This window comes from Protopterus annectens, chromosome 2.part0 (assembly GCF_019279795.1).
Source record: "Protopterus annectens isolate FY-2018-M chromosome 2.part0, PAN1.0, whole genome shotgun sequence".
Lineage (NCBI taxonomy): Eukaryota > Metazoa > Chordata > Ceratodontiformes > Protopteridae > Protopterus > Protopterus annectens.
In genome coordinates, this window is record NC_056728.1 from 1,365,313,824 (window position 1) to 1,365,385,912 (window position 72,089).

Consider the following 72,089-nt stretch of genomic DNA (forward strand, 5'->3'; position numbering starts at 1 on the left):
TGGCGTCGGCTGATGCCTTTATACCCGAAGAACTGCAGCTATGACGTCGGGTGAAGTGCGACACCAGCCGAGGCCAGACCCAGACTTTGGAATCCGGCCGACCGAAGGGCTGCCTGACGACAGGACAACCCATTTGTAAGGACTGCAGATGCATGCCTATCGGACATCTACATTTATGGTAGGTACAAAACTGTACTTTTCTTAATCACTGTTAGTACATGGAGACTGTAGAGATCAGTTAATTTTAGGTCTGATAAAGTGGTGTATCTACACCACAAAAGCGCTCACCAAATAAATTTACCTGTTTTTATTTACAATCTTTGGAGCCATTCAGTGGTTTGTTGGATGTTTTAGCCCTGATGTATGTTCAATCCAGAGAACATTGGATGAAAGCAGCTGGTCCACACCAGTCTCCCCCTTAGGCACCACTTAGAATCTGTGCTGTAGACTATGACTCTAATCTTATTTGGGTGTATTCTGAAAGAGGATATTTTAGGTTTAACTGGAATGGTTAGATTTAAACCTGTTTTATTTTTAGGAGGCAGAAGGAGCCCCATTTACTTGTTTTCCTTTCTATTTGAAGGTGCAATAGTGTAGGTGTATTTGTGCATGCAGTGACTGTATTATGCTTAATAACAGAAAGAAAAAACATGCTTACAGGATAACCTGTGGTGTGTAAAACGAGAAAATCTTACTGTTTTAAAATATCATGGTACGTGAAACATTGGAACTAGTGATTTTTTTTAAGTAACCTTGCCTGTGTGTTAACTGAAAGAAAATAAAGAGCACTATTGTCTGAATTATTTCATAGTTATTTGCAGTTAGTTAAATCAAGACAATATGTTATGGAGTACTAGAATGACAGTCTGTGTGCTTATGCAGCTGTTAATGCTCCCTTTACCATGTAACAAATGTGTGTGTTGCTTAATCATGAACTTTGCCAGGGGTGGTATATATATTCAGTGAGACTTGTCAGGCACAGCACCCTGGTAGAAAACACTGTGGAATAACAGACACACTGGAGGGATTATGCCTTTCAGCTTACCTGGTAACTCCTTTTTATCCCAGGAGCTGAGATGGAAACTTATCTGATATTGTTAATCCTCGTTCATTCCTTACGCATGGGGTATCGGTTCCGAGCTTGGAACCGAGCCGGCCATTTTCCAAGCTCGCGTCAGCTTCAAACTGTTGAGCTAAACTCTTACCCACAACCCCCCTCAGATTTCATTTGCCGCGTTGCCATCCGGTCGCGTCAAGCTACTTCTCTTGAGCTAAGTACAGTCAATTTTTGTTTAATTGCTTTACAAATTACCTTTCTGTCAGAAAAGTTAATATTTTATTGCTCTTGCCCTATCGCATCTAGCGTTCATATTTTCAGGTTTTCTTCTCTGTCCTTTACTTACCCTTTTTACCGCAAGGTATTTTCTCCTTACCATTGTTGGTAATCCCTTTCCTTTCTTTTTCATACCTTTGGGTACTCTCTTGTACCATTGTTGGTACTTTTATTTTTTTCTAAATGTAGGTGTAGACTTGAAAATCGCTACAACAATGTTAATTCCAGTTATTGGCTACCTAATATTTCTAAAGTGATTTACTAATAAGATGTAAAAGTTGTCAGCTTTTCTGATAAGGAGGACATAATTGCTGGTGGCTTAAACACTCCCATTGCAGTTTGAGAAGCTTTACTTCATCAAAATTAATAAATCCGCTATCAACTGATAGAATGATGGATTGGATGGCTCTTTCATAATTTGAGAACAAAGGAGGGAATTTATTAGATGTCTAGCTACCACAGTGACTAAATTTAGGTAGGGGTCTATATTATATGCTCAGAGACTTTTCTTCGAACATATAATCGTAGACACCGAAAGAGTGAATGCTGTAAAGCGGGTACGGCCACGTCCACAAATTTTTTCCTCAAGAAAAAAATTCACAGGGCAGTACACAAAAAACATAAACTTAAAATCCCTAATTGTGGGGGGCTCACCCTCCTAACTAAATATGCCAACTCTGAGATCGTTCTACGTTGGGGGGAGGGCAATTCCCATAACGGTCAACTTCTTTAGAACATTCATGCTTTACATGTCAATGATTATATGTTAAAGTCTCTTGAGCATATAACCCTTATAGACCTAGGTAGTTGTATAGCTCAAGAGTTGGGGCGATTTGATCATAAGTATTCACTTGAATGTTAAACACAAAGTTGGTGAACTAGTATGAAAAGAACTAATTTTACCAATGTTGAGTTGATTTAATGTGGCGCTCTAAATAATGGGATTGGTATACTGTATTTGAAAATAAAGATGCAAGAAAGAACTGAAGACTTTTTACAATTTTATTAATCGAATCATTGACCATTATGTTCCAGTGAGGGGAAGAACATCTGTTGGGCCCAGAAGTCATCCTTGGTGGAATCTGAAGTTATTTAAGCTATAAGTTTGTGGAGAAAATTCAAAAATGAATTTCATTGTTTAATTAACGAATTTAGAAAAATATACTCTGAATATTAAAAACGTAAGCTCTAATTATTGAAGAATATATAACTAAATTGTAGGATAATAAAGGTTTAAACACTTAAGGCATTACAGTTTAGATGACTTGTAGTACGGTGCTGAAAGATAGACCACTTTGCTGATGGTTTGTTTGGTAAATATTGACAGGATCTTAGGAAAAACTAATGAATAACAGTTAGAGGTATTTGTCAAAGTATAAATAAACTAGTAAAGTCTGCATTATGGAAAAAGAAACCATAACTCAGTGGCAGGCCTAATAGTCTAAACTGATACTTTTTAAAAAAAAAAAAAAAAACAATATCTGAAAAGCTGAATCCATGATGTTCTTCGTGTTTCACTGTTGCAGTCATTACATTTGGGGTAATCTGCTGGCAGGTTGCCCTCAGTCGGCCTGAATATCAAAGTCTTGGGTCCTGCGTCAGTTGCTGTCTCCTCTTCCATGACGCCAGGTCATCAGGAGTATAAAACATGCAGCCGATGCAATTTTATTCAGTCTTTCTTGCCCCAGATGTCAGGTGCCCCCCCAAATGGGGAGCAAATATATATATATATATATATACATATATATATATATATAAATTAAACTTTACCTTCATCTAAAAGCAAATACATCACAAAGACTTTAGAATATAGTGAAGGAAAGAGAAGTTCTAGAAGAAAAAGGGGGATGGTGGGTAACCCGGACTGCAACAGTGAATACACTCGAACATCTACATTTATGGTAAGTGCACACAACTGTACTATGTTCTTCGTGTTTCACTGTTGCAGTCATTACATTTGGGTAGAATTCCAAAGCTATGGATGGGAGGATGGAACTAAATAGCATTAGGGGCGGCTATAAGGCCCTGCAGAACTGCAGTGGCAAAGCCTGCCCTGGACTTAGAGAAGAGAGGCAAATGATAATGCTTTGTAAAAGTATGAACAGAGCTCCAAATAGCAGCTTCTAGAATGTCTTTGGTTGGAACTCCTCTGAGAAAAGCTGCTGAGGTAGATGCAGCCTGGTGGAATGTGACCTTATTCCTTTGGGCACTGGTTTACCATGATGCAAGTCGCAGAAAGGAATGCAGTGGCTTTTCCACTTAGAAATAGTCTGCTTTGATATAGCCTTCCCCTCTGATCCTGCAGCAAATGCCACCAGTAGTTACTCAGACTTTCTTAGAGATTTGGTCCTGTTTAAGTAGAATCTTATGAGTGATCACCCATCTCCAAAGACACCTTCTTATTCTCCTCCTTCATTGCCTTTGAAGTCCATGGATATAGTACAGTCTTCCCCTTTTGCGGTTCCCTTTATGGATCTCACTAAGGAACCGCAGTTGCCTTTGTGGCAGGAAAGTTTTGCTATGACCCAGGATGTCAGCTGTGAAATGCATAGCTTGCTGCTCCACAGCCATCCAGGGATTCCGAGTCGGCAGGCTGAGCTACTTAGGGGGAGGAGTGCCCCCTGTCCTCGACATACACACCTCTCTGGGTGGACCAGCCTGCCAACTGATGGAGAAGGCTTTCGCTGCTGCTGGTGATACTGGACTTGTCTATACCTCCGCCCTCCTCTGGTACACTAGTTTCACAAGTCGCACCTAGTGGACACCGGGTGCAAAGGCCTCAGGACATATTCCCTCAGGAATCCCCTTTTCCGGTGTCTGCCCCAGCTCCTCCCGCTGAGGATGTCCACCGGAAAAGTTTGTGTAAGAGGAAGCACATGGACTCCAAAGAGGAGCCTCTCACCAAAGAGACAGATTTCGATGAGGGGGAATGATCCCCTCGGTCACCCTCTGACGTATCCTTTGGCAATATCCTTGAAATCCTAAAACAGAGAGGTGACTGGCAGCCCTCTAATCCGACCCCTGAGGAATCTGTGTTCCTGCAGGCTTTTCGCGCCAGGCCCCCTACCTTCTGGGTCACTCCACCTGCCGATGAACTTGTCAAGTTAATCGTGCAGCATGCTTGGAAGGCCCCTGATACTGCTGAAGGTATTCCCCAGAGGCCTGATAAGATTTTGACCCCTCCTGCTTCAGATCCCCATTGGTCCAAAGGTCTTCCTGTAGATGCTTTGGTGGTGGCAGCTGCAACAAAAAGGGATCTGGCAGAAGAAGAAAGCTAGACTGTCCATCCACCTAACAGAGTCCCGGGCCTTGGGCAGAATAGGGAAGTGTACTTTTGCTTCAGTGACCTTTGCCATCAGATCCCTGAATTATATGGCACATTTTACCAGGCTTCAAAGGGATCTGGTCTCTGAGCTCTCTGAAACCTTGGCTGGTGTAGTGTCTGATGAGGTCTGTGACAAAGTGGCCTCTCAGCTGGCCACCATTGAGTCTATATCTAACTCTATACGATTGATATCTCACGCATCAGTAGGAGCAGCTGGAGTGGTGGGTTCAGCTGCAGTCTTGAGACAACATGCCTGGATGCGCTTGTGTAACTTCGCGGAACCTTTTAAGTCTTCCTTTCTTAATGCCCCCATTGAGCCCTCCTCATTGTTTGGGCCCAAAGTTAAAAGCACACTGGCTAGATGTGAACAAGACGGTAAGGCCCTTTCTGCCACAGATGTCAGTTATACTTCCCCTCAACGTGCTCTCTCCCAAAACCAAAAGAGTGGGAAGATATGGTTCAAGAAATCTCAGGGTCCTTTCCATGAGAGACAGGCCGAGTTCTCCCTCAGAGGCAGAGGGGGGAACTCACAGGGAAGATGCTCCTTTCGGGGCAGAGGACCACCATGTAACCAGGGTTCCAGGGATTCTTTCCCTGGTCAATCCTACCAGCGGTCCTGAAGAGCGGCCCAACTCCTTTCCTCTGGAGGTGGTTGGGGGACGTTTCTCCTTGTTACCCTTCTGCCTGGATAACCATCACCACCGATTCTTGGGTACAAAGGATCATAACCAGAGGTTATCATATCCCCTTCGATTTTTGTCCGTCCTGTCAAAAGATCATCTCGACGTTCCACTTAGTCAAAGGGAAGAAGCAGCACTACAGATAGAAAAGCTGCTAAGAAAAAGAGTAATCCAAATAGCCCCTCCAGACGAGATAGGATCCGGATTCTACTCTATTTTTGGTGCCAAAGAAAACCGGGGACTGGAGACCAATTTTGGACCTCAGTGTATTGAACAAGTTTGTGAGAGAACAAAAATTCCATATGGTCACTATGCAGTCTATCCTCCCGCTTTTGAAAAAAGACTATTGGATGTGCTTTATAGATCTTCAAGATGCGTACTACCACATAAAGGTGGACAGGCCATCAAGAAGATTTTTGCACTTCCGTGTGGAAGCCAGTCACTACCAGTTCAGAGTACTGACCTTCGGACTCTCTACAGCCCCCAGAGTGTTCACAAAGTGCATGGCAGTTGTCGCAGCTCACTTGCGACTTGAAGGATTCCAGGTGTTTCCGTACCTAGATGACTGGCTCATTTCCGCCCCCACCAGACATCTACTGGAAAAAGCCCTGGCATCCTCTCTCCTCACTGCTCAAAGGCTAGGCATAACCATAAACTGGCAGAAATCCAATCTCTCACCCCATCTCAGTCGACAGAATTGATAGGGGTTATCTTGGACACAAAAAAACTGTAGAGCGGCTATTCCAGAGCACAGAATTCTAAGGATAAAGCAACAACTAATTCCAATCCTTTCAAAGGAAAAATCCATGGCTTACTTGGTTCTACAGCTGTTGGGTTCCATGGCAACCTCTATCACCATTGTTCCCCTGGCCAGGTTTCACATGCGGCTTCTACAATGGCTACTGCTCACCCAATGGCATCCCTTTCAGCCATGATTCGAGTAACCCACAGGTGCAAACAGGATTTAAATTGGTGGATGATACACAATCTCTCTCAATGGTCTCGCTCCCCCCCCCCCCAGCAACCCAAGGCCACAGTGACCACAGACGCCTCCTTGATGGGGTTGGGGGGGGCTATGTCAGGGACAGACCGTCCAAGGCACTTGGTCCCAACTGGAGGCCCATCTGCATATACATGTTCTAGAGCTGAGGGCGGTTTTTCTTTCGTTGCAAGCATTCCATCCCCTGCTGCCATCTGGGACAATTGTGATTCAATCAGACAACATGGGGATGGTCTGGTACATCAACAAGCAAGGTGGAACCAAATCTTACCCCCTTTGTTGAGAGGCCATGAGGATATGGCAATAGGCGATAGCTACCAACCGTTTTCTTCTAGCAATGCTCATTCCCGGGAGTTCCAACGTGATAGCAGACAGACTCAGCAGGTGCATTCTACAAACCTCACAAGTGGTCCCTGAATCCTTTGATCGTGGCGGAGATCTTCCACAGCTGGGGCTGTCCTTGCTGCGACCTCTTTGCATCCCCAGCCAATTACAAATGCAGCGACTATTTCACCCTGATTCTCCTTCCGGGACAGTCACCCAGGGATGCTGTAGTCCACAATTGGCCCTCGGGTCTTCTCTACGCATTTCCTCCCTTTCCTCTCATTCCCCAGTTTCTGAAGAAAGCCTGGCGGTTGAAGAGCAAGGTAATCCTCATAGCACCATATTGGCCATGACAGATTTGGTTCCCATTCCTTGGCTTCACCTACTAGATCGACCATGGATTCTCCATCCAATCCCGGAGTTGATCTCACACCCACAGAACCTGATTCATCCCAACCTGAACAGCTTGAAGCTAACGGCTTGGCTACTCCAATTCCCTTGATTCCCAGGCAGAATGATCTTTCTTTACCAGTACGTGATATTCTCATTGCTTCACGTAAGTCCTCCACTAGAATTACTTATCTGTGCAAGTGGAAAAGATTTACCTGTTGGCTGAAAGATAAACAAGTAGACCCCTTTTCAGCACCAGTGTCGGTAATACTAGACTATCTGGCCGACCTGTTTCAATCAGGTCTGTCGGCCTTTACCATTAGAGTTCATTTGGCTGCAATTTCTAATTTTCATGAGGTTGTTCAAGATTCCTCTCATGTCCCATAAATTGTGCAAGACCTTCATAAAAGGTGTGAATCATCTGAAGCCACCTTTTAGAGAACCTATTCAACCATGGGATTTATCATTAGTTCTGCAAGCTCTGACAATGGCACCTTTTGAACCAGCCTCTTCTTGCGACCTCAAGTATTTGTCATGGAAAACCTTGTTTTTGGTCACTATTACTTCTGCCAGACGTATTTCTGAACTTTTATGTATCAAGAGTCCGTACTTGATTTTACATAGAGATAACAGTGTCTCTGAACTAATCCGTCATTTCTGCCTAAAGTGATCTCTGAAATGTCCATTAATCAAGCCATTGAATTGCCAGTTTTCTTTCCCAACCATTCAAACAGAGGAGAGTATTGCCTACATACCTTTGATATTCACAGGCAAATCCGTTTTTACCTAAACAGGACTAAACCCTTTCGTAAATCTGACCAGTTATTCTTGGCCTTTTCTGGACCTAGATTAGGATCAGCTGTTGCTAAGGTCACATTAGCTAGATGGTTGAAGGACTGTGTGACCTTTATTTACACACAACATAACATTTCGTTGCCTACTACCACGAAAGCTCATTCAACAAGGTCGGTGGCAACTTCTGCTGCCTTCCATGCCAGAGCTTCTTTACATGATATCTGTGCAGCTGCAAGTTGGGCTACGCCTCATACCTTCATCAATCATTACAAATTGGATTTGGCCTCCACGGGAATAGCATCTTTCGGTTCTATGGTGCTCAGGAATGTCCTTCCATGAGAGCATCCCAGGAATAGAGGCAGCTGGGGACTCTTGTCCCATGCGTAAGGAATGAACGAGGATTAACAATATCAGATAAAGAAGTTATGTCTTACCATAACGTTCCATCTGTATTGTTGATCCTCGTTCAGTCATTACGATCCTCCCTCCTTCCCCCTCCTGTGGTTTCTAGTGGATCTCACCATCCGGTTTGCTTAGGTTATTTGACCAGAGGTAGCATCTACCTTCTTTGACTTGCAAACTCAATCTGTGGTAACAGGGAGAGGGGGATTGGGGATAAGAGTTTAGCTCGAGAGTTTGAAGCTGATGCGAGCTTGGAAAATGGCCAGCTCTGTTCCGAGCTCTGAACCGATACCCTATGCGTTATGACTAAACGAGGATCAACAATACAGATGGAACATTATGGTAAGACATAACTTCTTTTTTTTAACCACCTGGTGCATCAGCATTGTGGAATGCTAGAACACATCAGGAATAGTCCTCCAGTAGATGCCAGTCACATCAGAACTATAGAAATGGTAAATGAAAAAACATGAGCAAGATAAGTTGTGGGTAATATGTTTTTTAACCAGGGAACTGCACCACTAATATCTGCATCATCTCTGTAACCATAACACCCTTTAAAGTGGGGATTGTGGTTTCTTTCCCACTGGAAAAATTACTTTTATAGTAGTGACTGGCAATTTGTGGTCTTGTGTAACCTATTCTACTTCAGACAGAAAAACAGATCCACTTATGGGTGCATCGATTAACCCAGATATGAGACCAAAACAGTGCTTGTACTATAGTCATTGGGTACATGTACATAGCTTGCACTTATACTAGCTTTGTTTGTGGGACTTTGAGCCACCACACCTTGCTTGGGACATTGTCGTCTGCTTTCTCCAAGTATAGGAATGAGCTGTTGGACTCTTGCCTCATCTCTAGCTTATTTTTAGCTAACTCACTGCAAACATCGAGCCAGTTGTGCATCCTGATCTGAAAACGAACTTCTCATCTCCCACCTTACATTCTACTACCCTGCCTACCCATTTATCAATCACCCTCATGATAACTTTCATGAAATGTGACAAGAGTTTAATGCCTCTGTACTGCTGACATTTGTGGATGTCCCATTTGTTCTTGCACACTGACACAGGTATGCTTATTCTCCAGTCATCTTGGATACGCCTTTCTCTTCACTCTGAGTATCCTCTAGAGCCATTTCTCTGACAACTCACCCATCTTCTCTCTCATATCTGCTGTGACCTCATCTGAGCCTGCTGCCTTCCCTGACTTAATTTTCCTTAGTGATATTCTTATATCCTCCAGAGTGGTATCCTGTTTGTCTGTTATCGTAGACTGCTTCTGGGGCAGTACAGCATCTCTGGGGTTGTCGTCATTCCTAAGCATCTGGAAATACTCCTTCCATCTGCTGTTGATGTCCTGCAGATTGATGAGCATGTTATTGCTTGCATCCCTTATGAAGGGTATCTGACTGTCTCTATCTTTGTGTCTTGGCCTTGCAACCTGATGTAGTTTCTTTGTACCACTTACTGAGTCTCTGCAGAAGCTGGTAAAGTGCCTAGAATGTCCTTTCCTTTGCTATTGCAACTCATTTCCTAGCTTCTTCGTTAGGCAATCGGTATTCTTTCCTAGCCTGGTTAGTCTTTTCTATCTCCCACTTTTTCCTGAAGTCCATCTTTCTTTAGCTTAGTTCCTGGACTGCTGCATTCCACCACCTACTTTCCAAACTTAATACTCCCCCCACCTCTCTACACCATTAGTCGATACCCCCCACAAAAGGTGATAATATCTTGGACTTGGTCTTAACCAACATGGGCAACCAGTGCAACACCCCTACAGTATCATCCTTCCTGGTTAGATCTGCCCATAAAGTGGTTACATTCGAAGTCAACATCTCCCCCGACCCCCCTCTAGCTAGGGTCAAACAAACATCTCCAAAGCTGATTACCACCTCCTGAGGGATGGTATAACAGCTTCACAGCCCCCTCTCCTACTGTAGGAACTGGCACCAATGTGCAAATCTACACAAAAGTACTATACATCCATTTATATAGATGCATGGAATAAGGAATAACTGACAGGACAAAATCATCCTCCGCATTGAAGAGTAAACCTGTCTGGTGGGCATCTGCAATAAATAAACTATATAACAAAAGGAAAAAAATTGCTGTCCAGGACCAAGGCGGAGCAGGTGACCAGTTGGAAGCAATATCTCCTTAGCCTGAACAAGAAAATAAGAGCACTAGTGAAATCCTCGAAAACCAACTTTGAGTCCAAATTGGACATGTCTACCAGAGACATTCATAAGGCTTTCTTCACATATGTCTACAGTCTCGAAGGAAGCACCCAGATCTGTTCAGAACTGATGGTCAAGGACACCACATACACAAATGCTGTAGATATAGCCAACCTACTGGTTGACAGATTCAGCAAAAACTTCTCCCCATTGTCCACTACATCAGTAAATCAGGACATCCTTGTACCTTCCCCCCTACCCCTTATCTTTAGGGAACAGGTCATCACTGCCCTTTCAAAGGCAAAAAATGCAGCCTCTGTGGGATCCGATAACGTATAACGTCCCAGGCTGCATCCTACATGAGCTCAGGCATGAACTTGCAGCACCATTAGGCACCCAATTCAACCAAAGCCAGAGTACCAGCTTTGTCCCAGCCAAGTGTAGGACAGCCACTGTCATCCTTTTACACAAAGGTGGAGCGTCCACCAATCCAGGAAATTATAGACCCATCAGCCAAACTAGTCTGATCTGCAAGGCCATGGAACAAATTATCATGGACCTCATTAACGGGGACATTGGCAACCTCCAAGCACTCGACCTCACAGAGTTTGGCTTTGTCAAGGGGAAGTCATATCTGTTAAATCTGGTCGACTTCTTTGAAACATTCACCAATGCCATGGACGAGGGGAAGATGATGCACACTGCCTATACTGACCTGGCCAAAGCCTTCATCGCTATTTCCCACTCTGACATAGTAGATAAACTCTCTCAACTAGGCATCAATCAATATGTTACCAGATGGGTGCAAACTGGCTCACTGATGGATCCCACCTAATCAAAATGGGAGAAGCCACCTCAAGCAGTAGACCCATAACGAGCGGTGTACCCCAGGGATAAGTCTTGGAGCCTCTGTTATTTGGGATATACTTCTCTGAGGTGCAGGCCAAAACCAGTGGACTATGGCTGACCAAGTTTGCAGATGACTGCAAGCTGAGCGCAGTCATCAATTCCCCAAGTGATGTGGACATCCTCTAAGAGGGTCTCACCCAAACAAATGACTGGTGCCAGAAACATAGCCTCAAGGTGAATGCCAAAAAATGCATCATCTCTTTTGGGGAGAATGACGTTCCCACAAATTATCACATTAATAACATCCTAAGTACGCAATCAGTAGTGAGGGATTTGGGCACCCAGGTTGATGGCAACCTGACCACCATGTTGCTTCCGTTGTATGAAAAGCTTTGTGCATGGCCCACCTCAAAATATTTTCTGCGTAAAAACCTCAGCTTTGGCCGGCTAAGACCTTGCTGTATTCAACTGGATGTATAAGAGAATTTAAGTACCTTTATCTGCACTTTTTTTTAAAAAAAAATACAGTATTTAAATTGATTTTAACTGTGTGTTGCAGGAACATTAACTGAACTGGAAGTTTTGACTCTGCTCTTCAGTTAGTCCGACCCACCCTCCCTGTTTTTGTTTTGGTGTTAATCTTAGTAGCCTTCAAACTGCCCACCCCTCTTGTAAATTTGTGTTTGGATACTCCTTCTGGGCCCATCTCATTTGCTCACTCAACTGAGTGCAGTGAGATCATATTCTGATTTCAGGCACTTCTACTGTGTACAAAGAGAGCATCTGGGAAACAGAAAAAAAAAATTAAGCTTGTTTTCTGCCTTTCCTGTTAAGTGGTATAGACTATTTGTAGGCTTCTGAGCCCCCAAGCCCTTCTGTGTTGGAGGGAAGCCTTCTAGCTTAGTTTTTTTTCTTATAACTAGCCAGTTTTCTAGTTTCAGCACTCAAATCTGTTTCTTTGATCTCAGCACTTGTTCAGAAAAAAAAATTAATCTGCTTTTACTGTACTTGTGTTTCTACCTACTTTATTTTACTTTTGCATCATCTTAAAAGTATTCAATTGTATTTATTACTGCTTGGTGTAACTCATTCTAAGCCTTCTGGTTTAAACACTTGGGCTTCGGACCAGTTGTTTTGCACTGAAATGGTTTGTGGTCTGCACTGTAGTGGCAGAACAGGTAGCTTGCATCCTTCTAGGTTGGGAACTGCTGGTTGAGGGCTCAGTGTCTGTTATTCTAAAAGTGTATTAATTCTGGTTTAAGCACTTGGGCTTTCAGGCCAGTTATTTTACATTAAGAGGGTTCGTGGTCTGCACTCTTGTGGGAGGAGAGGCTGGACTCTGCCCTTCTGAGCTGGGAATTTCTGGTTAAAGGCTTATAGTGCATGTATATCTGAACTGTTTCTTACTGAAGTTGGTGCGCCTTGTTTGCTGTGGCATAGACTGGATTCGGGCCTGCTGGATCTAGCTTTGTTTGTGTAACTTGAGCACTAATCCAGGCATTTTCTAAAGTATTCAATTGTATTTATTACTGCTTGGTAGTAACTTGATTAAAGTGTAGCTGTCATTCTAAGTCTTTTGGATTAAGCACTTGGGCTTCAGACCAGTTGTTTTACATTAGGAAGATTTGTGGCATGCACTGTGGTGGCAGGACAGGTAGCTTTCATCCTTCTAAGTTGGGAACTGCTGACTGAGAGCCCAGTGTCTGTTATTCTTAAAGTGGATTAGTTCTGGTTTAAGCACTTGGGCTTCAGGCCAGTTATTTTACATTAAGAAGGTTCGTGGTCTGCACTCTTGTGGGAGAAGAGGCTGGACTCTGCCCTTCTGAGCTGGGAATTTCTGGTTAAAGGTTTATAGTGCCTGAATATTTGAACTGTATCTTACTGAAATTGGTACACCTTGTTTGCTGTAGCATAGACTAGATCCAGGCCTGCTGAATCTAGCTTTGTTTATATGCTTGTTGTTTGTTTGCTTGTTATTTCCCTGGAACGCTAATTCCACCTAATACGCGGCTTCTCGGCGCTTCTGTGGATCACTAGTGATATCTGCATTGCTTACTGTACTTATTTCCTTGTTTCACTTGAAAGAAAGTTACTGTTTGGCGTTTTTGCATTTAAGTTACCTGTAACACATTGCACTTAAGTTACCTGGCACTTGCTCGCTAAAGCAATTATATAAGTCAGCACTAAAAATTAAAAGCACTACACCCTCACTCCCCACTGGCCCTTTTTTTCAATTATTAAGGAATTCCCAATATTATTCTAGCATGTCCAAAGGTCAGTTGTCAATCTCCTCTCCGGTCCAGCTGGTGAATCTGGGAATCTTGAGGCAATGTTACAACTGCCTCATGTACACAGACAACCCTCTCCACCTCCCAACAAATTCCAACACATGTGAGAGATGCAACCATATAGCCAAACTGGAGGCTAAGCTCTCTCAACTCAGTACTGGCATAACCAGTCAGGAGGAGAAGGAAACCACACTCACTACAATTCCAGTCTCACATAGACCTACCACGACAGCAAACCAAACACATAATCACACAAAAACATACTCGGAGGCTCTAAATAAAGATTTGCCTAAGCAGCAGAGACCTCCACAGCAGACACCCAAGCAACCGCTACCCCAAAACAAAACACGTGCAACACATATCTCACAAAGCCAGTGTGCCGAACAGTCACAGCCCTTAAGACTAAACAACACACCTGATACACTTGTAAAAGGTGACTCTATCGTCAGGTACACTGACGTCCCGCTCACCAGGCTGAACAAGGAGAGGGTCACGGTGAGCAGCCTGTCGGGCGCTAGGATCCGCCACATAACACAATAATGTCACTCCAAGGCAAGTACAAATATGACTCAGTCATTGTCCATGCTGGTGTGAATGACCTGAGACGTACCTCCCTGGACTACATGAAAAGAGACATAAAGGAGCTATCTGAGCATGTAGCCCAGGCCAGTATGACCCTGACCTTGAGTAGCATCTTACCCTCACCAAGAATGATGCCACAATATGAAGACAAGATGATCAATTTCAACAATTGGCTTAAGTACTGGTGTCATTCAAAGGGGATCCAATGCCTGTCAGCTTGGGATGATATGCTCGATAAGCCACGATGCTTGGCTTGCACCTGTCACCCCTGGGCTTTCGGATATTGGCAAAGGCTCTTGCTACCCCCATAGTGCCTTTTTTAGGCAAGGCTCAAAAGACAAACCCACCTCCATAGGTATCACAAGGGATAAGAAACTAAGAGTAATGCTACTCAACGCCAGAAGTCTAAACCTCATGATGCACGCACTCGTAACTCTCCTTAGCATGGAGAACATCAATATCTGTGCAGTGACAGAAACCTGGTTCAGGGCTCCCGCGAGCACCCCAGCACTGCCAGGTTATACCTCACCAAACAAAGAGGGAACGTTATACTAAAGTCCCAAGTACCAAAATTGATAAATCCAAAAAACAGAAAGTAGTAGGACACTGCCAAGATAAATCCAGTAAAAAACACTATTTATTTGATGTAAGCGCTTTCGGGATAGCCCTTCATCAGACACAAATTTAATACAATAAAAACAGCCATATTTAAAATACAAATCATCCAATCACTTGCTTACATCAAATAAATAGTGTTTTTTACTGTATTTTTCTTGGCAGTGTCCTACTACTTTCTGTTTTTTGGATTTATCAATCCAGGTTATACCTCATACCATGCTTTTCGGCCCCAAAACTTGGACCGAACCACAAAAGGAGGGGGAGTATTGATATTCATCAAAAATACCCACACCTCCAGGTTGGTGGCAAAGCACGAACCATCAGAGACTATCCATGTGCAACTAACAGTGGGTAAAACTGCCTTCCAGTTTATAGCCTGCTACAGACCACCCTCCCAAACCCAGGAACCCCACTCGGCCTTTCTGAGAACACTGGAAAATATGAAGGTCTCTCCAAACACCATTATATTGGGCGACTTCAACTACCCAAACATAGACTGGGAGCATTACTCTAGCTCCAACACCCTAGCCCAAAGGTTCCTAGAATTTATAAACTCAAATGCTATGGAACAACTTGTTAGCACTCCCACAAGAGGGGAAAACATACTGGACCTGATCATCACCAACATGGGGACTCTATGCTCCAGACAAGAAGTGTATCCCTCACTGGTAAGATCAGACCATAAACTAATCTCACTGGATATTCACATCCAGACCCCACCCCCTGCCCAGAAAACCACAGTGAAAAACTTCTCTAAAGCAAATTTCACACTCCTCAAAACCGAGGTGGAATCCTTCAAAGCCTTGGGCCTGTGGAAAATACAGCCCAGACCGCAGAATCCTTTATAAACGCATTCTATGAACACCTTCAGGAATGCATGGATCATGCAATCCCAAATAAAACCAAGACCCAATCCTCCAAAGGCAGACGTCCTGTCTGGTGGACCCCAGCCATAAACAAACTATACAATAGAAAGAGGAAGCTACTAAATGATAGAGCAAAATCCCAAAAAGGGAAGGCATCACTGATCAGTATTAGCAAAAAACTGCGGTCACTCATAAAATTGTCTAAGGCCAGCTTCGAGAGAAAAATTGCACAGGACACTAAGGATAATCACAAGGCTTTCTTTAGTTATGTTAGGAACCTGGGTGGTAATTCCCAGATATGCTCAGAATTAGTCCAAAATGACAAAAAATACACTGAACCCACAGACATTGCCAACATCCTAGCTGACAGGTTCAGCGCAAACTTCTCCCCCCTCTCCCCACCAAAAGGGCAAATATCTATCCCAGCAGAGTGCTGCCCCTGTGACATCTCAGATGCTCAGGTAAGAGCCGCCCTCTCCAAAGCAAAAAACACAGCATCAATGGGACCAGACGGTGTCCCGGGCTGCGTCCTACATGAACTCCAAGAAGAGCTAAACCCAAACATAAAACTACTGTTCAATCTCAGCCTTACTACAGGATGTGTGCCCAAAGAGTGGCGTACAGCAACAGTGGGTCCCTCTCCATAAAGGTGGTGCCTCAACGGATCTTGGAAACTATCGCCCCATAAGCCTGACTAGCTTAGTCTGCAAAGCTATGAAAAGGATCATCATGGACCTCATAAATAAAGATATTGGGGACCTACAGACACTGGATCCTACCCAGTTCGGCTTTGTTAAGGGCAGATCCTGCCTCTTAAACCTGGTTGATTTCTTTGAAACAGTCACCAAGGCCATTGACGAGGGGAAGGTGGTCCACACAGCCCACCTGGACCTCGCAAAAGCCTTCGATACAATACCCCACTCGGGCATTATAGATAAGCTCACCAGCTTAAATATAAACCCCTATGTCACTAGATGGATTGCAAACTGGCTCAAGGACAGAACCCACATGGTTAGAATTGCTGGAGCCATGTCAGACTCCAAACCAGTTACAAGTGGTGTCCCACAAGGCTCAGTCCTGGGACCTCTCTTGTTCGGTATATATTTCTCGGAGGTACAGGCCAACACGGAAGGACTGTGGCTGACCAAGTTCGCAGATGACTGCAAACTGGGTGCCATAATCGACTCTCCAGCCGACACAAGCATCCTCCAAAAGGGCCTCATAGAAACAGACAACTGGTGCCAGAGCCCTCAAGCTAAATGCCAAAAAGTGTATAGTCATCCCCTTTGGCAAAAACAAAGTGCCCACAAATTACCACATAGGTGGTAATCCATTAAGTACAGAAAAAGTAATTAGGGACCTGGGGACCCAAGTTGATAGCAATCTCTCATTTGACAACCACGTGGCCAAAGTGGTTAGAAAAACATTTTATATAGCCCACCTAATCATGAAGGGATTCACATCTAGATCAGGGGAGGTCATCGTGCCTCTTTACTTATCCCTCATCAGGCCCATAATTGAGTACAATGCCCCTTTGGAATGTACCTTACCAGACACCTGCAGCAACTGGAAAGACCCCAAAAGTACCTCACCAAGAGGATCAAAGGGCTCAAACAGATGCCATATGCTGCCCGGTTAAAGAAACTCCAGCTCTACTCAGTGGCATACCGCCTGCTCAGAGGCGATCTGTGCCTGACGTATAAAGCCATGTCCAACCCGGAATTAATGGACATGCTGCACCTCAGAAAATCCAAATCCCATCGAGCTACGAGCTCGAGAGACCTGAACCTCAGCACTGAACTAAACAGGACATGCTGGAGGGACAGATTCATAACCCAGAGGCTCCCTTCACTCTGGAATAAAATCCCAGTCCAGGTTAGGCAGAGTCCCTCATTGACTCTCTTCAAGAGGAATCTTGATGAGTGGATGGGAGATCATAGGTTTACCCCGGGTATCACTTCTGTGTCACTGTTAGACAGAGGCGCACAGTATACTAACCTCGAAAAAGGGCATAGCAAAATAAATTTAAAATGGCTGGCAAAAGCCAAACATATTCTGGCTAGGCTTATAAATGCCCTAGGGCAGATGCCCTTAATTATAGGTTCATAGGTTCATACTAGGCTATCTCATCCAAGGATGAAGAGGTCATAACATCCTTCTGTATTCTTCCCTTATAAGGCCAATCATTGAGTAGAATGCCCCCTCCGGCATGTACCTCGCAAAGCACATACAGCAGCTAGAGAGACCACAGAGGTTCCTCACCAGGAGAATCCAGTGCCTCAAACATCTACCCTACACAGACAGGCTAAAAGCCCTGTCCCTCTACTCAGTTTCATACAGACTCCTCAGAGGTGACCTATGTCTTGCCTACAAAGCAATCTCAGACCCCGCCTTGATGTGACTGCTGCATATCCACAAGTCAATCTCCACTCGAGCAACCCATACGTGCAACCTCAGCTTGGTCTGCGATATCAATAGGACTTGATGGCGGGACAGATGTGTGTCCCAGAGACTCCCCCATCTGTGGAACAGACTCCCTCTCCATGTCAAGCAGAGTACCTCATTATCCCTTTTTAAGTACAACCTGGATAACTGGATGGGAAACAGAAAGTACATCCCTGGGATTCCACCTGTGTCCCCGCTGGACAGGTGCTTTGGGTGCTGACCTGTCTAAACATGGGCCAAACTCTTGGCTAGCCTTATAAGGGCCTCAGGGCCCATAGCCTAGTAACCTCCTATGATTTAATCTATCAGCCTTCCAATCCTTATATTATCTGTAATTGTAAACACTACTCATGCATTTATTACCACTCTAGCTCTGATTGTTGTAATACTATAATTTTACTAGCACAATTGTTGTAATACTATAATTTTACTAACACAAACCTAATTCTGTGTTTCACTTGGCTTTTTATTTCTGCATTTAATTTTTCATATAAGTACTGTTACTGTAAATATGTGCAGTGAAATAACTATGTAATTCTTGCTTTTAAAAGCTCTTTTTTCTTGCCTATGAATGCATGATATAACTTTGGAATTTTCTTGTTCTTTGAATGAATGTTGATTAGTGTTCTGCATTTTTTATTACTGGAGCTTTTCTCCTCAGGTCTCCACTGAAAACAAGCCCTTGTCTCAGCTGGACTAAGCCAGTTAAATGACAAATAATAAAATAATTACGTACCTTATTAACAGATCTGGTTTAGCCACATCTGTTCAGTAATCCTCACACATGCTGTTTTAAGGTGCTGCCATTCTTCAACTACAGTGATTTCTTGTTCTTCTTGGGGTGCTGGAGGCCTGAGTACTCATAGCTGGCTTTAGACACCAGCGAACCTTGCTTTCGCTGGGGCCCCCCCCCAATCACAACAAGTTATCATATCCTGATATTTTGTAATGTCTGTCAAACCAGCAAAAGCTAGTACAGCATTCTTGTATACTTAATAAACCACATGGGTAATAACTCATATTTATAACTCCTTTAAAATTTAAAGATATTTCTGGTTGTAGTAACAATGTTTTGTCAAGTAACAGGCATCAGAATTCCATTAAATATTTTACCACTGACATAGTGCTCCTGGCTTAGTTAAATCCTGCTGTTGGACATTTTCTCCACTTTAACTACATAGCCAACTTTAGGTCCCTGCTATACCCGTGGCTGCAGGGGCCCCCCTCAATCATCCTTGACTGTGTGGGGGCCCCACGAAAGCTGCTGCTGTTTGGGGAAAAATGGGGAAGAAAAAAATTTTTAATTTACTAACTATGCTCTTTAACATGAACAGGGATGTGATATGACCCTGTTAGGGTGAAGTTGATAATGGACATGAGCATGGTAAGCACTAGAGAGATCAGCAGCCCAGAGTGAATTATCTCAGTGCAAATTTTGGATTTTTAAGAATAGCTGATACATCCAATCACCAGGGATGATTTTCTCTTTCAGGGAGCTTTATAAATACAAACAGAACACAAGATATTATAACTCTCAATTTCTTTGCTTAAGAATTCACTTCAGTCCCAAAAATAGAATAAACGGTTAGAATCAGGACTACATTTTAAATATTACTCTAATTTGCTTAGAGTTAATACAATAACACCTTTTGCATCAACACGTAGCTTTGGACAATAAGTATAATACTCAGATATCTGGGCTGATTGTAATCCTGAAAGATTTATCAGCACATCAAAGAAAGCAAAAGTGTGAACAAAATCAGTGAAGGTCTGTGAAATCAGGGACAATGACAGGGTATGCATTACTCCTCAATGAGGTAAATAAGTGACTTACCCCTGCTGCTGTTTGACATCTGCTAAACAGCAGTCACTGATCTGGTGTGGCAGTACCAGTGTTGCACAATGTATTGCTATTTGCTGAAATAATGCCAAAACTCGTACTGATGTTCTTAGTGTTTCACTGTTGCAGTCATCACACTTGGGTTAGCCTGCAAGTAGCCCTCAGCTCGAATACCAGAGTCTTAGTATTTCTGCATTGGATGCTGTCACTTCTTCCATGACGTCAGAGGTATAAAACAGGCAGCCGATGCCATTACATCAGTCTTTCTTGCTGCGGAGGAGCCCAATGCAGAAGCAGTTTGCAAGTGCCAGTCGGCCGCTACCTACAATTTTCATTTTCGAGTTATAATCCTGAAGTCTTCTAAAACTAAGTACCCCGTTTGGTATCCTTTTTTCTTGCTCTAACCGATGTCAGAAAAAGTTAACAATTATCTTGCCTGTGGAAAGCAAATACCTCCCACAGATTTTCATTCTTACTGCGTCATCTGTTTAGGCCCAGACCACGCCGTCCCTCGCTATCGGTTTTGTGCGTTGTTTAACGCCCGTACTATTCATCGTCTGCTATCTTTGTCGCTAAATTCTTTCGCACTTATTCTCCATATTCTGAATTGGCTGCGATAAGCCATCCGACTACCGATCTTCCAAAAAAACATAAAGATAAAGACAGAGACAGACGGCATAGGTCCAAAACTACCGTTAATGCTTCTGTTAAGCTAGACGCCAGTCCACCGGTACTCAGTGAGGCACCTTTGCAGCCCCTGATGCCCACTTCTGTGGATTCACAGGCCTCTGCTGAGCCCCATTCAGAGTCAGGTATGCTGCGGGACACTTCTTCGACTATGGAACCTGTGGATATTTCTACCTTGGATGGGTCTGGAGCCGCTGTGCAGGCACCGGGGTGTATTCCTTCATACCGATGTTCGAATCAAACCGACTTTGTTTTTAGCCAAAACGACCGAGTTTCTTAGGCCCAGAGTATGCACTATGCCTAGGAAACAGACCAAAGCGCATGCTCAAGCTCCCATGCCACAAAACCAAATGCTTAGAATGGCTGAAAACCTTATTACCCTAATTAGGGGAAGTCAGCCTTCCCCTTCTAAGAAACAAAGAACTGAGTTTCATTCTCATTCTACAGACCAGGAGTCCAATGATTCTGACTCTTCTGATTATCAGGACATGGTCTTATTAGCTTATGAGGATTCAGATGCAGAGGAATCCATTCCCTCTGCCTCCCCTCCAGAGGATTTTGCTTTTGTTGAAACCTTGCATACTTTGAGAGCATTTCCACTGGGAATGCCAAGACTATCCGCAGTCCAAAAAGTGGCTCCGAGAATTTTTAGAGTTGCCTCAGCACAGGCCTCTAGCTATACCCCCTGAACTGGATGTTGTAGATGTTTTTATGGAATCCAGTCTTACTCCAGATACATTACCCCCCCACCCCTAAAAAACCTGACAGGTACTACAGAGTACCTGATTCCCACAAATTTCTCTCTAAGAATCCTACTGCGGATCCAGAGACCATTTCCCAGGGACCTAAAGGTATTAATACCCCTTCGGACAGGGATTCCAGAGCTTTAGACAGATGGGGTAAAAAGGTATATACCTCTGCAACTCATGCCATCAGGGCATTGAATTGCCAGTTTCACATGTTGAAGTACCAGCAACATATTATGGAACTAATTAAACAAAAAAATGGTATTTCCAGATTGTGCAGAAAATAAAGATTTACAAGAGCTAATGCATTCTGCAAACCAAGTCAGTAAGCATATTTTGCAGTGTGGCTTTGATGCCCTAGAAGCATCTTGCAGGGCTGCATTCACTGGGTCTGTACTGAGAAGGCATGCTTGGCTGAAGGAACAAACCTTGCCAGATCATGTCAAATCCGAATTAGTAGATACTCATTTAAATAAGGACCATTTGTTTGGCACCAAAGCAGAAGAAGTTTTTAAAAAGATGGAAGAAAAAGCTAAATCTATGCAAACTGTGCAACCACCTAGATTCAGTGGGCATTGGCCTTCTAAAAACTGGTCCTTTCCAGCCCCTTCCCAGGCCTTCCCAGACCAGACCCAGGGGAAACAGGCCACCCAGACTACAGTCCCAGTATGCTGAGATCTAAACAATGGAGTGCCCCCACCCCAAAAACAGGGACTGGTAAGCCGCCCCCTTATGGAAAAAGTTCACAATGACTTTTCAGTTATCCTTCCCAGCCCTGCCCAATTACTTGTGCCCCTAGGAGGAAAACTTGCTCTTCATGCAAAAAACTGGATGTCCATTACTCAGGACCGATGGGTCCTAAACATTGTATCCCAGGGGTGCAAGTTCTACTTCCATTCACTGCCAACCCCAAGAGGGTTTCCAGACCTTCCTCCAAATCAGTGGGCAGAGACTCAAAAGGCAAGTACTTTCCATGCTCAATATCAGAGCTATTCATCCTGTTCCAGTAGAACAAAAGGGGTCAGGGTTTCTACTCCAGACTTTTCCTGGTGCCCAGAAAGGAGGGCTCTTGGCACCCAATCCTGGATCTTTCACTTCTCAATACCTTTCTGGTGATCCCAAAATTCAAGATGCTTACCCTGCAACAGCTTCTCCCTATACTAGCCAAGGATGCCTGGTTAGTCACTCTAGACTTAAAAGAAGCTTATCTGCACATCCCCATAAGGGAATCCTGCAGGAAATATATACGTTTCAGGGCAGGCTCTATGCACTATCAGTTCTCTGCACTTCCCTTTGGCTTATCTACTGCACCCAGAGTATTCACAAAGTGCCTGGCTCCAGCCGTTGCATACCGCAGGCAGAGAAATATCAAAATTTTCCTATATTTGAACAATTCAGACGGACAGTCAAGAATTACTACTTTAGCACCTGGCATTGTAAAAAGCCTTCTCACTTCATTGGAGTATGCCATCAACGAACGGAAATCACAACTGTTACCCAATCAAAAGATTGTATTCCTGGGAGCAAGCATGGACACAACTTCCCAGATGACATTTCTCACTTCAGAAAAACAGGTCTGTCTTACAAACTACTTCAAACAAATGGCTACCAGAACCCAGCTCTCTACAAGAAAAATACTGCAATCCCTAGGGTTCATGGCCTCATGTATTCTGCTAATTCCATATGTAAGGCTGCATATGAGGAAACTTCAACTGTACTCAAAAAGTCTTTAGTGCCAACATTCTCAGGACCTGGAAACAGACATTCCTATCATATCTTATCTAAGGGCAGAGTTCCTTTGGTGGGCAGAAGCATGCAACCACAACAAGGGACTACTTTTCACTCAACCCTCACCACCCAAACCCTGATGACAGATGCATCAGACTATGCATGGGGGGCTGACATGGCAGGCAAATGCATTCACGGCCACTGAAGCCCAGGCCAGATTCTCCTGCACAGCAATCAAAAAGAGATGCTAGCTGTGCAGAATGCTCTGACAGCCTTCAAATACCTAATTATTCCAGGACAACTGCTTAGAAAAACAGACACCACAGTTATGTGGTACATAAACAAGCAGGGGGGGAACCCATTCTTACCCACTCTGCAGGTTAGCCATGGCCCTGTGGAACACAGCCTTGAGCAACCAAGTACAGCTACAAGCTCAATTCCTGCCGAGCAAACAAAATTTATTGGCAGACGACTTAAGCAAAAATCTCCTAGACCCACACGAGTGGAAATTGGAGCCTAACATCTTCAACCTTCTGATCCAGAGGTGGGGTACACTGGAGGTGGACCTCTTTGCCTCCCCCAAGAACCACCAGTTGAGCAAATACTGCACCAAGAACCCTCACAGCAGAGCCTTGAAGGTGGATGCCCTATCCTTTCAATGGGAAAACCTCTTAATTTATGCCTTCCCCCTTCTGCCCCTTCTCTCAAGAGTACTACTCAAGATATAACAGGACAGGCCAAGGGTAATCCTTATTGCCCCAGACTGGCCATGTCAGCATTCGTACCCACTCTTACACAGCCTGACAGTGCCACCCTTGCACCTTCACCAGACTCCTACTCTGCTGTTTCAGCAGGAGGGACAGATTTTGTATCCACAATTGCAAACCCTAAACCTTGCAGCCTGGATTATCCCTTGAATACTCCACCAGCAACCCTCAGCTGACAGGTGCTGGATGTCATTCTTGAAGCCAGAAGGCCTAGTACTAGGAAATCCTATGCTGAAAAGTGGAAAAGATATTGTTCTTGGAGTCAGTCTCAAGGGAATGACACAGCAGTACTCTCCTTACCTCTAATCCTGGATTACCTAGCAGAGCTACTCCACAGAGGTCTGTACTTCTCCTCCATTAAGATTCATGCCTCTGCCATCTCAGCTCATTATAATACTGAGCCGCCTCTTTTTCTCACCCTCTCATCAAACAGTTCCTGAGAGGGGCTAACAACTTAAAGCCCCCTATGAGAGTACCCACCCCTGCCTGGGACCTTAACTTTGTACTGGAAAAGCTCACGCTTCCCCCTTTTGAACCTGCTTGCCTGAGCAGAGTTAAAATTCCTCTCTTGGAAAACAGATCTGCTTTTAGCCATAACATCCACAAGAAGAGTGTCTGAGTTACAGGCACTAATGGCTGTGGAACCCTTCATTATTTTCCATGCTGACAGGGTTTCCCTCAGCACTAACCCGTCCTTTATGCCTAAGGTAGTGTCAAGTGTGGCTCTAAACCAATCCATCCGTTTGCCAACCTTCTTCCCTAATCCTCAGAATAAAGGGAAAAGGATCCTGCACTCCTTGGACGTGCACAAGACAGCTCAGGTTCTACCTTGACAGGACTAAGCCTTTCAGAAAATCTGACTAGCTGCTAGTCAGCTTTGCTTCAGGGGCAGAGGGTAAGGTCATTTCAAAACAATGGATAGCACACTGCATTCTTTTGTACTACAAGCACCATGGAAAACCTACCCCACAGGGAATCTGACCACATTCCACTAGGGCTACTTCCACCTCTACAGCATTTCTCAGGGGGATCCTACCAAGGACATTCTGGAAGCTGCAACCTGGAGTTCTGTTCACACCTTCACCAAGCATTACCACTTGCCAATCTTTTCTAAATCCAGGGCTGGATTTGCTACAGCAGTCTTGCAAGGCCTATATGCTAGCCCTAACACTTCTTGACTGCCTCCACCCTTCCTCAGCTTTGGGAATCAACCCGTGTGTGATGACTGTAACAGTGAAACACGAAGAACATAGTACAGTTGTGTACACTTACCATAAATGTAGATGTTCAAGTGTATTCACTGTTGCAGTCCTGGCTTCCCTCCCTCCAGCCCCCTGGCTTTCTCTGTCTTTCTATCACTCCTCTCTATAGCCACTCCTAATGGCATTGGTATTTACTTTTTACTGATGGTGTTCCCACCATATACCAACTCCCTATTTGGGGGCTCCTGACATTTGGGGCAAGAAAAACTGATGTAATGGCATCGGCTGCCTGTTTTATACCCCTGACGTCATGGAAGAAGCGACAGCATCCAACGCAGAAATGCTAAGAGACTGGTATTTGGGCTGACTGAGGGCTACTTGCAGGCAGATAACCCAAGTGTGATGACTGCAACAGTGAATACACTCGAACATCTACATTTATGGTAAGTGTACACAACTGTACTTTATGGCTTATGCTTGTGTGTGTGTGAAAAAGATCACTGATTTTTATCTGTGCACACACACAATAATGCCTGGACACAGACATTATTATTCTGGGTTTCAGTAAAAAATGTACCTAACAAGCAATTATATTTCAAAAGTAAGACATAAAATATATCACAGAACATTCAGACACTTAGATCTTAGAGTCTTGTGGTCCCCCTACTCACCAGTCTGTATAAATGGATACTGGGGCTCCCTTAATCATCCTTGTCTCTGTGGGGATCCCCACAAAAGCTTTTGCTGGTTGAAGAAAAATGAGGAGAAAAAATGTATTGATTTTCTGATTGAGCTGTTTAACCTGAACAGTGCTGAGATATGACCATTTTAGGATAAAGCTGATAATAGCCTTTGGTTTCAACCACAACCATTCTAAAACTAGTCCTGCTCAAATGTGTGTGTACAGAATGCTGCTGTAGGTTATGGGAGACTGGAGATTGTGTGGTTATTACAACTTTAATTTTCATCACAGTCAAACCTTAGAGGTGTGCACATGAAGTCATTATAGCTTGTGATTTGAGCTGAGGACAGTCTGGTCATTGTTTAATTACTTTTCTCACATACCTCAGAGGTGTAAAAAGAAGGTTACTATAGGTTGTGTAGGGTGGTGTACTGTATAGGAGCAACAAATTAAAATATATTACTGAAATCATTCTCTCAATCACATATACATGGGGCTCACTTTGAGGGCTAGGGATGAGGAAGTATGCTATGTATATGCATATCAGCAGTCACTTGAAATATACAAATAAGGCAATTTGAACCTCTGCTTTCATCCCAATGTAACACCAGAGGGATGCATAGGCAGTTACTGTCTTTTATGGAGAGTAAGGGAGGCAGGCAGTATTCCCAGATAGGCTCTGTGCATCCTCACAGCAACTGGCTTGTTAGTTTTATGTGAGCTACTGTTTTGTCAGCTTTGAACATTAAGCCTTAGGCACAACTTGTCTCTTCCTTGAAAGAAACAAAATAAGACTGAAATTCTTTTTCACGATTTTTGTTTAGTCCACCATTGGAGTAAAATGCTGAGAAAATGCTCTAAAATGCATCCCAGACCATATGGCTTCTTGGGCCCTGGCTTATTTCCTAAATGGTTATTACTGTGCTGCCTTGATCAGGGAAGGTCTGTTGAAAGGATGCTAGGAAAACTAAAGCTGAACAACAGCACTGAATTTTTTTCCTTAATCATAATTTCTGCTCGTCATTATTGAATGAAAAGTTGTGTAAAAAGAAAGAAAAAACTTTTAAATGCACTTCAGAGCATATAAAAGTTATTGTTTCTTGAAAAGAACAAAGTAATGTGCATGGTATGAGAAGCCCAAAGGGGGGTTGTCAGTGGAGAGGACTGGAGGGTGTAAGGGGGGTGTTGAAACGGTAGACTTAGTCATCACTTCATTTAAGTCCAGACCTGTACAAAGAGTTGATGTATCACTGTTGCAACTAAATGCCAGTAATTGTTGCGTCCCTTTGTTAGGTCAACAAAGTGTGGTATATAGGCTTGTTGTAATGTAAGAGCTTGTAGCTACTGATCTGTCTGTGCATACTATTCCTAAAAGTTTGCAGCACAAACTAAAAGGTTTCTTAGGAAGGGAGGTTTTGACAGGATGATACTTATACTGGAAGTGCATAGGGGCCCCCAACTTGAAATTTATTGGGGGCCCCCAGAGTTCTAACACCAGCCCTGTGAGTACTTCCTTGAACTGCTGTAACTTCTCTCCAGTCAACTTCCATGCTGAACTAGATTAGTCCAGATTTCAGGCTTGCTGAATTCAGGACTGTGGTATAGGTTCCGGTGTTGCCCATATCCTTACTTGGATAGGAGGAAGCTTCACTTTTCACCAGTGAGAGTGGGGAGCTTTGAGCAGCCTATCTGTCCCTGGAGGAGTGGTCTCAGTCCAGAAATTAGTAGCTTATTGGCCGTTTTGGGTCAATTCCTATCTCTTTCAGTTTCCCTGCTTTAAAACCCGCATTTGCGCAGTTTTGCACCAGTATACAACTCAGCACAGCTCCTCATGGTGTCCTGCAGAGTGATACAGGCAACAGAGAGACCTAAGAGAGACTTTTCCAGATTTAAGTATTTTTTTCTCTGTTTTTTTGCTCCAACTGCCTTTTCCCACCTAAAAAGCGAGTTTCTAACTGATCTGTGCTTGAAAAAGTTTTAATTGTATTGCCTTCCTGCTTTTTTTTACAGTTTTGCACTTGTTATATATCATTCTAAGTCGTTTTTGTATTGTATAACTGTTGTAGGCTACACACTAAAGTGTGCTAGCCTGTTTATAGCATTTACAGTGTTTTCTGTGTGTTTTTCTGCTGTTTCCTGAAAAAAACAAACAAAAAAATATTCTCTTTTCCTGCCTTTGCTGAACTAGATTAGTCCAGATTTCAGGCTTGCTGAATTCAGGACTGTGGTATAGGTTCCTGTGTTGCCCATATCCTTACTTGGATAGGAGGAAGCTTCTCTGTTCACTAGTGAGAGTGGGGAGCTTTGAGCAGCCTTATCTGTCCCTGGAGGAGTGGTCTCAGCCCAGAAACTAGTAGCTTATTGGCAGTTTTGGGTCAATTCCTATCTCTTTCATTTTCCCTGCTTTAAAACCCGCATTTGCATGGTTTTGCACGATTTTGTGCATAGCGCAGCATCGGGCAGCGACGCTTAAACGGGTTTCAACTATTCCCGGCTCCACAAAGTCTACTCTTCACTTTTTCCCTTAGAACTGTTCTGACTCTCAAAATAAGTACTCTATTTTCATTCTAAAGCCCTGCACTTGCTCTTATAAGTAATCTTATAAGTAAACACTAACAAACTAAAGCACTACACCCTCTCATACTCTAGGCTCCCTATTGGTCCATTCTGATCAGTCAAAAATCAGTTCCTTATACTTCTCTGGCATGTCTAAAGGTCAGTTTCAGGTTTACTCTCCAGTCCAGCTAGTGAATCTGGGAATCTTGAGGCAATGTTACAATTACAATTGCCTTATGTACACAGACCACCCTCTCCTCCTCCCAACAAGCTCAAATATATGTGAGAGATGCAACTATACAGCTAAACTGGAAGCTGAGCTCTCTCAACCCAGGACTGGCACAGTCAGTCAGGAGGAGAAGGAAACCACACACACCACAAATCCAGTCTCACATAGACCTATCGTATCAGCAAACCAAACACATAAACACACAAAAACATACTCGGAGGCTCTAAATAAAAATCTGCCCAAGCAGCAGAGACCTCCAAAGCAGACCTCCAAGCAACTGCTACCCCACAACAATACCCATGTATCACATATTTCACAAAGTCAGTGTGCCACAGTCACAGCCCTTAAGACTAAACAACACACATAATACACTTGTAATAGGTGACTCTATTGTCAGACACACTGACGTCCCACTCACCAGACTGAACAAAGAGAAGGTCACTGCCAGGATCTGCCACATAATACAAGCACTCAGGTCAACTCCAAAGCAAGTACAAATATGACTCCATCATTGTCCATGCTGGTGTGAATGACCTGAGATGTACCTCCCTGGACTATATGAAAACAGACATAGAGGAGCTCTCTAATCATGTAGCCCTGGCCGGTATGACCCTGACCTTGAGTAGCATCTTGCCCTCACCAAGAATGATGCCACAGTATAAAGGCAAAATGATCAATTTTAACAATTGGCTAAAGTATTGGTGTCATTCAAAGGGGATCCGGTGTCTGTCAGCCTGAGACGACATGCTCGACAAGCCACATTGCTTCACTAGGGACGGCTTGCACCTGTCACCTCTGGGCTTTTGAATACTGGCTAAGGCTCTTGCAACCCCCATAGTGCCTTTTTTAGGCAAGGCTCAAAAGACAAACCCACCTCCATAGACAACACAAGGAAAAAAAATCTAAGGGTAATGCTGCTCAACGCCAGAAGTCTAAACCTCAAGATGCACGCACTCGAGGCTCTCCTCACTATGGAGAATATCGATATCTGTGCAGTAACAGAAACCTGGTTCAAGGCTCCCGAGAGCACCCCAGCACTACCAGGTTATACCTCATACCATGCTTTTCGGCCCCAAAACTCGGACCGAATCACAAAAGAAGGGGGTGTATCCATATTCATCAAAGATACCCACACCTCCAGGTTAGTGGCACTGCACGAAGCATCGGAGACCATCCATGTGCAACTAGCAGTGGGCAGAACTGCCTTTCAGTTTGTAGCCTGCTACAGACCACCCTCCCAAGCTCTGGAACCCCACTCGGCATTCCTGAGAACACTGGAGAATATGAAAGTCTCTCCAAACACCATAATATTGGGTGACTTTAACTACCCAAACATTGACTGGGAAAACTACTCAAGCCTCAACACCCTAGCCCAACGTTTCCTAGAATTTATAAACTCAAATGTTATGGAACAACTGGTCACCACTCCCACAGGAGGGGACAACATATTGGACCGGGTCATCACGAACATGGGGACTCTATGTTCCACACCAGAGGTAAACCCCTCATTGGTAAGATCAGACCATAAATTAATCTCACTGGACATCCATATCCCGTCCCCACCCCCAGGCAAGGAAACCACGGTGAAAATTTTCTCAAAAGCAAACTTCACACTTCTCAAAACCGAGGTGGAATCCTTCAAAGCCCCTGGGCCAGTGGAAAATACTGCCCAAACTGCAGAATCCTTTACAAATGCATTCTATGGACACCTACAGGAATGCATGGATCGTGCTATCCCAAATAAAACCAAAGCTCACTCCCCCAAAGGCAGGAGACCCATTTGGTGGACCCCGGCCATAAATAAGCTATACAACAGAAGAGAGAAAGCTACTACATGATAGAGCAAAACCCCAAAAAGGGAAGGCATCTCTGATCAGAACTAGCAAGCAACTACGATCCCTCATAAAATCATCCAAGGCCAGCTTTGAAAGAAAAATTGTACAAGACGCTAAAGATAATCACATGGCTTTCTTTAGTTATGTCAGGAATCTGGGTGGCAGCTACCAGATATGCTCTGAGTTACTGCAAAATGACAAAAAATACACTAAACCCACAGACATTGCCAACATCCTGGCAGACAGGTTTAGTACAAATCCCCCCCCCCCCCAAAAGAGCAAATATCCATCCCAACAGAATGTAGCCTCCCTGGCATCACAGATGCACAGGTGAATGCTGCCCGCTCAAAAGCAAAAAACACAGCATCAATGGGACTGGACGGTGTCCCGGGCTGCGTCTTGCACGAGCTCCAAGAAGAACTGAACCCCTCACATAGTCACTGTTCAATCCTCAGCCTTACTACAGGATATGTACCTAAAGAATGGCGTACAGCAACAGTGGTCCCGCTCCACAAAGGTGGTGCTACAACGGACCCTGGTTACTATCGCCCCATAAGCCTGACTAGTCTGGTCTGCAAAGCTATGGAGCGTATCATCATGGAACTCCTAAACAAAGACATTGGGAACATCCAGACACTGGATCCAACCCAATTCGGCTTTGTTAAGGGCAGATCTTGCCTCTTAAACCTAGTTGACTTCTTTGAAACAGTTACTAAGGCCATAGATGAAGGGAAGGTAGTCCACACAGCCTACCTGGATCTTGCAAAAGCCTTTGACACAATACCCCACTCGGGCATCTTAAATAAGCTCACCAGCTTAAATATCAACCCCTATGTCACAAGATGGCTTGCAAACTGGCTCAGGGATAGAACTCACATGGTCAGAATTGCAGGTGCCATGTCAGCCTCAAAACCAGTTACAAGCGGCGTCCCACAAGGCTCAGTCCTGGGACCTCTCGTTTGGCATATACTTCTCTGAGGTACAGGCTAACACAGGAGGACTGTGGCTGACCAAGTTCACAGATGACTGCAAACTGGGAGCCATAATCGACTCTCCGCCTGACACAAGTATCCTCCAAAAAGGTCTCACAGAGACAGATAGCTGGTGCCAGAGCCATGGCCTCAAGCTAAATGCCAAAAAGTGCATAGTCATCCCCTTTGGGAAAAACAAAGTGCCCAGAAATTGCCACATAGGTGGTAATCCATTAAGTACGGAAGAAGTAATTAGGGATTTGGGGACCCAAGTAGATAGTAATCTCTCCTTTGACAATCACATTGCCAAAGTGGTTAGAAAGACCTTCTATATAGCCCACCTTATCATGAAAGGATTCTCATCTAGATCAAGAGAGGTCATTGTGCCCCTCTACTCATCAGGCCCATAATTGAATACAATGCCCCCTTTGGGATGTACCTTACCTGACACCTGCAGCAACTGGAAGAGACCCCAAAAGTACCTCACCAAGAGGATCAAGGGCCTCAAACAGATGGCCTATGCAATTCGGCTAAAGAAACTCCAGCTCTACTCAGTTGCTTACCACCTACTCAGAGGCGACCTATGCCTGACGTATAAAGCCATGTCCAACCCAGAATTAATGGACATGCTCCACCTCAGGAAATCCAAATCCCTTAGAGCTACACGCTCCAGGGACTTAAACCTCAGCACAGCAATAAATAGGACATGCAGGAGGGACAGATTCATATCCCAAAGGCTCCCCTCACTCTGGATCAGGATCCCAATCCATGTTAGGCAGAGCCCCTCACTGACCCTTTTCAAGAGAAATTTTGAGTGGATGGGAGATCGTAAGTTTACTCCTGGGATCTCTTCTATGTCCTTGCTAGACAGAGGCACAGTAAACTAACTTTAAAAGGGCTATCTTCTGTAACCTTAACTAATCTAAAAGGGAGGCGAAAGCCAAACACACTCTGGCTAGGCTTATAAATGCCCTAGGGCAGATAGCCTAGTATCAACCTATGAACCTATGTCTTCAGCCTGGTCTGTGTTGACCTTAGAGCCCTCTCTCACCACTGCTTGCAGTCATTACTAAATGCAATCTAGGGTATTACATTAGGTTGAAATGGCTAGGCTTAAAATGACCTCTGGTTTGATAGCCTAGTAATCTCCTATGATCTTATAATTCCATGATCTATGTTTGTGGCAACCAGTGGTTTATGCTGTGGGCCATCTGTTTTGCTGTAGTTGACATTGATATCCTTGATTATACCCTAGTACTCCTTCCTTACTAGCGGAAGTCTACCTGCATTGCATGTTGGCCACTCTTGTATGTGAACTTGTGATGTCTCTCTTTCTGAACCTTGTGTTGGCTACTAGCAAGTCATTTGCTGGACAGAAATGCAGAAAGCCCTCTCACTTATTCCTGTTACTCCATTCCTGTTCTATCTGTTCTGATATGTGCATTCAAGTCACCCATTATCAACACCAATTTATGTTGTTCTACTTTATCTAGTAGGTCCTGCGAATGATGTCTAAATGTACTCTTTTTCCTCAGTATCACAACCTTAATGTGGGGCATAGGCTGAGATTATGAATACTGACCTATCATTACACTGGAATCTGATTGCCATGAGTCTGTCACTAATTCTGATGATACCCCTCACAGCTTTCTGAAGCCTTTCTCTCAGCACAATTCCCACACCATTGACTTGGCTGCACTGCCCTTCATTCTCATCTCCTGGATACATAGGATGTCCAGCCTCCTCCTTGCCATCATGTCATCCACTTCCAAGCTGCATGCTGTCAGTGAACGTACACTGAGTAGCAATTCTCAGTTCATGTTTGGCAGGTTCATTGGTTTTACGTCCAGCTTTCGCTGAACATAGCTATTGAAGGTAAACCCAGGCTGAGGAACTAGACACCGACTGGCCAGTAGCTTATTAACCTATGGCTGCTGAGCTTTATGGCAGGCACACAGCCAATGTGGGGCACATACATGCTTTGTGTAGTGCATTCAAACCTTACCATAAACTATGTTATTGGTAGTGGATGAAAAGTAATAGGAGTAAACAGTAGAATTCCTATTTAACACTTTCATAACTTTCTTTCCACAAAAAAACAAGGAAACATGGTAATGTCATAAAAAGAAGACATTTCTTGCAAATATGTACTGAGCGGAGAAGATGTTGAAAAATGCAGCGAATATTAGACACATGATTTAGGGTTAAATCATTTATTCCTAACAGTACTTGGCTAATTGTCAGTAGTAGTTACAGATCCTGATGAAAGGTTGTTACACATAAATTAATGGTACTACAGTGATATTGCAGAAGTAAGGGATTCCTAGTGGTGTTTCATATGTTGTTATGCATTGCAGGTGATCAGTATGCCCGAATACACAACAGTGGCCTCACTACTTCTAACATGTTCCAGATAAGTCATGTATATCTGTGTACTTATCTTCTGGAAGATGAATTTTTCACTAGGTGTGCATACCTGGCAGATTATGTTGTGTTATAAACTGTACCTGGAAGCCAGAATGATGCTGCTTTGCAGTCTGATGCAGGGAGCAGGGCATTTTGATGACTGTACTTTAGTATATTAAACAAATGCCAGAATATGGTGTGAACAAGAGTCTGTGTCACCCATAATGCCTGCCTCCCATTTGGTGACATGCTTATTTTATGCAACTTGCATAATTAGTGTGAATGGTATACATGTAAGGAAACCGGTAATTGATAGATGGTACAGCGGAATACAGTTTGGACAAATATGTATGTACATTTGTTTTGAAGTACCTCCTGGTGACCTGTCCATGCTTAGATGTAATTGTTTGGTGACACAAGCAGCATGTGAAAATTAATGTGTTGCTTCAATTTAAAAATTGGTTTCTTCTGTGATACTACTTCTACCTCATCTGAAAGTGCTAAGCTGTTGTCTGTGACTTAAGGTTCCCATGCATATGCATAACACCTCCATCTTCTGTTGCTGAACAGTCAATTGAAGTTACACTGAGGTCTCATGATGTCTGCATAGAGTTCATCTCCTCAGCATGATACCTGTTAACTCAGCTTGCTCCTTCCTGTACTGAAGGGCGGAGTCATTGTTATTCATCAGCCTTCAGAAGTTATGCACTTGTAGCTGCTAGGGTAACTGAAAGGTATCTTACCTGCATAATTGATCTGTCATTAACTTTAGAGCAATTCTTATACTCTGTCTTTATGCAGTGTTGTTCATAGGTTCATACTAAGCTATCTGCCCTAGGGCATTTACAAGCCTAGCCAGAGTGTGTTTGGCTTTCGCCACACATTTTAAATGAATTTTGCTATGCCTTTTTTCGAGGTTAGTATACTGTGCCTCTGTCTAACAGTGACACAGAAGTGATACCCGGAGTAAATCTACGATCTCCCATCCACTCATCAAGATTCCTCTTGAAGAGAGTCAATGAGGGACTCTGCCTAACCTGGACTGGGATTTTATTCCAGAGTGAAGGGAGCCTCTGGGTTATGAATCTGTCCCTCCAGCATGTCCTATTTATTTCCGTGCTGAGGTTCAAGTCTCTCGAGCGCGTAGCTCGATGGGATTTGGATTTTCTGAGGTGCAGCATGTCCATTAATTCCGGGTTGGACATGGCTTTATACGTCAGGCACAGATCGCCTCTGAGCAGGCGGTATGCCACTGAGTAGAGCTGGAGTTTCTTTAACCGGGCAGCATATGGCATCTGTTTGAGCCCTTTGATCCTCTTGGCGAGGTACTTTTGGGGTCTTTCCAGTTGCTGTAGTTGTCAGGTAAGGTACATCCCAAAAGGGGCATTGTACTCAATTATGGGCCTGATGAGGGATAAGTAAAGAGGCACGATGACCTCCCCTGATCTAGATGTGAATCCCTTCATGATTAGGTGGGCTATATAAAATGTTTTTCTAACCACTTTGGCCACGTGGTTGTCGAATGAGAGATTGCTATCAACTTGGGTCCCCAGGTCCCTAATTACTTCTTCTGTACTTAATGGATTACCATCCATGTGGTAATTTGTGGGCACTTTGTTTTTGCCGAAGGGGATGACTATACACTTTTGGCGTTTAGCTTGAGGCCATGGCTCTGGCACCAGTTGTCTGTTTCTATGAGGCCCTTTTGTAGGATGCTTGTGTCGGCTGGAGAGTCGATTATGGTGCCCAGTTTGCAGTCATCTGCGAACTTGGGCAGCCACAGTCCTTCCATGTTGGCCTGTACCTCCGAGAAATATATACCGAACAAGAGTGGTCCCAGGACTGAGCCTTGTGGGATGCCACTTGTAACTGGTTTGGAGTCTGACATGGCTCCAGCAATTCTAACCATGTGGGTTCTGTCCTTGAGCCAGTTTGCAACCCATCTAGTGACATAGGGGTTTATATTTAAGCTGGTGAGCTTATCTATAATGCCCGAGTGGGGTATTGTATCAAGGCTTTTGTGAGGTCCAGGTAGGCTGTGTGGACCACCTTCCCCACGTCAATGGCCTTGGTGACTGTTTCAAAGAAATCGACCAGGTTTAAGAGGCAGGATCTGCCCTTAACAAAGCCAAACTGGGTAGGATCCAGTGTCTGTAGGTCCCCAGTATCTTTATTTATGAGGTCCATGATGATCCTTTCCATAGCTTTGCAGACCAAGCTAGTCAGGCTTATGGGGCGATAGTTTCCAGGATCCGTTGAGGCACCACCTTTGTGGAGAGGGACCACTGTTGCTGTACACCACTCTTTGGGTACATATCCTGTAGTCAGGCTGAGATTGACCAGTAGTTTTATGTTTGGGTTTAGTTCTTGGAGTTCATGTAGGACGCAGCCCAGAACACTGTCTGGTCCCATTGATGCTATGTTTTTTGCTTTGGAGAGGGCGGCTCTTACCTGAGCATCTGAGATGTCAGGGGGGCAGCACTCTGCTGGGATAGATATTTGCCCTTTTGGTGGGGAAGAGTTGGAGAAGTTTTCGCTGAACCTGTCAGCTAGGATGTTGGCAATGTCTGTGGGTTTGGTGTATTTTTTGTCATTTTGGACTAATTCTGAGCATATCTGGGAATTACCACCCAGGTTCCAAACATAACTAAAGAAAGCCTTGTGATTATCCTTAGTGTCCTGTTCAATTTTTCTCTCGAAGCTGGCCTTAGACGATTTTATGAGTGCCCGTAGTTTTTTGCTAATACTGATCAGAGATGCCTTCCCTTTTTGGGATTTTGCTCTATCATGTAGTAGCTTCCTCCTTCTATTGTATAGTTTGTTTATGGCTGGGGTCCACCAGACAGGACGCCTGCCTTTGGAGGATTGGGTCTTGGTTTTGTTTGGGATGGCATGATCCATGCATTCCTGAAGGTGTTCATAGAATGCATTTATAAAGGATTCTACGGTCTGGGCCATATTTTCCACAGACCCGGGGGCTTTGAAAGATTCCACCTCGGTTTTGAGGAGTGTGAAATTTGCTTTAGAGAAGTTTTTCACTGTGGTTTTCTGGGCAGGGGCTGGGGTCGGGATGTGAATATCTAGTGAGATTAGTTTATGGTCTGATCTTACCAGTGAGGGATACACTTCTGGTCTGGAGCATAGACTCCCCATGTTGGTGATGATCAGGTCCAGTATGTTTTCCCCTCTTGTGGGAGTGGTAACAAGTTGTTCCATAGCATTTGAGTTTATAAATTCTAGGAACCTTTGGGCTAGGGTGTTGGAGCTAGAGTAATGCTCCCAGTCTATGTTTGGGTAGTTGAAATCGCCCAATATAATGGTGTTTGGAGAGACCTTCATATTTTCCAGTGTTCTCAGGAAGGCCGAGTGGGGTTTCTGGGTTTGGGAGGGTGGTCTGTAGCAGGCTATAAACTGGAAGGCAGTTTTACCCACTGTTAGTTGCACGTGGATAGTTTCTGATGCTTCGTGCTGTGCCACCAACCTAGAGGTGTGGGTATCTTTGACGAATATTGATACTTCCCCTCCTTTTGTGGTTCGGTCCAAGTTTTGGGGCCGAAAAACATAGTATGAGGTATAACCTGGTAGTGCTGGGGTGCTCTCGGGAGCCTTGAACCAGGTTTCTGTTACTGCACAGATATCAATGTTCTCCATGCTAAGGAGAGTTTCGAGTGCATGCATCTTGAGGTTTAGACTTCTGGCATTGAGTTGCATTACTCTTAGTTTCTTATCCCTTGTGATACCGATGGAGGTGGGTTTGTCTTTTGAGCCTTGCCTAAAAAAGGCACTATGGGGGTGGCAAGAGCCTTTGCCAATATCCGAAAGCCCAGGGGTGACAGGTGCAAGCCGTCCCTAGCGAGCATCATGGCTTGTCGAGCATGTCATCCCAGGCTGACAGGCATTGGATCCCCTTTGAATGACACCAGTACTTAAGCCAATGGGCTCTTTGTACATTTGCTGGTTTGCCTGAACTTTCATGTTACAGCTCAGCTGTTTAAAACCCAGAGTTTGCCCTTTGCACCCTTTTCTTTTTCTAAAGCCATACCCCATCACTGTGGTACACATGAGTTGATATTTGTGTATAATTCTAAGTGCTGTCATCACATTTGCTTCGCATTAACAAAGCAAATGTGCTGTCATCACCTTTGCTTTGTTAATGCTGCTTTGCCAAATGGCCTTCCATGCTTGGTCCCTGCTGTAACAAGTAAATTCATATAATGATTGAAATGTAGCAGCTACTTTTACACAAAAAATGACTAGTATAAAACATTGTTGCAGTTAGTCGTGTTTATCTAGCTTCTTGAGGAAATGTTGGATATCAGTGAAGAGAAAAGCTTGTTGTAGAAAACAATATTGAGAGTGAGCAAGAACAGTATGCACACTGTTCGGAACAGTGATAGTAGGTACTGCATAGCATGAAAGAAAGAAAAAAATATTAAGTTGCATCATAAAAAGCATGACACCAATGAATATGTGTATACAAAAGCAGTAGTACTTAAATGTAAGGAGATATCAGTGGCATGCTTATCAGGTAAGGCAGAAGACTGCAATTCTATGTAAAGCAAATAAGTCTTTCCAGGCTTGATAGTTGTTGCTGAAGCACCTACCAAGGGGAGAAAACGCTGAGAGAAGAAAGGAGCCACTTTTGAGATTTTTTAAGTATTTTCTTCTGATTTTTTGTTTATAATTTTTGCTTTGCCACCTACTTTTCGGCGTTTTCTGGCTTGCTAAAGTTGATATCTGTATTAGAAACCGTATTTAGAACACATCTAGAGCCTGTTTACTGTATGTCCTGTGTTGCACTTAATTTAAAATCTTTTTTTTTTTCTTAAATTTGCATTTTACCTGACTTTGTCCTAGCACTCAAGTGTGGGGTCATTTATTGCACTGTTCTGACTAGTTTGCTACTTGTGTATCTCTGCTACCTTTAAACTAAAACAAAAAAAAAAATCTTGCTTTTTTCCCACTTTCTGAAATTTGAAAAAGTTCAGTTACAGGTTTGCTGTTCTGAACTGTTTGTAAGTTTCTTGGAGGCCAGTGCTTGCTTGGGCTAAAGGGAAGTCACTGTGTTCATCAGTGGCAGAGATTAACACTGAACAGCCTGCCTGCCCCTGTAGGAGTGGTTACTGCCTAGAAACGTTTTGGGCTAATTCCCAGCTCTTTCAAGTTCCCTGTCTTAACACCCGATTTTTGCGCAGTTTTGCGCATAGCGCAGCATCGGGCAGCGCCACTTAAACGGGTTTAAACTATTCCCGGCTCCACAAAGTCTGCCCTTTACTTTTTCCCTTAGAACTGTTTTAAATCTCAAAGTAAGCACTCTAGTTTCATTCTAAAGCCCTGCACTTGATCTTATAAGTAATCTCATAAGTAAACACCATCTAAAGCACTACACCCTCTTATACTCCTTATAAGTACTTGGCTCCCTATTGGTCCTTTCTGATCAGTCAAAAGACTGTTCCTTATACTGTTCTGGCATGTCCAGTAGTCAGTTTTGGGTTTACTCTCCAGTCCAGCTGGTGAATCTGGGTATCTTGAGGCAATGTTACAACTGCCTTATGTACACAGACCACCCTCTCCTCCACCCATCAAACTCAAATATATGTGAGAGATGCAACTATATAGCCAAACTGGAGGCTGAGCTCTCTCAACCCAGCACTGGTACAGTCAATCCGGAGGAGAAGGTAACCACACACCACTATTCCAGTCTCACATAGACCAATCACATCAGCAAACCAAACACATAAACACAAAAAATCATACTCCGAGGCTCTAAATAAAAATCTGCCAAAACAGCAGAGACCTCCAAAGCAGACATCCAAGCAACCGCTACCCCGCAACAATACCCACGTATCACATATTTCACAAAGTCACTGTGCCACACAGCCACAGCCCTGCTGACGTCCCTCTCACCAGACTGAACAAGGAGGTCACTGTAAGCTGCCTGTCGGGTGCCAAAATCCGCCACATAACACAAGCACTCAGGTCACTCCAAAGCAAGTACAAATATGACTCCATCATTTTCCATGCTGGTGTGAATGACCTGAGACGTACCTCTCTGGACTACATGAAAAGAGACAGAGAGGAGCTCTCTGATCATGTAGCCCAGACCGGTATGACCCTGACCTTGAGTAGCATCTTGCCCTCACCAAGAATGATGCCACAGTATAAAGACAAAATTATCAATTTTAACAATTGGCTAAAGTATTGGTGTCATTCTAAGGGGATTCAGTGTCTGTCAGCCTGGAATGACATGCTTGACAAGCCACGTTGCTTCGCGAGAGACGGCTTGCACCTGTCACCCCTGGGCTTTTGAATACTGGCTAAGGCTATTGCCACCCCCATAGTGCCTTTTTTAGGCAAGGCTCAAAAGACAAACCCACCTCCATAGACAATACAAGAAAGAAAAAACTAAGGGTAATGCTGCACAATGCCAGAAGTCTAAACCTCAAGATGCATGCACTCGAGGCTCTCCTAAGTATGGAGAATATCGATATCTGTGCAGTGACAGAAACCTGGTTCAAGGCCCCAGAGAGCACCCCAGCACTACCAGGTTATACCTCATACCATGCTTTTCGGCCCCAAAACTCGGACCGAACCACAAAAGGAGGGGGAGTATCCATATTCATCAAAGATACCCATACCTCAAGGTTAGTGGCACTACACGAAGCATCGGAGACCATCCATGTACACTTAACAGTGGGCAAAACTGCCTTTCAGTTTGTAGCCTGCCACAGACCACCCACCCAAACTCAGGTACCCACTCGGCCTTCTTGAGAACACTGGAGAATATGAAGGTCTCTCCAAACACGATAATATTGGGTGACTTCAACTACCCAAACATCGACTGGGAAAACTACTCGGGGCCCAACACCCTTGCCTAACGGTGCCTAGAATTTATAAACTCAAATGCTATGGAACAACTGGTCACCACTCCCACAAGAGGGGATAACATATTGGACCTGGTCATCACCAACATGAGGACTCTATGTTCCACACCAGAGGTATGTCCCTCATTGGTAAGATCAGACCATAAATTAATCTCACTGGACATCCATATACCATCCCCACCCCCAGCCAAGGAAATCACGGTGAAAAATTTCTCAAAAGCAAATTTCACACTTCTCAAAACCGAGGTGGAATCCTTCAAAGCCACCGAGCCAGTGGAAAATACTGCCCAAACAGCAGAATCCTTTACAAATGCATTCTATGGACACCTACAGGAATGCATGAATTGTGCTATCCCATATAAAACCAAGGCTCACTCCTCCAAAGGCAGGAGACCAGTCTGGTGGACCCCGGCCATAAATAATCTATACAACAGAAGGAGGAAGCTACTACATGATAGAGCAAAATCCCAAAAAGGGAAGGCAACTATGATCCCTCATAAAATTATCTAAGGCTAGCTTCGAAAGAAAAATTGCACAAGACACTAAAGATAATCACAAGGCCTTCTTTAGTTATGTCAGGAATCTGGGGGGCAACTCCCAGATATGCTCTGAGTTAGTACAAAATGACAAAAAATACACTGATCCCACAGACATTGCCAACATCCTGGCAGACAAACTCCCGCCAAATGTCTATCCCAACAGAATGTAGCCTCCCTGACATCACAAATGCACAGGTGAGAGCCGCCCTCTCCAAAGCAAAAAACACAGCATCAATGGGACCAGACGTCCCGGGCTGCGTCTTACACGAGCTCCAAGAAGAACTAATCCCTCACATAAAGTCACTGTTCAATCTCAGCCTTGCTACAGGATATGTACCCAAGGAATGGTGTACAACAACAGTGGTCCTGCTCCACAAAGGTGGTGCCACAATGGACCCAGGAAACTATCACCGTATAAGCCTGACTAGTCTGGTCTGCAAAGCTATGGAGCGTATCATCATGGAACTCATAAACAAGGACATTGGTAACCTCCAGAAACTGGATCCCACCCAATTCGGCTTTGTTAAGGGCAGATCTTGTCTCTTGAACCTGGTCGACTTCTTTGAAACAATTACCAAGGCCATAGATGAAGGGAAGGTAGTCCACATGGCCTACCTGGACCTCACAAAAGCCTTTGACACAATACCCCACTTGGGCATCATAAATAAACTCACCAGCTTAAATATCTACCCCTATGTCATAAGATGGGTTGCAAACTGGCTCAGGGATAGAACCCACATGGTCAGTATTGCAGGTGCCATGTCAGACTCCAAACCAGTTACAAGTGGCGTCCCACAAGGCTCAGTCCTGGGACCTCTCTTGTTCGGTATATGCTTCTCTGAGGTACAGGCTAACACGGGAGGTCTATGGCTGACCAAGTTCGCAGATGACTGCAAGCTGGGCGCCATAATCGACTCTCCGGCTGACACGAGCATCCTCCAAAAGGGTCCCACAGAGACGGATAACAGGTGCCAGAGCCATGGCCTTAAGCTAAATGCCAAAAAGTGCATAGTCATCCCCTTTGGGAAAAACAAAGTGCCCACAAATTACCATATAGGTGGTAATCCATTAAGTACGGAAGAAGTAATTAGTGATTTGGGGACCCAAGTAGATAGAAACCTCTCTTTTGACAATCACGTTGCCAGAGTGGTTAGAAAGACCTTCTATATAGCCCACCTTATCACAAAAGGGTTCACATCTAGAACAAGAGAGGTCATTGTGCCCCTGTACTCCTCACTCATCACTCATCAGGCCCATAATTGAATACAATGCCCCATTTGTGATGTACCTTACCCGACACCTGCAGCAACTGAAGAGGCCCCAAAAGTGCCTCACCAAGAGGATCAAGGGACTCAAACAGATGCCCTATGCAGTTCGGCTAAAGAAACTCCAGCTCTACTCAGTTGCTTACCGCCTACTAAGAGGTGATCTATGCCTGACGTATAAAGCCATGTCCAACCCAGAATTAATGGACATGCTCCACCTCAGGAAATCCAAATCCCTTAGAGCTACACGCTCCAGAGACTTAAACCTCAGCACAGAAATAAATAGGACATGCTGGAGGGGCATATTCATATCCCAGAGGCTGCCCTCACTCTGGAACAGAATCCAAGTCCATGTTAGGCAGAGCCCCTCACTTGACCCTCTTGAAGAGAAATCTTGACAAGTGGATGGGAGATCGTAAGTTCACCCCTGGGATTCTCTTCTGTGTCCCTGCTAGACAGGGGCACAGTAAACTAACCTTAAAAGGGCTGTCTTCTGTGACCTACTCTACAGAGGCACAGTAAACCGATCTAAAAGGGTGGCAAAAGCCAAACACACACTGGCTAGGCTTGTAAATGCCCCAGGGCAGATAGCCTAGTATGAACCTATGAACCTGTGATTTTTTTATTATGATTTTGAGTATTATTTGCAGACATAGCTAATTCTGTCAGTGACCGAGAAAAATTTTAATCTGTGTATGCTGCAGTCATGTTTTAAGGAATACTTAGACACCTCTATATTAAAAAGCATTTTTATAGTATGCTTTACTGTGAAAGTGCTATTCAGATGATAGGAGTAAGGAGAGGGATGAGGGAACACTTTGATGCACCAGGCAGACTGCAAGCTAATCTGATTGATGTGTATTGTCATGCAAAGCTGATTACATTAACTGAACCTTGCTGGGTGGGAAATGTGATACCCTTGCCTAGGTGAGGGCTGGAATATGGGAGGAGTAACTTGAGAAGAAACTTAAGCAGATCAAAGTTGAATGTCTAAAAAAGTCTCATCTCAGCAATGAGCTGGTAGTTTGGGAAGATTTTTTCACATAATGTTTAAAGGAACACTCCACCCTAGAACTAAAAAAATATGTTTTTTTCAGTCTATCTTTGTTTCCAGATCTATTTTAACACCTAAAATTGACTCAAAGTGCTTTATTAGTAATTTTAGCTATTTTACCACAACATGGCTACCGATGGGGCTTGCTATATCAACGTGATCTTCTTCTCCTTCAAGCCTTTCTCTTTCCCATAAAGCATTTCAAGTCTCCTTTCTGTGACTCATGCCAGACATAAGGAAGTAACTGTGAATTCCCATGCCATTGACATATAATGGGAAATCTGTGACTCACTGTCAGTTTGGATTTTGTCTGTGTTAGGCCTGCTCATTTTCTGTTGCTAATCACCCTCATTTATGTTTAGATCACAGCTTGCTTTACAGTATAATTTGAAGTTATCTAGCAGCAGACAGAGTTGTAGCTAAATTGGATGCCTTTGTTCTAAGTGTTCTTTGTAGTCCTACCTGAATTGACATTCCCCTCCTCCCATACTACTGCAAAGGTGTGAAAACTGCCACTGCAACTGACAGCTCACAATTGAAAGGAAGGAGTGCCATTTCAAATGTCTTCCTCTGCCTGCAGAATCATTTGTTAGACAGCAGCAGAAAGATTTATGTAAAAAATTTCAAATTAAATTTTGTGAAAGAGTTGAGGATAATTTTTGATTTCATTGTGTACACTTTTTATTTCCGCCTTATTTCTACAAGACATTATGTTCACTTATGTTTGTTTTACAATCTCTTTGAGGGACATTAGCCTAGTGACATGTTTTTGTATTTTACATGTTTTTATCATCTCCAGACATTTTGAAGGACTGTAAAACAGTAGATAGCAAACCTGTGTCTATGATGCTGGCACAGTAAAATTATGTACTGAAAACTCACTGTTTTCTATACTCCATGCAGTGAATTTTTTTTTTTTTTGGGGGGGGGGGGCTACTAATTATTTTGTGCATGTATGTATCACTTGCATAATGCATATAACCGAGGCATTTTGGGATCTTAATATGATCTCCTCTAATTCAGCTGAAACTATTTAGCAATCCTTTAGTCTTTTATTCATATTAGTAAATTTACTTTGAGGCCCTCCCTGCTTTTCTTTAAGCATATTTCAAATCTTACTGCTCCACTAGTCATATATCGAGCTGTTAATTGGCAGCAGACACTACTCAGCCAAACACAGTTATTCATATTTTTCACATTACTAATGTGACTTGGTCTTTAAAACAACAAAAGAGGCGTGCCGTTCGCAGAAAACACCACGTAAGAGGGTTAACACCCTTCAATCAAATACGGATTGCAGCATCCAGTTTGCAGTTGTAATAACTAAACTTGTCAAGTCAGGCAGTAAGCACACTACTGTCAGTGTCATGAGTACAGAATGACAATTTTGACTCCATAATTTTCCTGTCTATGTTATTACAGGTCACTGTGCCAGGCACTAGACATAGCCTTCTCTCAACTAAGGAAAATTCAATTTGTGTCCAGTGTCTTTGAACAGAACATTTCCCTGTGAATTCAGTCTTTTGCTTTTCATATTGGACTACTCAGACTCATAGGCTTGTAGTTTCTGTGCTCATTTCATCGTTCACCTCATAACACTGCCTGCTGGTGAGACACTTGAGTATGTTTGCGATGTGACACACGTTGGCAGTGTGCATACAGCCGATCATGGCCCTATTGTTTGGCGGGCGAGTGGTACATCAAGGTCTGTACAATTGCACGTACCTGTGACTACCACATGTTTGATTTCACCTGGGTGAACATCAATTTCAGACCTGGCATTTGTTCACATGTTGCCAGTCATGACAAAGTATGCAGGTTCCTTATGTAGCATCCTGATTTTTTCAGAATCCCTCTTGAGACACAGCAACACCGACAATGGAACCACAGATCTCAACACTGGATTGCAAGAGTTCTCACAGACGGGACTCAGGAAATCACGATTGTTGTTACCACGTCCATTAAATGACCATTCACAAGCTAGGTACCTCAGGGCTCCATGTTGAGATCACTCCTATTTCTGGTATACTTCTGAGACGTAAAGTCTAAGCAAGTTTGCAGATGACTGGATAATTGGGACATATAACAGATTCTCCCATGACACAAACATCTTACAAGCAGGTTTACCACAACTAACTCGTTCCAAAGCCATGTACTATAACTCATTGGCAAGAAGTGCAATATAGTGCTTTTGCCTAAACTACTACCCAGGCTTGTAGTTTCTTGCTAATACTGATCAGAGACGCTTTCCCTTTTGGGATTTTGCTCTATCATATAGTAGCTTCCTCCTTCTGTTATATAGCTTATTTATGGCGGGGTCCACCAGACAGGTCTCCTGTCTTTGGAGGAGTGAGTCTTGGTTTTATTTGGGATAGCATGCTCCATGCATTCCTGTAGGTGTCCATAGAATGCTTTTGTAAAGGATTCTGCGTTTTGGACCGCAGTTTCCACTGGCCCGGGCCTTTGAAAGATTCTACCTTGGTTTTGAGAAGTGTGAAGTTTGCTTTTGAGAAGTTCTTCACCGTGGTTTCCTTGGCTGGGGGTGGGGACAGAATATGGATGTCCAGTGAGATTAATTTATGGTCTGATGTTACCAATGAGGGGTATACCTCTGGTGTGAAACAGAGACCCCATGTTGGTGATGACCAGATCCAATATGTTTTCCCTCTTGTGGGAGTGGTGACCAGTTGTTCCATAGCATATGAGTTTATAAATTCTGGGAACCATTGGGTGAGGATGTTTGGGCTTGAGTAGTTTTCCCAATCAATGTTTGGGTAGTTGAAGTCACCCAATATAATGGTGTTTGGAGAGACCTTCATATTTTCCAGCATTCTCAGGAAAGCCGAGTGGAGTTCCTGTGTTTGGGAGGGTGGTCTGTAACAGGCTACAAACTGAAAGGCAGTTTTGCCCACTGTTAGTTGTACATGGATGGTCTCCGATGCTTGTGCAGTGCCACTAACCTGGAGGTGTGGGTATCTTTGATGTATATGGATACTCCCCTCCTTTTGTGGTTTTGTCCGAGTTTTGTGGCGAAAAGCATGGTATGAAGTATAACCTGTCAGTGCTGGGGTGCTTTGGAGCCTTAAACCAGGTTTCTGTTACTGCACAGATATCGATATTCTCCATACTGAGGAGAGTCTCGAGTGCGTGCATCTTGAGGTTTAGACTTCTGGCGTTGAGCAACATTACCCTTAGTTTTTTTTTTGTGTTTTCTATGGAGGTGGGTTTGTCTTTTGAGCCTTGCCTAAAAAAGGCACTATGGAGGAGGCAAGAGCCTTTGCCAATATTCGAAAACCCAGGGGTGACAGGTGCAAGCCGTCCCTTGTGAAGCAATGTGGCTTGTCGAGCATGTCATCCCAGGCTGACAGATACTGGATCCCCTTTGAATGACACCTATACTTTAGCCAATTGTTAAAATTGATCATTTTGTCTTTATACTGTGGCATCATTCTTGGTGAGGGCAAGATGCTACTCAAGGTCAGGGTTGTCGGCCTGGGCTACATGATCAGAGAGCTCCTCTATGTCTCTTTTCATGTAGTCAGGGAGGTACTCTCAGGTCATTCACACCAGCATGGACAATGACAGAGTCATATTTGTACTTGCTTTGGAGTGACCTGAGTGCATGTGTTATGTGGCGGATCCTGGCACCAGACAGGCAGCTTAGTGACCTTCTCCATATTCAGTCTGGTGAGTGGGACATCAGTGTGTCTGACAATAGAGTCACCTATTACAAGTGTATCCGGTGTGTTGAGCCTTAAGGGCTGTGACTATGTGGCACACTGACTTTGTGAGTTATGTGTTACGTGGGTATTGTTGCATGGTGGGGTTGATTGGATGTCTGCTTTGGAGGTCTCTGCGGCTTAGGCAGATTTTGTTTAGAGCCTCTGAGTATGTTTTGTGTGTTTGGTTTGCTGATGTGATGGAACTATGTGAGACTGGATTTGTGGTGTGTGTGGTTACCTTTTCCTCCTGACCAGCTGTGCCAGTACTGGGTTGAGAGCTCAGCCTCCAGTTTGGCTATATAGTTGCATCTCTCACATATGTTTGAGCTTGTTGCGAGGAGGACAGGGTGGTCTGTGTACATAAGGCAGTTGTAACATTGTCTCAAGATTCCCTATCTATGGTCCCTATCCCTATCTATGGTGTGATCCCAGTTATTCTCTTTAGGGGTAATATTTAAATTATCAACCTTGGGACAGGTAATGTCAATTAATAACCTATTGGGATAGGTTATTTCAAACACAAAAGTGAAAATTAGCTAGATAAAATGGCCAGCAAGAGAAACTCTCCTAGTACTTATCTTACCTATGAACCTATAACCTTACATTTCTCATGCACATACAAATAATGCATTAAAAAAAAAAAAATCAACAAAAACTTGGAATCTCTTACTGATCCAAAAACTCTCAAAAAAAAAAAAAAAAACACTTTATTCAGCTGCTTATATTTTTCTAATTTGTGTTTCTTCCCACTATTCGTTACTTCATCTTGCTTTGCTTTTTTCCTGCTACCTGCTGCCTGTTCTCTAAAGTGTTCAACTGCATATTTTCTGTTGCATTTATTACTGCTTGTTTATAGCCTGTCTAAATTATTCGTAAGTGTTATTCTAAGCTCTTAGTTTTGGTTTAAGCACTTGGGCTTTAGGCCCGCCCCTTACCTCTCCCTGGCCTTTCTTCCTCAGATTCTGCCAAATATGGATGGACAATTTCCTACAGTTTCTACTGCCAGTCTGGTTGATATGGGCATCCTGAAACAGTGCAGCAACTGCCTCACATATACAGACAACCATCTACTACTACCAGCTAGGAACACAATTTGTGAGAGATACATTTACATTAGGAATGTACAGTCCAAGCTATCTCCACCTCAAGCCAGTATGTCTGGCACTGAAAAGGTTCTCAACACTACACTTCAAACACCACCTGCACCTACACAACACACACCTACATATGCGGAGGTCCTCCACATAAACATACCCAAACAAAGGAGACCTCCATGGCAAAAATACATGCGATCTCCAGAGCCCTTAACACCACATACCACACATAGTCCACACACCCATACCTCACAACCACTAAGGGTTTACCATAAACGCAACATATTAGTCATAGGAGACTCCACGATGAGACACACCGCTGTGCCTATCACCAGGCTGGATAACGAGAAAGTCAGTGTTAGTTGCCAGTCAGGTTATTCTCTTACTAATGTGAATTAGGGTAATACTTAAAAGTTATACCTGATTCTGGACTTGTAAAGGCTCCAATGTGGTGCTAGTTATGCACAAAACATGGCGCAACTATATACTGAATGCATCATTCATACTTACCTCTTCCTACAACATATACTCCAAATTCAATATTTGACATAAACAATGAAAGAGAATTTAAATTATGTCATAGATAAATACATGCACTAACCTGTATAGCTTGTAAACATGTACCAGAATGTCTCACTACAGCCATGTTGTCGTGTGCAGCAGACTGTTGTTTCAATTGAGCCAGCAGGGGAAACCTACCCAGTATCTGAGCAATAAAGCATGGCCATAATCACTATCACATACATCACAAGAGGTGAAGTGACAACTCTGATTTCACAACCACTCAACAAAACTAATTATAAACATACTGTCACTATCCACAAAAGGAAAACACTATAAATATTGTATAAAAAAATAGCTAATAAGCCACATGAAACTAGAATTCTTTAAAAAAGTAGTAATTTAATTTAAAAAGACTGCACTAACTGCTTCCCCAGCCTTCCCTTATGATTATGAGTTCCATAACTGAGCAGAAGCCTTTAGACAGCGACACACATATTTTATAAAACAGCATAGCCACCCCAAACAATTAAGCCAAACCTTCTCTCTCCACATGATGCACCTACACAATATCTGACTTTACTACTTTGTACTTAATTCATGAATAGTTTACACTGGTTAACACATTCAGATAAATTCATACATTAAATGCATGAGACATCAAACAGCTCAGCATTTAAACATCTCATTCAGTGAAATGAAAGTCAATACCACGCCAGAAACCAATGCAGTTATCACCTCATCAAGTTGGATATGACAATCTTCACCTCTGCTGGCACCCATTGTTTAATCCAGTATGTCCAAGATCACAAACACTTAACAGAAATTCAAGGATGACTGTAGCAATTATAGAACAATTAACATGCAAACCAGTTGACTCAGGCTTCTCTTATCACAAACCGAGAATTGTATGGCTATTTTTATATATTTAATCAATGTTGTAATGAACATAAAATTTAAGAACCACTTTTCAGTGGAAACTGATATCTTCAGCAAATGATAACAAAGCTATGTATACAGTTGAGACAGCCCTATTCATAGGCTTGTAACACTTACAAGAAATGTGAAAAAATAATTTCAGTGAAAAAAAATAGTTCCCCAAGAGGAGAGTTGAGAAACAGGTTTGGCAAGAGAAGAAACACATTCAATTTAATGATGTGCTCCCCCTAGAACCAAAACCTATAAATGTATGAGTTGGTTTAAGCTTATAGATACTGGCATCTCAAGATGGCCTGAAACACAAAAGCATTTTGGGTGCTATACCTTTTTTGTTGCAGTCATGTAAACGTGTTATAGTTTTGAAATGCACTCACTAGTGCACATACTGTCTAAAATACCATGCATATACATTTTGTCCAAGTCTTTTGAAAAATATCTCAGCCTTCAGTACAGACAAGACAGCACATACTTCTCCACTCCCACATACCGCAAGTCCATGCAGTTCACCGAAGAGTCACCAGGAAAGAAGGCCTAAGCGTGTTATTCCCACTAACTCTGCTTCAATACAAGGATGTGACATGTATCTGATCAGACTTATGCAACAGTTGAAATGTTTCCAAAGGGTGACATGAATGAGACATGTTGGTGAGATAGATGTGTCTCACAGTATCTCCATGCTCTGTAACAGGATGCCCTTGATGCGAAGCAGAGTCTCTCCAACCTAACACCACTCTAAACATTCAGCTATGGTACCACCTTTATCTTTTATCCAACCGGTGGATACTTTGTTATAAGAAAAGAGCAGTCCGGGTCTAAACTGTCTGCAAACACAAACAGCTAAAGTTAACTTTCAGTATGTGTCTACCTGTATGAGCGAATATTCATTATCCCCTGGAGAGCACTCTGCTTTGGCTTGTAAGCAGCCCACACACACACACACACACACACACACACACACTCTCTCATCTTATATATTACCAAAATTCCATCATTCCCCCACTCAACCACTACCACCGTACTACTACTCACACCACCACTCCTGTCTCACCCTCACTCAGCTCCCCTCCCACCAATTCAAGAACCATCCATATGCACCTCACACATATTCTATCAAATAAATTACTCAAACAAAAAGCATCTTTACAACTCAACAGAGTAACCCTACCACCATACCTATTACCCACAAAGCACATATCATAAAATTTCCCTAGTAAACAAACACATTCAAAAACTGGGAAAACTAATAACCTCATGCATATCAAAACTAGCCCTAAGTGTAGACATCAACCCCAACACTGGCCCTACCATCTCCAACAACACTGGTCATAATCATACTAGAAACCACAATTTCTCCCAAATCACAGCCAATAGACAGCCAAGTGACTCCCTTCTAAGCGTAAATATTAGAAGTATATCCAACAAGGTCCATGAACTCCATGCCACCATATACTTGTACTCCCCAGATATAGTCTTCCTGACAGAAACCTGGCTAAAACCTCACATTAACAGTGTGCACATCCTCCTTACTGGTTACGGCATACTGACAGTAGACCGCAAAATAAGAAAGGGAGGCTGTAGCTATAATATTTAAACAGCATCTAAACATCCAGATCTTAAATTCATCAGCTCCACAAATAGGCAATGAAGAAATAATATATACCAATCTCAAAATAAATGAAAACAAATCCATCAACATAATTGGCTGCTACTTCCCACCTGGCCAAAACATCACTCCGCTAGAAAAACTCCTCAGCTGGCCTACCCACCATCTCCCACAAGAAACTATAACTTTAGATGATTTCAATATTGACTGGCAATCCTGTTCTGGCAATCAGCCAACCCATCACTTCAACCTTCATGGCTTCACCCAACTAGTCCAGTCACCAACTAGGATAAATAAAGACTCCAACAAGCACACTAACCTGGACTGGGTATTAGTCAGTAAGAGCCCCCAGTCATATATAACAGGCAGCTTAACAGATAGCCTCAGTGACCACTCCATAACATTCCTACTCAAAAAATACCTATACCAATCTAAACCTGTCATCTACCGTAATTTACGTCAAAAAATAAACTTTAACCCACTCACATTCTTCTCATCCCTCAAAGAATGTAACTGGCATCTTCTGAAGTACCTCAGTCTTGATGACGCAGTGGAATATTTTAATACTACTTTCCTGAGGCTCCGTAATTACCACACCCACATAATACTTATAGGTAAGATTATGCCATCCACGTTCAAGGAAGATATAGTTCCACTCTTTTGGCCCTTATTATGGCCACCATGGAGTACAATGCCCCCTGTGGCATGTATCTGAGCAGACACTTGCAACCATTGGAATACCCGCAAACATTTCTCACCAGGAGAGTTCAGAGCATGAATACTCTGTCCTACACTGATCACCTAAAGGCTCTGTCACTGTATTCAGTCCCCTGCAGACTGCTGATAGATCTTTGCCTGACTTACAGGGCTTCATCAGACTCATCCCTGATGGATCTGTTGCAAATGGGCAAAACAGACAGCACCAAAACACTAGATCCAGGAATCAGAACTTCACTTGTGACATAAGCAGGACAAGCTGGAAAGACAGATGTGTCCCAAGGGATCCTCACGCTATAGAATAGGCTTCTCATCCATGTAAAACTGACCCTTTCCAAATGAAATCTTGACAATTGAATGGGAAATCATAAATTTACACCCCATTCTCACCGCATATCCATGATGGACAGAGACTGTCAATAAGAAAAGTATTATCCTAACACCCGCCCACAAATCCTTAGTTAACTCCCTACTAACATGCCTCCCCCAGTATGGATGTCCATGACACTCGGGACCCAAATGGTTAGGGGAGAGCAGCTAGGCTTGTATGGGTCCTAGTGGTCGTTAACCTAGTAACAACCTATGAACCTGAGTTACTTGATAGATACTAAATTGACTCACAATTACAACCCAGAAATTTCAGGTGAGTGGCTATATCTCCAGTTCTGACATCAGTGGAGTACCACAGTGCACTCCCATGTCTAGTTACAGACAGCAACCCACTAACACTATTATCAGAACTGAGGTACCTAGGGATCTTTTTCTTACCAACAGTGCAGACTACAAGAGCAACATATGTTAAAATAGCAAAGACAGTAGGCAGAGAGGGATAGACTAAGGCAGCCTGAACTGTGTGCAGACCTCCTCAATCTGGATGTTGAAAAATCTCTTAATTGTGGAGCCCCATCAGTTTTGGATTTTTCAAAAGAAAGCCCTTTAATGTTTCCTCAACAAATAAAATCTCTGGTTTCAGTACCACCAGATATTCTGATAGAGTAAAAAATCTGTTCCTCTATAAAGCATCCTACAAATCCCTGACAGGGTCATGTCCACTACAGTTCTCATGCTATGAATGATGTGAACCTGCACTATCACATCAACGGTTCCAGATGGCATGACAAGTACCTTACCCAGTGCATTCCACATTTGTAAAATAGAATGACTTTACATATCAAGCAAACAGTATTTACCTTGCAACCTTTAAAACCAATGTGGATAATCGAAAGTTTGCTTGTTTGTTTGTTTAATTTAACTGTGGAGGCTGCCCACTAAAGTGTGCTAGCCTGTGTAACTAATTTATCACTGTTTCTGCATTTTCTGTGTGTTTCTACCAAAAACAAAAAATAATCCTTGTTTTCCCGCCTTCCTCGACTAGTTTAGACCAGTTTACAGGCATTGCTGTATTCTGGGCTGTGGTGTAGTTCCTGTGTTGTCCATTACCTTACTTGGATAGAAGGAAGTTTCTTTGCTCACCAGTGGGAGTGGGGAGCCTTGAGCAGCCTACCTGTCCTTGGGGGAAGTGACCTCAGCACAAGAAGCTGTACTAATTGGTTGTTTGGGACCATTTCTAGCTCTTCTGTAGTTCACTGTTTAAAATCCACCTCTGGGCGTTTTTCTGGCTATACTGACAAGCTCCACGGGTTTACAGAGTGGTCCTAGCAGCAGGGAACTCAGAAAAGCGACTACCTTCTGGATTTAAGTATCTTTGCTTTTTTTCCACTTGAAATAGCTTCTGTAGCTTACCTTGAACTAGCCTGAACTGTTTTTTAACTGATTGCTGCATTATTTTAAAATCTGCACTTAAAGTTACATTTTAGTGAATTTGATCGAAAGTTTGCTTGTTTGTTTGTATAATTTAACTGTGGAGGCTGCCCACTAAAGTGTGCTAGCCTGTGTAACTAATTTATCACTGTTTCTGCATTTTCTGTGTGTTTCTAACAAAAAACAAAAAAAATAATCCTTGTTTTCCGTCAAAGGGAGATCTGGGGCAGTGCATTCAAGATGGAGAGCATTCAATGTTCTACATCAGAGCAAAACTGAGTAATGCAGTGAGGAAATATTCTGCTATCGAGAGACAGTGCCAAGCTATAAAGTGGGCTTTCTATGCCTAGAAATGCTGACTGGTTGTCCGGGGCCTCCAACCTATCAGGATTCCAAGAAAACAGGTTCTGTGCTGAGAGAGCATAATTATTACATGGAAAATCTTTGTGTGCCATTAATGTGCACTCATAATGCAAATTTCAGGGTGGTATGTGGAAACATTCTCATAGCAATTGAATAAGTCACACTATCTTAATTTCCAATCATTATGGTATACAATGGAGTAACCTGGACTATGAAATTTAATGAGTTAGGAAGTAAGTTCTTCATAGAGAGGGTCATTTTGAATCTGGAAGTGATCACTGAAACTGCTAGCAATTGTCAACATCCTTCGAGAAAGTCTTGTGCAGACTAAATGACTGGTGGCAAAGTCATGGTCTTAAACTTAATACAAATAAATGCATCACCACCACCTTCGGCAAGGGTGATGTTCCTGCAAACTACCACATCAATAACAATACAGTAAGCACGCAGTCAGTGGTGAGAGATCTGGGCACAAAGGTTTGACATCAACCTCAGCTTTGATCGCCATGTCTCCACAATGGTAAGAAAGGCATTTTATATTGCTCATCTCATAAGTAAGGGCATTGCCTCCAAGAAAAAGAGATGTTATATCCCCCTTGTACACTTCCCTCATCAGGCCAATAATAAGAGTACAATGCTCCCTTGGGTATGTTCCTTTCCAAACATCTGCAGCAATTGGAGCAACCAAAACCGCTCCTTACAAAGAAAATTTAGAGTCTTCAAGATCTGTCTTATGCAGACAGACAGAAATAATTGCCACTTTACTCTGTATTGTGCAGACTGCTCAGAGGCAACCTGTGCCTTGCATATAGAGCAATGTCTGACCCAGGTTTAATGGAAATGCTGCACATTTGTAAGTGAAATGACACACTGGTCACTCACTCAAAGGATCTTAACCTGGTATGCAACATCAGCATAACTTGCTGGAGAGACAGCTAGGTCTCACAGAGGTTGCCCCACCTTTGGAACAAGCCTCCTATTCATGTTAAAGCACCTCATTGGTCCTATTTAAGCTTAATTTAGACAACTGGATTGGTAACTGGAAATTCACCTCGGGGTTCCACCTGTGTCCCTCTTTGACAGGGCAACAGATGCTGATTTTAGTGTCCACTTGAACCAGACACCCTTGGGAACACATGTTTAATTGGGCTAGACTTGTACGGGCCCTGGGGCTATTAGCCTAGTAAACACCTGTGATCATATGTAAAAATGCTTACCAGACTAAGATAACATTGCTGTAACAAAGACATGGCATTGTAGAAAGTGATAGGAGTATATAAATAAACAGTTATGTTCAATATCTGCATAGCATTACTGACATTTTAATTTCTACATAAGACTGAATTTTGTTGGTTTGACTCTGTGTTGTGACAGTGTGTGGAATCACATGAGCTGTCACTGGTTCACTCAATGATGTGCTGTGACTGTGTGGAATCACATGGGCTGTCACCCAATTTTTCCATAATTTATGTTTGGCTAATGAGACATGAGTATGACTTGTGGTTTAGACTTCTGGCATTGAGTAGCATTACCCTCAGTTTTTTGTTACTTGTGCTATTTACAGAGGTGGGTTTGTCTTTGAGCCTTGCCTAAAAAGGCAGTAAGCGGGTGGCAAGAGTCTTGGCCAGTATTCGAAAGCCTCACAGCAAGCACTTATAAACTCCTAGCACTAGACCCTCCTGTAATGGTACAGAAGGACAAGGCTCTCTATTCGACCTTACCAGCCATCCAGTAAAACACAGTTCACTGTACCTATCCAGACATGTCCAAAGGGCAGTTTCAGGTGTACTCTCCAGTCCAATAGGTGAATGTGGGCATTTTGAGTAAATGTTACAACTGCCTCATTTACAGACAACCCTCCACCAAACACTAATACATGCAAGAAATGCAATTATACAGTCAAACTGGAGGTTAAGCTCTCTCAACCCAAGACTGGATCAGTCAAGAGAAGAAGGAAATACTTGCTGCACACCACCAGTCTCACATAGACCCATTAAACTGGCAAAAACACAGAAATACATGAAGACATACTCGAACCTCTAAATAAAAATCTGCAAAAGCAACAGACCCCTCCAAAGCAAACATCCAAGCAACCTCCACCACCCAACACAAATCATGAAGCACATACTTCACAAAACCAGTGTGCCATGCAATCACAGCCCTTAAGGCAAAATAACATACCCAACATACTAGTAATAGGTGACTCTATAGTCAGGCACACTGGCGCCCCACTCACATTCTGGGTCTAGCATCTATATCTGTAAACAAACAGAGACAGCCTGTAAATCTTACCTTAGCTTACATATAACAAGCTTGTGGGGTGCAAGTAGGATACTTGACCAGGCTTGTAAATACCGTACTGGTCATTAAACTAGTATATAACTATGAACTGATGTGAATGGGTAAATTAAGTCTGGATACAGGTTAGCACAACTCTCAACCTCGTCTCTACAATTACCAGGGACAAAACCAGAAAAATCAAGGACAGTTTTAAAACCTTGGAAGTAAATTGGGACATCCCCAAAATCAGAGGCAGTTGAGAGGTCTCTCTGACACAGTCATGCATGCCAGGCAAATGTAACAAGAGCATTTAATTTGTTCACATAGGTTAACTACCAGTCATTCTCTGCTGCTTTCATTACCACTACAATCAAATGCAAGGCAGTTATTTAAAACAGCGTGTATCTGATTTATATTCTCAACTGAACAAAAAAAAAATGCAGCTGTAATGTTTAGCTTCTAGCTATATCCAAGTATAACTGACTGCAGAGATATAACACTTACTTACAAAGCCGCAAATCACAGAGAAACCTCCACAAACATAGCTTTGTAAAGAAGTACATTTAACGTTTGCATGGCAGCTAGTCTCATACAATATATCATTACCCGAGTTGCAAAGGCTTGGAACGAAATTCTGAATATAGACATAAAATCCTAACTATAATAATGTATTAGCAAGCCCTGCACTGATGAGCGATGTCATTACAAATGAAGTTTGCAGCAAACAGAAGCATAAGTGGCTCAACTAGTGCCCGAAACACACAGGATGAACAAGCACCCTACCCCCTCAGCAAGAGCAAAAAAAAAAAAAAAAACACACTTCCCTGTAATAAGCTGATCTTGGCATTTTAGACTTCCATTACACAGAAAAATAAAAAATGCACACCCGTCTCTTACACACACAGACACAATCTCTTCTCCATTCACATACACATGCACACAGACATTCTGCTTTCATGCATCGCTGACTCTCTCTCATACACTCAGACAGTCTCATCTACTTTCACAAACGCACAATCTGCCTCCATGCATGCACCGTTCATTCTCTTATGCCGCTAGCTCCCTCTCATACACGTCTCTCTACACAGACAGTCTCTTCTGCATTCACATACATTCTGCTTTCACACACACACACACTTTCCAGTCAACCAGACCGCTAACTACCGCTAACTCTCGCTCTCAACTCAACTACATTCACAAACACACACATATTCTACTTTTATGCATGCACCGATCATTCTCTACTGCATTGCTCAGTCTTACCCACACACATGCATAGTCTCATTTGCAGTCACACACACTTCTGCTTTCTGCAAACAGTCGCATCAGAGGGAAATTCAAGACCCACATGCCAACCGTAATTACTACTACCATCAGTTAATAAACAGGATTGCAGTTTTTCATTCCTACCAGAGCGTATTTCATCAAAACTTTTCCGGTGCCCTGATATCGTCCGATGACAAGAATAGCTTTGATTACCTACCTTTTAATCCCGGATATACATTTACGCCATTGTGGGACTCCGTTGATTACCAGTTATTAAAACAAATGCGATTTGATACTTATTTATAGATCCCATATCACCCCTCAGTTTTAAAAATCCAATAAAAACACCGCCAAGAGATAAAGTTTTCTGTTAGTCAATAAAAATGTTATAAATTAACCATAAGTCCATATTCTGGTAACAACCTTTGTAAATGCTTTGTTGTCCATGCCTGCTGCAGCTGCTCCTTACTACTGACTTAATCGCCGGCTCTTGCTCAATATTTTTTCTGCAACAACAGCATGAGACCGGGATGGCTCCACCTAAAAGCTGATTTCAACGCCAATTCCAACTGGTCCCGGGAATGCAAATAATGAGATTTCATGCGCGATCTAAATGGTAAACACACGCAAATGCATGTACATGCACACACACCTAAGCAGGGCAAACTTCTGAACTCAGTAAAATTGCCATGGAATCTCATGGTTTAAGTCTTATATTTTAGGTTTCTGGCAAATTAGAGTTTAAGCCTTGGCCCACTCAATTAATACGCCTCTGACAAGATATTCACAAAGAAGTTGAAAGCCTCAGGTAATATGTACACGGTGATTGTAAAAAAAAAAAAAAAAAAACCGAAAACAACAGAACGCTAAATCCAAGAACGGGCTATAATTACACCAAGGCGTATAAGGGGAGGCACAGATCTGTATGCTGTAAAACTTTATCAAGTTTCTTTAGAATGTTTTTGCAACTTACGAAGCATTGCTTTCAAGCACTTTGGCTGCATCTTTTGTGGAGGAATTGTCTCCGAGCATTATTTTCCGGTCCTGAAGGAAAACAGTGGTAGTAAGATGTCAGTTCCACAACAACGTAGCAGTGATTTATAAAGCAGCTGTTAACTGCGCTACCCTTGAAAATGTCTATGTCACAGCTGCATGGATCATTAGGAGAGGGAACTACTGATTAGCCTGCTGTGCTCTACAGAGTACGTGCCACAAAGGTGGAGACTCCACCTGGAAAGGATGCGATACGAAAAGAATGGGGATGGGGCTCCCTGCCCTCACGCTTAAGGAATGGGAGAAATGTAAAACTGAGAAACTTTTAGAGGATTTGTGCAACAGCAGGAGGCTAGGCTGATTGTATAAGGATAAAGGAAACTTCCTTGCGCTTTGAGTTAACATGTGTTGGAGCCCTCGAGTTTTCCTTTAAACACTTTTCAGTTTAATTTTTGGGAAAGCAAAAGTTTCAGAAAATTTTGATTATTTTAGTGTGTTTTATTACTAGTGACTTTTGATTTAACTGTAAATATGTCTACATTATTATGTTAATTATTTTTCGTACTCCATTCTGAGGAATAGCTGTCTAGGTGAGATGCTGTTTCTGTAACTTCCCTGACATTCTACCATCTCCACATTTTTTAAAATTACAACAAAACAGTAATTTTAAACCTGACTCATGAAACTGGCACAGTAAAAATAAAGTACTGAAAACTTCGCTGTATTCTACAGTCCATGCAGTGAAACATTTTTTTTTGGGGGCTACTGAATATTTTAGGAAATTAAGTATCACTTGCATTACACATATAACTAATTACTCATTTTTTTAACTTAATGTGATATTCTCAAATTCAACAGCAAACAATTAAGTCTTTATTCCTTGCCCTGCATCAGTAATTTTCTTGAGACACTCCTGTCTACAGCATATTTTTTTACTTCTAATGTTAAACTGCTCATCTTTTTGAATTGTTAATGTGCAACAGACACACTACTCAGCCAAACAGAGTCCTGTGTATTTTCACATTACAACTTATTCTACTGTCTCCTCCAAAAACTAAGAAAGAAAAGTGTGCAGTTTTGTGCATTAAACACCTACTTTGGAAGGTTACAAATTTTCCTTCAGTAATCTGAGGATTGTAGCGCATGAGTACTTGAATATCAACATTTTCCTTCATAATTTTCCTGTCTACCTGTGTGTACAAGTCACTGTACTAGGTTGTGCTGTGGCCTTTTTTGGAATAGTTGCACATCTTACTCAAAGTTCTCCTGGAATACTGCAGCCAGAGATCCAAAAGCATACTTCATAGAAGTGTGAGCTTTGTGAAATTTTATGTAGACCCTACAAAAATTACTTCTTGGATATCAAAAAATGTTATCATATTACACATACTCCTTCACGCACCCATGCCAGTGAAAAATAGCTGCATGACTGCTGAATCATACACCAAATGCACCTCTATGAACATATACATAAATGCAAGGAACTAGCCATACCCAACAGAACCAAAGAGACTCTCCTCCAAAAGGAAGCCAATCTGGTGGCCCCTCCCATTAATAAACTCTACAACAGAAGAAAGACCTTTCAAGTCCCAAGACTGAAAAATTCCCTTTAATCGTACTCAACAAAAAGTTGAGATCCCTCAACAAATCCCTCTAAAGCCAGCTATGAAGGTAGAATTGCAGCAGACACTAAAACAATCACAAAGTCTTCTATAGTTATGTCAAGAATCTAAATGGCAATACTCAGATCTGCTCTGAGCTACAACAGAATGGTATTAAATATACTGATCCCAAGGATATTGCCAATATCCTGACAGATTGATTTTAGTGCCAACTTCACCCCCTTCTCCCCCCCTAAAGGGCCCATCTCAATACCAAAAGATTGCCAAATTCCATTAATCATGGCCACACAGGTAGAAACCACACTCTCCAAAGCTAAGAATACAGCATCCATGGGACCAGATGACATCCTGGGCTGTGTACTTCATGAACTACAAAATGAACTGGCCCTTACCCAAGTGTGTTTAATCATAGCGACACATCAGGCATCATGCCTACTAAGTGGTGCACAGCTACAGTTATCCCACTCCACAAGGGGGGAATCCACCTTGGATCCTGGGAACTATTGTTGCATCCGTCTGACGAGCCTGATCTGCAAGGGCATGGAACGCATTATCATGGAACTTATAAACAAAGACATTGGCAGCCTTCAAACACTGGACCACACCCAGTTTGGGTTCATGAAGGGACGATCCTGTCTCCTGAACCTGACTGACTTTTTTGAATCCATCTCCAGAGCTGTGGACGATGGTAAGGCGGTCCACACAGCCTATCTGGACGTCGTCAAGGCCTTCACACCATCCCCTACTCTGGAATCATAGATAAAATTAAGATATTCTACAAAAGGGCCTTACAGAGACAGATGCTTGGTGCCGGAGACATGGGCTCAAGCTTAATGCCAAGAAATGTATAGTTATCCCTTTGGGGAAAAACATGTACCCATGAATTACCACATAGGTGGCAGTACACTAAACACTGAAAGTGTGATGAGACTTAGGGACACAGGTGGACAGTGGTCTCAACTTCGATAACCAGATCACCACAACAGTCAGGAAATCCTATGTGGCACACCTCATCACTAAGGGCTTTTCATCCAGAAAAAAAAGAGGTCATTGTCCCACTGTACTCATCCCTCAGACCTATTATAGAGTACAACGCCGTTTGGTATGTACCTCACAAGACACCTGCAACAGCGGGAAAAGCTGCAGAAATACCTCAGTAAAAGAATCACAGGCCTAAAGCAGATGCCTTATGCTGACCCTATAAAAAAAAACTCCAGCTATACTTTGTGGCATATGGTCTACTCACCGGCGCTCTCTGCTTAACATACAAGGCCATGTCAAACCCTGAGCTGTTGGACATGCTCCACTTAAAGAAATCCCAATCCCTCAGAGCCACATGCTCCAGGGATATAAACCTTGTCATCACAATGAACAAAACATGCTAGAGGGATAGATTCCTGACCCAGAGACTCCCATACTCTGGAATAGACTTGTCCATACATGTCAAGCAGAGCGCCTCCTTGGCCCTCTTCAAAAGAGACCTTGACGCGATTGGATGGGAGATAGGAAATTCGCCCGGGATCATGTCAGTTGCCCTGCTAGACAGGGGTCCAGGGAAGTAAATATTGTGGGAAGAAATATCCGGAGAATTGTTTGGCTAGGCTTGTAAAGGCCCTAGGACCAACCTATGAACCTATAGGAAGTGAGCATAATAATGAAATATATGAAGAAAAAAAGTTGCCAGGAGAAAATGTGATTTTTTTTTTATCCAAGTGTACGGAAGGTTTGCAATCACCACCTTAGTCCTGTACTGCTAATAAGTGCACTTTTTGAGAACTCATTTTACTATCAGGCACATAAAATGGACATCTGAATAAGGAAGAAATCTGGTACACAAGTTCATAGGTAATTACTAGGCTGATGATGCTAAAGGCATTTTCAACCCTAGTCTTGCTTCCTAAAGGTGAGAATCAAACCTTGTACTTTGTGTGTCTAAGGTAAACTTCTTAATCATTGTGCCAACCCTCCCAACTGCATCAGAAATGACAATTAAGGTATTCTAAAAATAGTTTATACATATAATGCTGGGGAAAGAGGTACAATGGCAAGGTCATTTATTCTAATACCTCAAGAAAATCAAAATAGTTAAAACAATACCATTGAGTCAAGCAAAAATGAGCTAATCCAAGTTCTTATACCAAAACGAATTTTGATACTTATGTCCAAATAATTCATAGTGTCTGTCAGACAAAAAATAGCAAAATCATCTGAGACCACATTATTCCAGGGTAACAGAACAGCATACTTATCTGCCCTTGTCCAATTGCCATCACACTTATCTGTTATCTACAAGTCTTCACAAATGCATATGTGCATCAGCTGGTGAGGCCAGATAAAATATTGCTGCTTAGAAACAAGCAAATACATTATGCTTTAAACATTGTGTGCTCATGATAACATTCTTACATTAGTAGGTAACATATTTGCCAGAAGATACGCAAGCATATATGGCAGATGGGGCTGGGTTTTCACACATTACTTACATCTCCAAAGGTGGGTAACCCACACTTCAAAATGCACACATTCTAGCAGACAGTGCTACAGTAAAGAATAAAAGGAAGTCATCAACACTGGGGAAATGGATGTGAGATGGCATGACAATAAAGAATGAGGTGGTAAAATTATAATTGCTTGCATCATTGACATGTACCTAGAGCATTTATGCACAACAATGTACGCTTATCTCAAATGGCTTAGTGGTAAAAGATTAGCTATAGAGTACAGAGTCCTGGGTTTGAGACTTGCAAGGGCTGATTATTTGATCGCCTAGTACCCACCTATGAACCTATAAGCAAAGTTTCTCATTAGCTCTTCAAGAAGAATCTTGATGAGTGGATGAGAAATAGGAAGTACACCCGGGGGATCATTTCTGTGGCTCTGCTCGACAGGGGCACAGGAAATTAACTTTCTGTTGTGGCGTAAGCTAGGAACCTTGTTGGCTAGGCTTGCCTAGTACCTACCTATGAACCGATTAAATACAAACTGCAAAAACATAAGGAAAATGCTACAGCTCAGTCATCTTCTGATTGTCTCTAACTCCAGCTTATCCTTTATCAAGTAAACAAAGTGTAAGAGAAATCTAAGAGTTCTCATCATGGATCACTATGCTACATTTACCTAACTCTACCTTTAAGACCTTACTCTACTCCTATCTCCTCTCCCTCTCTCTGGGAATGCTCCTGCTCTTATCCCACCTGATGCTATCCACCCCTCTTACTCCTTTCCCTTTTCAAGAAAAAAAAATTATGCATTTTTCCAGTTTAATTGTTCAATTTTATTGTCCTCATATATTAACTATTTGAATTTTTCTTGCTTTTATTGTTGTAAATATTGCAAATTCTATATTGGAGTTTTATTGTAGATTTGGCAAAATTTTTTGAGGCTTTTCTCTCTAGGCCTCCATTGAAAATGGGCTCACCTAGACCCAGTGGACTTTCCCGGTCAGCAAACTGCAAATAAATAAATAAACTAGGCTAATGGGGACCAATATGCAGTACTGATTTTGCATTTTGCCAGTAGGCCTTTTAAGTGTCTCATTGTGTAGTTTATATGCTATTAATCCTCTAAGGAAGCTGCAGCTAGTAGCCCACATGTTCCTATCCAATACCCACAAACAAGGAAGGACCACACACATGTACACATGCACACATACTCAAATAAGCAAGTACTCAAATAATATGTGCAAATAAGCCAAAAAGTTGGAACATCCTACCCAAGACACGGAAATAACTGCCCCTCCCAAACAACAGTTCGAGTAGGAAACTTAGTACAGAAATAAATCCCAATACTGCACATTACATTCCTTAAGGAAAAATGCAACAAAAGTGCACTAAACATGTATGTCATACATCTTCCTCAATGTGCATGCAAAATACAACATCTGAAAAGGAGTAATTCATTACAGTTCCAGGAAACGTCTCTCAGAAGTAATAAAAGTTGTACATAACCTGAAATATTCAGCAGGTGCCTGATGCAATTATATTACATTCTGATGCTACAGCGGTCTTCTGCCATGATGATTAATTCATTTTGAAATGACCCCTCAAAGACCGAACACATACCCATGCAACAAAACACAAGTCATTATCCCTAATATATTCCTCAAAAGGGTCTAAATTCATGATTCTTCCTTTCAAAAAATTCAACCAGTTTTGTTCAAAATATAGGACAAAAGAATTAAGTAATATAAAAACATTACACTAAACTTTCTTCCAACTTTTCCCTCAGACTGTAAGTTCTCAAATGTGACCAAAATTTGTAATCCTTTCAAGGAAAAGCACTGGATAGTAAGGAAATCTCTCAGTAATACAGAGAAGACTCTGCACTGACACATCAAAATTAATAGGCACATTTTCACCTCATTTCACACCTTTTGTGGAATTCTCTTTGTTAATGAAATGTTTTCAAGTAACTATGAACTATGGATTTGTAGCCAACAGTGATGAAGCCAAGTTTGTAGTAAAACACTTCTGAGTTAATAAAGCTTTCTATAGCACATATTATAACTTTTGTAACAATACTGCCACTATTTGCATATATTTTACATAGCAGGTAAGTAGAAAATGTTAGTTAACATGTAGTTAATGATATAAATTACAAAAACTATGTTTTTGTGAAGACTGAGATGAAAGTTTCAACATTTTGAAATGGTACTGGATGTTAGCACTAGATGCATAGGGTAAATGGTAGCTTTAACAGATAATTTCAGACAAGCATATTTCCTATGTTCCATATAGGTGACGGTGTGGTCAACGTGCCTCTGAACCTAGGTGCTATAAATCTGGACACAGCCTAAAATAATTGGGAAACAAAGGCCCAAAAATAGAGATAGAAGTTAAATATTGCTCTTATAAACTTAAAAGTTGGTAGAATAACAGGACTGGTATTAGCATGTATTTTCTGAATACTCTGAATTCTCAAAATGTCTATCATTATTTAGTGACTTCAGTCCTCAGTGATTTATTTGCCAGAAAATAATGGACATGTATCCAGTTGAACTAGCCTGGTAAACAAATGTAAAATAAAATAAATAATAAATAAATAAAATAGAATGAAAAAAATCTGAAGAGTCTATGAAAATCTGAACAGTTGAGAGCTATGGTGGTCACTGACCATTAGTGGCAGATGGCAAATAATGAACAGAGGAGTACAACCACTCATCTCTACTGAGATGTTTTGAATCTTATTTTCTAAGAGTGAATTTACTACTGCAGTTGAAGCATGTAGAGTGGTTTAGTCAGTATTTGTTTGCATTCCAAAGTCACCTAAAATTGAGGGCCTCTGCTACAAATGTATATATTTAAGTTGGCAGAAAGTAAGCATATATTATAGTAAGAGTGCATCTGCAGTGTGTACAGAGCTTACCTGTGGAGTCACATAGGGGATATCTGTTGTTTATGCCCCACTTCAGCATTTAATCTATGATCTGTAAGCTAACAGTCCAGTCTATGGTTATATACATTTGCAATTTTTTTTTTTTCGTTTTTTTTTTCTTCAAAAACTTTTTTAAATGTATTCATTGGTGAACCTGGCAAACCCACTTAAAATGTCAGTCACCTTTCATGGATGAACTGAGAACTGTTTAAAAAAGGAGCAACCGCAATCGCAACCGCGAATACGGAAACGGGATCGGCATTAAGACAGTACGCACTTAGCGACTGTAAAATAAGGTTAACTCAATCTCACTGTTCATTCTTTCTGTCTTACACACACCGTCTTCTGCTTTTACACATCATAATACATCATACTTTCATGCAGGCATTCAGTCACACAAGATCACTACCACGAGTCTCTTCTACTTTCAAACACGCATTAATTTACACACACATAGACAAAGTCAGCCAAAGACATACATACACACATGCACTCTTTTTTTCTAATGTTCTGGGCTAACCTGCACTGTTACTGTGAAAGAGTACATTGCAACTGTAGAGCTTTATGAAGAATGACCAGATTTTTTGACTCGTACTTTTGGTGTGTTCTTTAGACAACTGTCTTTTGATGTTAAATTAGTGGAAAATCATTCACGGTTGACATCAGGAGATAATAACTAGACATTTGAAGTTCCGACATCATCATACCCTCCAGAAAATAAATGCTAATGCCAAACCTGTGTTATTCTAACAAGCTTCTAAGTGTTGTAAACATAAATATTTAAAATGGGCACAGACTTTTTCATTGTAACAAAAAAAAAAAACTTAAACACTGCCTGATTTCTATGCTTGCAAAGCCTTCAGCCGCTGTATCAATGGCAACAGAAACGATCCTACAAGGTTGTTTTCAATCCGTGCAGAAACAGTCACTAAGGTAAGAGTTCCACATCAATACGAAATGCTCCACAAGTCCGTGACCACAAGTTTTCTAACAGCTGTTACTTCGGCAAGCAGGTATATAGCATACGTCACATTTTGGGAAGTGCCAAGGCAGGTAGAACTACTCATTGGACTATGTCGGAGGTACGTAATGAAGGAGGAGACAAATTCCTGCAGAAACAATGCGATATGCTGCAGGATGAATGGATGGGGGATGGGGTTACCAGCGCTACGCTACCAAAGGGGAGAAATAAAGAATACTTAAACTTTTTAATGCCGTTAAGGAACTGTGTGTGCCAGGGATGAATCTTTAAGGATAAAACAAAACTCGGGGTTGAGTTTTTATGTAAGGGAGGGCGGAGTGTTCCTTTAACACATCAGGAAACACATTTGACAATAAACGTTACTTTCACTGAGGCCTTGTAATCTCAGAAACAGTGGACTCACTCAGCTTGACTCCTTAGTGGTCCTACTTTTTAAACAATCCATGTTGTACCTGAGAACTACAACATAAACCCAAACCCCCTTAACTTCAGTAACATAAACCCTCAACCCCATCGGATACCTCAACGTCAAGCAGTATGACACACTTGTCTAATTTCTAGATTTTATAATATATATTAAATTGTACTAGGGTCATAGGTTACTTTCATGTGAACTGAATAAATCTAAGCAAGTCTTCTGTAATTAGAATGTTTATATGTTAGCACCCCTTTGCATATCTTCAATATTTAGGTTCATAGGTAGTACTAGGCTAACTGCCCTTGTGAGCCATTTAAGCCTAGCCAATTACCCCATGTAAGAATCAAACCCTATATCTTGTGTCTGTAAAGTAAACATCTTACTCTTTATACCAATTTCCCAACTAGCACTGTTTCTGTCTCAGTTTCTCTTATATACCAATAACTGTATAATTATCTTATAACACTGGATCTTCTTGTACTGCTTCTGTACTGCATACTCTGTATATTAATAACTGTGTTAACATTTTATGTCTCTGGAGCTTTTCTCCCCCAGCCTCCACTGAAAATGGGTTCCTGACCCAGTGGACTTTCCTGGTCAACAAATGTCAATACATTAATAAATTATAGAGAAGATTTTTCTTTAGAAGAAAACAAACTCTCATGAGGATGTCTCCCCCAGGAGGGCATTCAGATTTACAAACAGTATAAAATTAGTAGTGACTACTTCTGTCTGGTACATACTAGTTTGCAATGAGCCAAACTTAAGGAAAAGTTGAAAAATATGTTTTTAATTATTTTCCCGTAGTTGTCCTTTATGTTTAAGAAAAACATATATTATTTAGATACGGCGGTAGCGTTGTTACCTCACAGCAAGAGGTTCTCCCGTTCGATTCTCGGCTGGGCTTGGGAGTGCCTTCTGTGTGGAGTCTGCATGTCCTCCCCGCGGTTGGATAGCGTTCGAAAGACATGCGTGCGTAAATGAGCGTGCCTTCGTTGAAGGTTGGGCATCGAGCTGGCACCTCAGCGTTTCGTAAAAATCTACTGCCAATCATTAGCGGACCGGAGTTCCGCTGTGGCGACCCCTTACCAGGGAAAGCCGAAAGACAAACAACAACAACCCTAAACAAAGATACAAAAGGCAACCTTGAAACTATTATGTTTGCTAAAGATGTTAAAAATGTGCTCATTTGGTAAGGGACAGTATGCATCCGAGCTTTATGTTTAACAACATAATTCAAAATCAGATGGCAAGGATCAGTAGACTTAACACACAGCATGATACTATGCACTCAGAGCAAATGGCATTAGATTTTAGTAATAGTGGAGATCATAAGAAAGCAATACGTCAGTTTAAAAATAAAGTTTTGGAAGAAAGAAATAATAAATTTAAGCCCTTTCGTCTGAAGAAAACAAGAATGACCAAACATTAAAGGCCAAAGATGGTGTTAGCTGTAGGTATATTTTGACCTACGATCAGAATACATTTCACATAAAAAGATTCATTAAAAAGCATTGGTCAATGTTAACACATGTCCCTAAGCTAAGGGAAACGGTAAAGGTCCTGAATTTAGTTATAAAAAGCGTGTTATACTTAAAAATAAACTGTTATAAACAGCAGATTAGAACAAAAGAAAATGCTGCTAAGAAAAAAGGGACTTTTAAATGTAATAACTGCACTTTCTAAGGGCGATCGCTGCAGTGCAGCAGTTAGCGTTGCCTCATAGCAAGAAACTCTGGTTCGATTCTCAGCTAGAGTGCCTTCTGTGCAGTGTCTGCATGTCCTCCCTGCAGTCGCATGGGTTTCCTCCGGGTGCTCCATTTTCCCTCCCACATTCTAAAGATATGCAGTAGATGGACTGGATATACTAAATCAGCCCTAGGTGTGAGAGTGTGGTGTGGATGAAATACTGCTGCAGGTACTGTAAACCTTGGCTGGAGATGATTGTCACTATTAAAGTCACACCCTGACCCCATGTATAAAATGGGAAAAGGGGGGATAGATGGATGGAACTACACTTTCTGTAAGTACATATATATATATATATATATATATATATATATATATATATATATATATATATATACACACACACACACACATACAGAAAACACTATAGTACATCTAGTGAAGAATACTATATTTTATTTGAAAGCTTATGGAAACTGCAACACAAGAGACATATATGGCGAAGTGTTCTAAATGTCCAGCATACTATATAGGAAAGACCAGTGAAAGGTTTAAGGACAGAATTTGTAGCCATCTTTCAGATATAAAAAGGAAAGCAGACACTAATTCTCTCTATAAACATATAGCAGGTACAGATAACACACACAAGTTTAAGTTTTTATTTTACATTCTATTCCTAGACACCGTAGGGGAGGGGGACAAGAACAATTTTACAGAAAGACAAGAAAATAAACAGATATTAAGATTTAGAGCTCAACATCCACCTGGCCTGAATAATCCTTATACTCTTAAACCACAGTTAGTCGATCTTAGAAATGAAGTAAGATAGTATGACTTTGTATATGTATTTGTTCATATACATGAATGCATGCATAGGATGCTGTTTGTTTATATGCATAAATGTATATGATTGTATATAGAGTTATATAGGTTATTTTCTAAGTATATTTTAAAATACCTGGCCATTTAAATGTTTTAATTGTATAGTGGTTTAATTGATCATGTGACTTGTGCTAGCTGCTTTTGTTGTATTATGTAAAGATGAACTTTTTACTTGTTTTTTATTCTGTTGCTTCATGCCTGACGATGCAGTTCTACTGATAAACTTTTTCTAGTGGAATAAACACATTTATTACTACTCGTGGCTCTGGTACACTTTTTTTTGCTGTCATTACTACATTTGTGGAGAGGCCAAATTTGGTGCCAATTTCCTTATTTTGCTGTGCTGTGGTGGTGACAGCAGCTACCAAAAAAGAACTAGCCGAACAGAGCTCAACTGTCCATCCACCAAACAGGGAGTCCAGACCGATGGACAGATTTGGTAAGTGCATTTGCGCCTTGTCTACCTTCTTGCTGAAAGTGTTACATTATCTGGCACATTTCACTCACTTGCAGAGATATTTAGTCAAAAAACTTTCTGAATCTCTAGCAGAGACCAGTGTCAGTAGAGGACTTCAGGAAAGTATCTCCCCAATTGGCTAATCTTTTTTCCCTGGCAAACTCCTTCATGATGCTCATCTCCCATTCAGCGGATGGCACCTTACAGGCAGTCAGCTCAGGTATTGCTATTAGAAGACATGCCTGGATGAGGCATTGTGACTTTTGTGGAGCCTTTCAAGGAGTCCTTTCTGAATGCTCTCTTTGGTTTGTCTTTAGGCCATTAAAGATACTTTAACCTGCAGTGAGAAGGAAGGAAAGACCCTGTCTCCCAAGGGGGATTAAGTTTTCTACCCCTCAATGGACTTTCTCAAGAAATCAACAAGGAGGTAAGAAGACCTAGTTCCAAAAATCTCAAGAGTCTTTTCAGGATCAATGTGGGATCCTTCCTCCAGGTGCAGAGAAGGATATTTCAGTAGGAGATGTCCCAGAAGCAGGGGGGGTCTACAGAATCAGGACTTCAGGGAACCCTCCTCTGACAAGCCCTACCAGTGCTCCTGAAGTGCTGCCTGACTGCTCAACTGTGGAGGTAGTTGGAGGTCATTTTTCACTACCCCCAAATGCCTGGACCATTCTGACAACAAATACTTGGGTATTGAGCATAACTTCTAGAGGATTTTCCCTTCCACTTCCAGAAAAACAGAGGAGACTCTCTGATATTCCACCCAGCCAGAGGGAGTATGCAGTACGAGAAATCCAAAAACTACTGCAAAAAAGTCATCCAAGAGGTCCCAACCATACATAGAGAGTTCGGAACTTTAACTTCTTTTTAGTGCCAAAGAAAACCAGGGACCTGAGACCAGTCTTGGATGTAAGCAACCTAAATCTGTCTCTAAACAAGTCGAACTTCAGGATGATAACAGTTCAGTCTATCCTACCACTACTGCTGAAGAACAATTGAATGTGCTTTGTAGACTTACAGGATGCGTATTACCACGTCAAGATGGACAGGAGCTCCAGAAGACACCTGCACATTTGGCTTAGAGCCAGTCACCATCTTTTCAGAGTTCTGCCCTTTGGATTCCCCACAACCCCCCAGAGTCTTTACCAAGTGTGTGGCAGTAGTAGCAGCTTCTCAACTCAGACTGCAGGGATTCTAAGTGTTTCTGTACTTGGTTGACTGGCTTCTAACTGCCCCAACCAGGCATCAACTTATTCAAACAAAAAAATCCACCAAATAACATAGCAACAATAAGGTAGTCAGAAAAACTCAAGTAAACCAAATTAAAGGAGTGCATGTATTTAATATTGAGAAAAGGTGAGCGCTTTCACAGTAACAAGCTGCTTCATCAGACATAACAGCACACATACACCTCTAAACATTTAAAGCACAAGTCATTAGCACCTCCCCAGTGTCATAATGAAAACATTCCGTTTTGGGCCAATTTCTAGCTCTTTCAAGTCCCCCTGTATAAAACCCGCTTTGGTGCGGTTTTTGCGCTTGTTACTACTCCGCCAAGCTCTTCATGGTCCTGCAGAGTGGTGCTAGCAGCAGAGAGGCAAAAAGAGCGACTGCTTACCTGATAAAGTGTTTTTTTCCTACTAGCTGTTTATTGTCCGATCTAGCTGAAAAGCAAGTATTTCTGCTCATTTACCTGTTTTGAACTGTTTTTTCACCTACACTTTTAAAGATTGTCCTTTTTTTTGCATTTACATGTTGAGGCTACACACTCAAGTGGGCTAGCCTGTGTTACATATTTATTGCATTTTACTGCTGTCTGCTTATAAAAAAACAAAAAAATGAACCTTGTTTTCCGCCTTTTCTGACTTAGAGTAGTCGAAATACAGGCTTTGCTGTATTCTGGACTTTTGGAAAGTTCCTGTGTTGCCCATTTCCTTTCTTGGATAAAAGGAGGCTTCTT